The sequence below is a fragment of the Misgurnus anguillicaudatus genome, chromosome 24, assembly GCF_027580225.2.
Source record: "Misgurnus anguillicaudatus chromosome 24, ASM2758022v2, whole genome shotgun sequence".
NCBI lineage: Eukaryota > Metazoa > Chordata > Actinopteri > Cypriniformes > Cobitidae > Misgurnus > Misgurnus anguillicaudatus.
Genome location: NC_073360.2, coordinates 35,873,741 through 35,945,829, shown reverse-complemented (window position 1 = coordinate 35,945,829; position 72,089 = coordinate 35,873,741). Strand labels below are relative to the sequence as shown.

Below are 72,089 nucleotides of genomic sequence, written 5' to 3'. Positions count from 1 at the left end.
CTCCGAGTGGAGTGCGCTCTCAAATTAAAGGGGCAAGGAATGCCCTGCAAATTGTACGCCAGGGCGATAGTATCAACTATCCAATGAGACATCCTCTGCTTAGTGACAGCTTTCCCTTTCTGCTGGCCACCATAACAAACAAAGAGCTGGTCTGAGGTCCAGAAGCTTTGCGTGCGGTCCACGTAGAATCGCAGTGCGCGTACGGGGCACAACAAAGCCTCGGTTGGGTTTGCCTGCTCCAAAGGCAATGCTTGCAAGCTCACCACTTGATCTCTAAAGGGAGTAGTGGGAACTTTGGGCACGTAGCCTGGTCTGGGTCTCAAGGTCACGCTCGAGACAGAAGGACCAAACTGAAGGCACGAATCGTCAACAGAGAATGCATGTAAATCCCCTATTCTCTTCACCGAGGCCAATGCTAGTAGGGTCAGAGTCTTCATGGATAGAAGCTTCAGACTCGCAGACTGCAAAAGCTCGAACGGAGGACTCTGTAGCGCTTTCAGCACCATGGACAGGTCCCAGGGAGGAATAGAAGGAGGGCGCGAGGGGTTTAGCCTGCGAGCGCCTCTCAGGAATCTAATAACCAAATCATGCTGGCCCACTGATCTGCCGTTAATAAGTGAGTGATGCGCAGATATAGCGGCGATATCAACTTTAATAGTGGACGGTGACAGCCTACCATCTAACCTTTGTTGAAGATATAAAAGCACAATGTTAATAGGGCATTCTCTGGGGTCCTCGCGTTGCGAAGAACACCAAGTGACGAAAAGATTCCATTTTAACGCGTAAGCCCGTCTCGTGGACGGAGCTCGTGCCGCGTCAATAGTGTTAGATACCGCCTGGGGCAAATCACTTAAACCTTGCGCGCGCTCAACGACCAAACGTGGAGATTCCACAGGTCGGGGCGCGGGTGCCATAATGTGCCCCCTCCCTGAGAAAGAAGGTCCTTCCTCAGGGGAATCCGCCAGGGAGGGGCTGTCGCGAGGAGCATTAGTTCCGGAAACCAATTCCTGGTCGTCCAATATGGGGCGATCATTAAAAGGCTCTCCTCGTCCTGCCTGACTTTGCACAGTATCTGTGCTATTAAACTCACTGGGGGGAACGCATATTTGCGCATGCCCCGCGGCCAGCTGTGTGCCAACGCATCCACGCCGAGGCTGCCCTCGGTTAGTGAATAAAACAGGCGACAATGGGTATTGTTCGGTGACGCAAATAGGTCTATCTGCGCTCGACCGAATTTCCTCCAAATCAGCTGGACCGTCTGGGGGTGGAGTCGCCATTCGCCGGGGCGCGCCGCTCGGGAAAGCGCGTCTGCCGCTGTATTGAGCGAGCCCGGTATGTAAATGGCACGAAGGGACCTCAGATGCTTCTGACTCCAAAGGAGGAGACGACGAGCGAGATGCGACAGGTGACGAGAGCGCAAACCGCCTTGACGGTTGATATACGCTACGGTCGCAGTGTTGTCTGAGCGCACTAGTACATCCTTCCCTCGCAGCTCCTGAGCGAAGCGTACGAGTCCCAGATGTACTGCCCATAACTCGCGGCAATTGATATGCCAATGCAACTGGGGTGCTGTCCACACCCCCGAAGCCGTGAGCTCGTCGTACGTGGCTCTGTGTGCACAACAGCATGCCGGGAGACCTGTCTCATGGACACGCCGGCCCTGAGAAACGCAGGGTCTGACCACGGGGGGAATGTTAGGCGACACGCAGGTGTAATGGTTACACGATGAATGCCAGCGCGCCACGCTCTCCTCGGGACTCGATCGTGAAGCCAACGCTGAAGCGGTCTCATATGGAGCAGCCCGAGCGGTGTCACGGCCGCTGCTGCTGCCATACGCCCCAGGAGTCTCTGAAATTGTTTCAGAGGGACCGCATTCTTCCCTCGGAATGAACCGAGGCAAGTCAGAATTGATTGGACGCGCTCTTCTGTTAAACGCGCCGATAAATCGATCGAGTCCAGTTCCATACCGAGAAAAGAGATCCTCTGCGTGGGGCAGAGTTTGCTCTTTTCCCAGTTGACCCGAAGACCCAAACGGGCGAGATGTTGAAGTGTTAGATCTCTGTGTTCGCACAGCGTCCGCCGAGAATGCGCTATTATAAGCCAATCGTCGAGGTAAGCCAGAATGCGAACACCGCTCTCTCTGAGGGGCTTTAACGCCGCCTCTACCACTTTCGTGAACACACGGGGAGAGAGAGACAGCCCGAACGGTAGTACTTTGTATTGGTATGCCCGCCCCTCGAACGCAAACCGGAGAAACGGTCGGTGACGAGGGAGAATGGACACATGAAAGTACGCGTCTTTCAGGTCTATCGCTGCAAACCAATCTTGGGGGCGTATTGCACTGAAAATTTGTTTCGGTGTAATCATCCTGAAAGACCTCTTCTGAAGAGATTTGTTCAGGACACGCAAATCCAAAATCGGTCGTAACCCGCCGCCTTTCTTGGGTACTATGAAATACGGGCTGTAGAAACCCGATCTCATCTCGGTAAGAGGGATCGGCTCGATCGCGTCCTTCGCCAGCAGGACTTTGACCTCTGCACGCAGTACATGTGCAACGGACGCTTTCACCGTGGTGAAACGTATGCCCGCAAATTTGGGAGTGTGCCGATTGAATTGAATTTCGTAACCGAGGCGGATCGTGCGTAAAACCCAACGAGACGGACTGGGAAGCTGAAGCCAAGCCCCCAGGGACCGTACGAGAGGAATTAACGGCACTACCGGTGTACCCGCGGCGGGGCAGCGAGGCGGGACAGGCGGGACTGCCGGTGCGTCTGCCGTGACAGCATAAGCATCTACAGTATGTGTGTGTGTGACACTGACCTGAGCCCGCTGAGGTAAATGGTCGTCCGGTCTCCTCAGCTGAGGACGCAGACTCCGAAGGGGTTGCTGGTGGTCCGGTCTCCGAAGGGGAGAGCTCGAACTCCTCAGAACACCCACTGGCGACAGAGGAGAGGGAGGAAGAGCATCTGACTGCCCGCTCACATCTCTCTCGATCCTCTGGAGACCTGGAGAAGGAATAGGAATGCACTCTTTTTGTGGTTTTGTGGGTGCCGGCTGAGAAGCCGGCGGAACAGAAACAAAACGAAACAAAAGATTTTCCACCCGGCCCTCTACCGGTGGAAGGAGCGGTGCCGTCACCGTCTCCCGTAGAGTGATCCCATCCAACTCCAGGTCGCCCGTCTCAGGGCCGCTTCGATTTCCGTTTGCCACGGGAAGCGGGTGGTGCGGGCGGGGCGGGCTGCCGACGGCTGTTCCCTCTCCGTGGTCTAGAAGACGTTCTAGCGGGGGGGGGCGGAGGCGAGGAGCAGACGGGGCCGCCGGCGCTGGGGGGCGAGATGCAGGTCGCTTGCGCCGGGGCATGATCTGAGCGATCGCTTCCGTCTGCTTCTGGGCGGCGGAGAACTGCTGGGCAAACGACTCCACCGACTCGCCGAACAGGCCTGCCTGGGATACGGGCGCATCCAAGAACTTGTTCTTTTCTGCATCCGTCATGTCAGCCAGACAGAGCCACAGATGGCGTTCCTGGACCACCATCGTGGACATCGCACGACCGATCGCCTGTGCCGTGACCTTCGTAGCACGGAGGGCCAGATCCGTAGCGGCCCGGAGCTCCGAAAGCACAGGCGAGTCGTGTCCTCCCTTGTGCAGATCTCTCAAGGCCTTGGCCTGGTGGACCTGCAGCAATGCCATAGCGTGCAGGGCTGAAGCCGCCTCTCCACATGCATGATAGGCAGCCCCCGTTAAACCGGAAGACTGTCTGCAAGCACGGGAGGGGAGGGCTGGGCGATCCTTCCAGGTGGAAGCGGTGGCCGGACACAATTGCATCACAACCGCACGCTTCCCGTATAGCCCTTAGCGGCTCCGTCGGTGAGGGAGGTGAGGGGGGAGGGCTGAAACGGCCGTAAACGGGTAGAATACGGCGACCTCCAGGTCCTGGTCAGCTCCTCGTGCACCTCGGGGAAGAAAGGTACCGGCGGAGAGGGTTGTGAAACCCGGGCAGCTCCAAAGAACCAATCATCCAGGCGGGACGGCTCGGGCTGTGGGGGGTGAACCCACTCCAACCCGACGGTCTCCGCCGCTCGAGAGAGCACGGCCACCATCTCTGGATCGAAATCCGGCGTCACGACCCGTCCGGAAGGGGGGAGGACATCCAGATCCTCAGAGGTAGAGGGCCCACCCTCGGATGCTGCGGTCTCCGTGGACCCGGAGGGAGGCACGACAGATCCAACAGACATCGTAGAACACGACTCTGAAGTTTCCATCGGCGCATCAACCGGCTGTGGATGAGGAGGCTGAGAGGCAGAGGACGAATCCCCTGCCCGGTTCAGCACAGTGATGCGGAGATCATCCTTCGAGAGCTTCACAGCCGCACCGTGGCGGCGATCAGAGCTCGTCGGACGTGGGTTGCGTTTTTCCCGGAGGAAAGACAACCGTCTCCGCAAATCCACAAGGGACATGTTCTCGCAGTGAGAACACTTACCCCCAGCGAACGCTGCCTCAGCGTGCTCGATGCCCAAGCACGAAAGACAACGCTCGTGACCGTCCTTCGGACCCATATACTTCCCGCATCCAAGATCGCACGGACGAAAAGCCATCCTGAAAAGGACGCTAATCTCCGGATATACGAGAGAGTGGCTGCCTTTAACAAGGCACAAAGCTCTCTCGTATCACTCTTTTAGGGAAATTCACTCAGATGCTCAGTTGATGATGCGCACAGGGAAGGCAACGCACACACTAAACTCAAAACAAAAAAGATGCAGAGCCTGTGGAATACTGCGAAGCGTCCGCTGTGGTACTGCCAGTCCAACCAACTTCCGCAATCGATCCCAACAGAGTGAAGTAGCTTCTCAGTAGCAGATACTGCCGGCTTTCGAAGCGATAAAAAGCTGATTTCCCTATTTGCACGTGCGCCTTATATACGCACCTGGCGGGGCGGCGCCAGCATTATGCAAATATCTCAATGCCAAGTTCATTGGCGTTTTAGTAGTATTCGAAGCAGATTGGTCTCTCTAAGCGAGCTCCCAATTCGTCGGTCACGACGTGACGTCGTAGTGACCGACTGAAAGGGAACACACCATTTTGTAAATTTTTATTGTACCCCTAAAATTTTTGTGTCCTTGGGAAAAAGTAAGTGTCAAGCCTTGCCTTTATTATATGCATCATTTATAAATCTTGACGGGCCCATGCTGATGAATTATAAATGCCAAACATTTAACATTTTTACCATTGTAGTCCACAAATGTAATAAATGTTACAAATATGTATTCACAATATGTTTATATTTCACAAGCAAGTCTTTGATATCTTTGTGGTTATAATCCAATAAATTATTGCCTTAAAAATAATTTATTTTGTATGTGATTATTCGTGATTAATCTTTGCCAAGCACTAAAAAAAACATAGACACAAATATCACTAAAAGCTTGTAATCATAGAGAAACCATTTTTGGTGCTACATAGCACCTATATATCACCTATGAAGAACAATACAGGGTGATATAGCACCACTTTAGCCCCACGTATGGTTCTACAAAGCACAATATGGTTCTACACTAGGGTGACCAGATGAGATTGGCTGAAATTCGGGACGGGGGGGGGGGGTCATCCAATAATAGTTTTATTTATGAATTTTATTTAATAATAAAAGATAATGAATTTCAAACGGAATCAATCATATTAATATAAGTACATATGTATATAAATAAATTTATATAATACGTATAGTATTTTATACTTTATACAATAATAGTTCATACAATAATAGTTTTCTTTATTTTATAATAAAAATAAGGAATTTCAAACTGAAGTTACTGAACTAATCATATTTTTATTAATATAAGTACATATGCGTATAAATTTATATAATACGTATAGAAGTATTTTTTTAACAAAGTGCCTTGCCTGCCCTCGACCAATCTGACTCATTCACGCGACTGACTGTCACTGCCTGCACCTTCAACTGTCCTAGCGGTTGCTGCAACTTTCGCTCTCTTAATCAACTCTATAAAACAAAAAGGTCCTATTGTCTTTGTGCATATAGATGAATAAGATACATTAATAGAAACAATACAACGTCAGCATATTTCGCGGAGGTTTTAACTGCTGCCAGCACAATGAGAGCCTACAGTATAAAAACAAGATGCTGCGGCCAATGAGCAGCCGGCGGCGGCTGGCTGCAGCCAATGAGCAGCCGGCGGGGGCTGGCTGCAGGATGACTTAACCTCCTCGCTCATGTTTTATCAGACAACTACTACTCAAGATTTTGCTTTAGTATAATTTTCGGGGAAATTAAAGCAGGATTCGGGATTAAGATTTAGCTTCAGTATGATTGTCGGGACAATTAGAGCAGGATTCGGGACGGCAGCTTAGATTTCGGGACTGTCCCGAATTTTTCGGGACGTCTGGTCACCCTATTCTACACAGATGTTATATTGGTGCTATATGGCCCTATATTAGCCAGTGAACCACTTTAAGTGCTATTTTTAGTGTTTTTTTGAGTGTACGTTGAAAGTTTGTAAACATTTTCAAAAAAAAGTTTTATAGAAATCAATAGAAACATGCTTAACAGATTATGACAAAATGTTCAACCATTATGCATTTGATAACTCATGCAATTAAATAGTTCCTAGATGTTTTGAGGTGATTCATAGTAAACAATTGATTACTGTATGTCTTAAACGAATAAACATTTTGCATTCGGTCTTATAATAAGCCAAACCTCGTGAAGTCTGATATCAAAGTTAATTAAATATCAGAAGAAAAGAAAATCACTCACTGCTCCTGACTAACTTCTGTAACTTCGTAATAAGGATAAATCCATATTTATGTTGGGCTCTGCTAGTTTATATAGTTATATGCTTATGGTTAATAATTTTGCACAGTAATATAGCAATAAATGTGGCACACCCGTCTCTTTTCTTGCTACGCTACTGATGGGTTAAATTATGTTTACGCTTCATTTCCTGACAGTTTCATTTGTTATGTAAGGATAATAATGACTGACAAGACAACGCTGAATATAATTACCTACTGACGTCAGGCTAGTTATTTTACGAGCCCTGCTCAAAAATGTGCAGCATTTTTGCCAAATCAACACATATTTTTATGTTACTTTAACTTAAAAAATTAAGTTAAACAATTTCAACTTATAAATTAATTTATAAGTGATGTCAACTTTTTTAAGCCAAAACTCATAACAGTAAGTTAAATTGACTTGCAAAACCATCACTGTTATAGACTAAAGTGAAAAATATGCAAATTACAACAGATATCTGCCTTTGCACCCCACCTTAAAAAGAACCGCATGGAATGTCTTCTCCAGTAATGAAACCCTTCAGGCATTAGAGAAAAACAAGATTCACCCATTGTGCATTTAACTAGAAGTTTTGAGGTGTAAGACTGTTCAACCAAAACTGTATCATGTATTTTATTATGAAATCCAGGAAGACCGGCATAATTTGTGCAGTTAGGGGTTGCCATTGCCATAATAGCTGGTAAACATGCAGTAAATCTCAATGTGATCCCATGAGAATGTGTGTTTATTTTTACGTTTCAGTGTGGTTGTATCACATTTACTTACGTTTAAAACACATTGAAACGTATAATATTGACGTTCTGACAGGACTAATATGTAATTATTTACATATTTACAGCTTTACAAATGTACAAATTTGTACATAAGTTATTCCTATTCATAAATATTAAAATCGTGGGTATTGGCGTTTCTTATATTAATGACATGTTTTCAGTCATATTTTCTGACTTATTTAAGATAGTTTACCCATTTATCTAATGAAATGATTATGATATTATGAGTGAAGTAAGAGTGAAGAAAGATTTTATAACCGACTGGTGCCCGAAGGCAGGCCAGACAGGTTTTTGTTAATTTACTTTTATGTATATATCAAAAGAATTCTATTGTTTTGGCACAACATTAAATGTCATAGCTGGAAATCATTTTAAAGCTCAATGGGTTTAGTTGGTTTGATTGAAGAAATAATTGCTCCAGATTAATCTGCGTGACGCTTTTCAATATGTACATTCATAAATGCACTTGGTTCTACAAAGCACAATATGGTTCTACACAGGTGTTATATAGGTGCTAAATGGCCCTATACTGTATGATTAGCCAGTGAATCACTTTAAGTGCTATTTTTGTGTTTTTTGAGTGTACGTCGAAAGTTTGTAAAAATTTTCAAAAAAAAAAGTTTTATAGAAATCAATAGAAACATGCTTAACAGATTATGACAAAATGTTCAACCATTATGCATTTGATAACTTATGCAATTAAATAGTTCATAGATGTTTTGAGGTGATTCATAGTAAACAATTGGTTACTGTGTGTCGAATAAACATTTTATTGCATTCAGTCTTATAGACAGTTTCAGCAGTAACAACATAAACAAGCGGCTGTCACGGTCCGCACGTAACTTCCGGTAAAGAATAAATAACAACAAAGTACTTTAAACGTAGTTTATGTATATAAAAAGCAAAAAACAACACATAGATTACCTAGGAAACCAAAACATTTGTTATTTTTGACGAGGCATTTGTTCAAGAGATCAGTTTAGCAACTAGTCAGACTATTAAAAAAACTAAACCGAAAGTAAAGTTCGGATCCAGACGTATGAAACCGTCTAATAAGCCCAACCTCGTGAAGTCCGATATCAATGTTATAAATATCAGAAGAAAAGAAAATCACTCACTGCTCCTGACTAACTTCTGACTAACTTCATAATAAGGATGAATCCATATTTATGTTGAGCTCTGCTAGTTTATATAGTTATATGCTTATGGTTAATAATTTTGCATAGTAATATGACAATAAATGTGGGACACTCACATTCTTTTCAGTCTCTTTTCTGGCTACGCTACTGATGGGTTTAATTATGTTTACACTTCATTTCCTGACAGTTTCATTTGTTACGAAATGACTGACAAGACAACGTTGAATATAATTTCCTAAGGCAGTGGTTCCCAACTCCAGACCTCAGGGCCCCCCTCCCAGAACATTTTAGATGTCTCCATATATAAAACACCTGATTCAGTTCATCAGCTTGTTAGTGTGTTAATTAAGGAACCATTTCAAACATTCTGGAAGGATCCTGATAAGTGGAATCAGGTGTTTTATATAAGGAGACATCTAAAAGATTCTGGCAGGGGGGCCCTGAGGACTGGAGTTGGGAACCACTGACCTAAGGAAATCTGAGAGAATGCAAAAACATTAAAATATTTTTCCTCCCACATAGCCCGACGGGCAGGGTGGAGATACATTTTGGTAGCCCGACAGGAATTCGCAATAGCCTTTGGACGTCTGGCTAGTTATTGCTCGTAAACATATTTTTATGTTACTTTAACTTAAAAAATTAAGTTAAACAATTTCAACTTGAATTTGTCGACTTTTTTAAGCCAAAACTTATAGCAGGTTAAATTGACTTGCAAAACCATCACTGTTATAGACTAAAGTGAATTATACGTACACAGTGGAATTGCCGAACAAAATATGAAATTTATTGATGAAATTAATCAAATCACAACATGATTTTTCCAAAGGAAAAAAAAACTTGCAGAACAGGTCCTCGATGCACTATGTTTCCATCAACCCGGTCTTGTGGATTTGGCCACATTTTCTTCTCCACATTACATTGGAGGTTTTTATTAGCTTAACATCTTGGAAAGAATCTTCTGGTGAATCCAGGTTAAAACCAGCCTTTTACAAAAATATGAATTTGAATAGTTTGCTTTAGCATTTACCTTCATCACCCTCTAAAAGACATTTAGGAAAACAATTACTGATTACAATAACGTAAAATTGCAATCATTTTTAACAGGCATCTGGGAATTAACAGCCTGATCTCACGAGAATTGTACATATTTTACGAGGCAAATCGTACCAAAACTTACGAATGTGGTCATACAAATTAGCCAACTCGTAAAATATGTACTAATTCCCGTGAGTAGCGTTGGAATTGATCACCTGAACATACTCAACCCTCAATTGCTTCCTTTTTTTCAAAAGGCACTAGGGATGTTAACAATTAATAGATCTTCGATTAGTTGTCGATAGGAATTAAATCGATAAAACTTAACGATTGTCGAAAAAGCAAGCACGTGTGTGCGGCGCCTGCGCAAAGCACATACACAGCGTGTGAAAAAAATAAAACAAGCGTGCAGAAGTTAAACTAGCCATGATCACAAACGATGCTCGATGACAAACACACACCTGGGCTTTTTAACCTCATTCAAGACGAGGCTGGCTGCTAACGCAACGAAATGGCATCCGCAGTGGATCTTAGAGGGCCCGATGCCGAAAATGCAAATACGGTTAGGATACTGAAAGCAAAGACCCTCTTCAGGGAATCCTGCAAGATTAGCATAGCAACGCTGCTTTACACAGGGAAAGGGACCAGAAGTCGTTTTTAATAAACAGATTAAAATGTAAAACTTAAAGTCTGGCAAGAAACTGTTAAATGTAAACTGTAACTGACTGTCGTTACACTCTGAACACCCGCAACATATATCATTGATCATCATTATTGACTGGCTGAGACACTACACGCTAAACACTGTTGAGGGTTGAAATCTTCATAATATAAGCATCTTTGGTGAAAGTACGCCACAGCTGAGGTGACAACGGGAAAAGTGCCCTTCGTGTGCTTCTTGGATATAACTGCAACAAGCAGCCTACTCTTATTGGTTAAAATGCTGCTTATGCCTCCCCTATTTGACCTAGTCTCTTTTCTGCAGGGAAGAAGTCAAAGTAAGATTAAATTTACAGTAAATCACATCACATTGTCATGCTGTATACACTCATTTAAAAATTGCAAGTACTGTAGCTTAAAGTTTAGTTCAATTTGAAGATTTACCATTTCTCATTTTGGAAATTTCGGATGTTTGACGCCGCAGTTGATCTTCGGAGATTTTTTGTATCGACGTAGCTGCTTCACTCATTCTTACCTCATGATTTATGACAGTCTTTAAGTATAAATATGAACATTTTTACAAACTTTCGACGTACTCAAAATACACTAAAAATAGCACTTAAAGTGGTTTACTGACTAATCATGTAGATGGGCTGCACATTGACGTCATTAACTGGTTGCACGCGCAACCGAGAGGCAGAAAGAAGAGAGGTGCATTGTGTTGTAGGCTAGTAGCGGTGTCTGTTAGTCAAAATGCCAAGGAGTTTTTGCGTGGAAAATAGTACCAACAGAGTCAGTGCTGGGTGCCTGATGTTAACATACCAGTAGATGCGACTATTACGTTACTAGCCTAACATTATAATTCATACATGTATCACAGTAACACTGCAAAAATAAAGACAGAAAAACAGTTCCAACTAAAATATGTTTTGTTTATATACAAAAATAAAGAACGCTTCAATAATTAAGGTTGTTGGAGTAGCGGATCAGCTCACCAAGGGGGCTTTCTGCCTCCTGGATGCGCACACCCTGTAATGTTTGTAAACCAGCAACCCGTCTATAGGGCCCCATAGCACCTATATAACACCTGTGTAGAACCATATTGTGCTCTGTAGAACCAAGTGCATTATGAATGTACATATTGACAAGCGTCAAACAGATTAATCTGGAGCAATTATTTCTTGAATCAAACCAACTAAACCCATTGAGCTTTAAAATGATTTACAGCTATGACATTTAATGTTGTGCCAAAAAATTAAGTTAAACAATTTCAACTTGAATTTATAAATGATGTCAACTTTATTAAGCCAAAACTTATAATAGTAGGTTAAATTGACTTGCAATACCATCATTGATATAGATACTGTTATAAATCTGAAATTTATTGTTGAAATTAATCAAATCACAACATGGTTTTTCCAAAGGAAAAAAACTTGCAGAACAGGTCCTCAATGCATAACTCGTTCTGGAAATTTCGGATGCTTGAGGCCACACTTGATCTTCTGATCTTCTTATATCGACGTAGCTGCTTCACTCATTCTTACACCATGATTTATGACATTCTATAAGAATAGCTAAACATTTTTAGAATAGCAAGCAACAATTTGTGCTCAATGCGCAGTGCTAAATAAGGAACTACATGGCAGATTTGTTTTACAAAACCTGATGTTCCAGTCTGTCAGGCTAAATTTTATATGCACATCACAACGGATACACTCCACCTTAAAAAGAACAGCATGGAATGTCTTCTCCAGTAATCAAACCCTTCAGGCATTAGAGAAAAACAAGATTCACTTAAGAGCAATAGAAACATCACTTAATAGAAACATAATTAACAGAGTGACAAAAATTTCAACTATTTTGCATTTAATAACTCATGCAATGAAACAGTCCAGATGTTTTGAGGTGTGAGACTGTTCAACCAAACTGTTCAGCGCAATGAGCACCTAAAGCTCAGAAAGCACCACCCATGGCTCACACAGGATTCAAACCCATGACCTCAAAATCTCAATGCATGGGATTAACTTGATGCACCACCCAGTCGACATGGTTCAAACAGGCTGCAGCAACGAGCTTTAGAGCTTCAAGTATTGACATACGGTAATCACTGAAGGTACAGAAATGACACCACAGAGCAGAAATAACGAAAATTCAATGTATATGAGCATCAAAAAGCTCAAGTGAGAGTGAAGACAAAAAGAAAATTCTGTATAGTAATGATATACAATGTAATATACACTCACATTAATTTACTATGACAAATAAGACAACATCACAGGCACGATCAACTTTGGAGAGGTGTTTCTAAGAAAGAGAACAGAGTATCAAAAAACTGTTCAATCATTTCTGTGCAGATTTCTCCAAAGATTATAACAGCAGAACCTGGCTTAAAATAGACAAAATCTGTAAAAGGAGTAGCAAAAAAACTATTTTACATATGCTTTAAAGTAAGACATGAACAAAATGTTGGAAAATGACAAATGACATATTGTTGCAATCAGCATGAACCAGGGAATACAATTATAAAAAGAAAACTAATATCTGACAAAGTGTTCAGAAGTTGTAAGCGGTTCTGTTACAGTTTATATCCCCTAGGTGGCGCTGCTCTGTATTTTCCCAGGTACTTTCAGTACATCATGCTGATGCTTTCTACCAATTTTTGTGTCAATATGTGGCATAGTTCAAAAGATATCACACTTAATGACAAATTTCAAAATGGCGGACAGGTGGTTTGATCAGTCACGACATTATACACATAGACAGATTCGGAATGAGCCAAAGAATCCATAGACACCATGATCATGATAATTTTCTGACAAACATTTCAGTAGTTATGGGCAAAAATAGCCTTTTTCATATCTCATGACCCATAGGTGGCACTGTCACCAAATTTGATATGGACCCACAGTTCATGGTCGACATGAAGTGTACCAAACTTCATTTCGGCTGATCAAAGAATGACCGAAATAAAGCTTCAGAACCATTTTTGCGTCAACCTCGTTAAGTTCATGCATTTATTACTTTTGAAAAAAGATACATATCAAAATTCTGTTCAGTCATTTCTATGCAGCTCACTCCGAAGATCACCTGTGACAAATTTCATAACAATTGAACCAAATTTGAAGGAGTAGCGAAAAAACAAAAAAACTATACATTTCAAAATGGCCGCTACTGTAATGGGAGGAGTCTTCCTGTAAAGTATCAAATTCAATAAGCGGGATGAGAGCATTCACGTGTACTAAGTAGAAATTTCATAGATCAAATGGATCACCAGTTATAACCATTTGAACATTGAATTTTTGAGCTGATGGTGGCACTATAGAGTTACTGCGAGAGACCCCATTTTTGGTCACTTGACTATTTAGGACCACCACTACAACTGTGCCAAATGTCATCATTCTACTACTTACGGTTCATAGGGCTGCCATAGACTCCCATTGGACAAGAGTAAGAATAAGAATACTAACAATTGCAATAGGTGTCTCAGCACCTTCGGTGCTTGACCCCTAATAAAACAAAATCACTTCAATTTAAAACATATTTACTTAATTTTAAGTAAATAAAACAGCTACATTGCAAGAAACAATATTGAATTTCACAAAATTCACTGCAACAACACTGTTAGATCTAAAATTTCACCTCACAAATAAAACTGAAGTGTTTCTTTAAAAATTAAATGGTGTATATACGTCTAGTCAAGGGCATAAGTTTGATTTTGACATTGGTGGGGAAATAAATAAAATTGTCTTCAGAGCCGCATTGTCACAAAGGTTTATCGCTGTTTACTTGAACAATAGTTAAAATAGTATTTTTGTTATCATAATCTTAAGGTTATAGGCCAAAAACAACAAATATACAATAATTCTATTTTATTTATTATTTTTGGTTAATTTTAACTTTTTTTGTGATGCCAGTAAAAATTCTGGCATGGCAAGTTAAAAACTGAACCAAAATATTTCCTTCAGATCTGCTTTATTTGAAATAAAATAAGTAATACATCAAAAACAAACGGACATCAGTGATTATATGTACATATGGATTCATTGTTTGGTCAAAATTATTGCTAGGGACAATTCAGTATTCTCTGGATATTGGTGTCAAGAACAGTGGACAAATAAACCCAAAAGCAAGCGATGTCGCGGGGTAAACAGAAAACACTTTAATAATTAACTAAACAAAAACCCACAAGGGGGCAAACAACAATAAACAGGTGATATAAATACACTAGACAGATTTAACACAAAACTAGAATTGACACTAGACTTGAACACTAGACTTAAACAACAAATACAAAACGAACAAGCACAGGACAAGAAACACAAGGGCTTTAAATAAGGGAGTAAATCAAGAGGGGAACAAGTGATAGGGATCAAACAATCAAACCAATGAGAATGACAAGGGAGCGTGGTAAAAGAGACGAGACAAGGGAAACTCGTGGCCTGATATCAACACACCATGGCCACGTGTTCCCACACAGAACATGGTACTGTCAGAATCCTGTCAAATTGAACTAGACATTAAAACAAGACAAGATTCTGACAGAATCCTGACAGTACCCTTCCCCCAAGGGACGCCACCTGGCGTCCCTCAAGGGGACACACAAGACAGACACAACATGACAGATAACAACAAGACTCTAAACTAGACAAAAACAACAAATTAATGAGTCCAGGGGAACACAATATAATAAAGTCCATGGAGGAGCAGGACGTGGACACAGCTCCAACTGCGTGGGATTCGACTGGGTCAGCTGCTCGGGCTGCGCAGGCAGGGTCGACTGCGCGGGCTGCGCTGGCTGCGCGGGATAACTGCACGGGCCAGGTCGACTGCGCAGGCTCCAGCTGCGCCCCTGGTTCGGCCATCTCCATAACTGGAGCAAACGTGGCGGCGGTCAACCCGAGAACCAGGCCTAACACGGCGGCAGACATCCGGAGGGCCTGATCGGATTTGGCGAGGGCTCTCCAGAGCAAAGAAAAGACGGCCAACCGTTCTTGTTCGGTCATCTTAAAGGGGAAGAAGGGGGAAACTGCAGAGGCCTCCGACATTGTCGCTGGGTTCAACAGTGGCTTGTTCGTTCTGTCAGGAACAGGGGACAAATAAACCCAAAAGCAAGCGATGACGGGGGTAAACAGAAAACACTTTAATAATTAACAAAACAAAAACCCACGAGGGGCAAACAACAATAAACAGGTAATATAAATACACTGGACAGCCTTAACACACAACTAGACTTGACATTAGACTTCGACACTAGACTTGAACAGCAAATACAAAATGAACGAGCACAGGACAAGAAACACAAGGGCTTTAAATAAGGGAGTAAATCAAGAGGGGAACAAGTGATAGGGATCAAACAATCAAACCAATGAGAATGACAAGGGAGCGTGGTAAAAGAGACGAGACAAGGGAAACTCGTGGCCTGATATCAACACACCATGGCCATGTGTTCCCACACAGAACATGGTACTGTCAGAATCCTGTCAAATAGAACTAGACATTAAAACAAGACAAGATTCTGACAGAATCCTGACAATTGGTAGGGACATGTCCCTAGCATCCCTACCCAAATCAACGCCTTTGCATCCAGTGATCAAACACTGAGTGCTGCTCCATTTCGCATCTTCTCTAATGAAGCAGTAGGTAAATTTATTATGAAAAATTAAAAAAAAGATTTACAAAATTGTGAACATCATACTGCCATAGTGTGAATAATATGTAATCATGTAATCCATTAAAAAGTAACAGTATTACAAGCATTTTAAAATGTAGTTTAATCCAATTACAAGTACTTGATTTTTGGAATCTGATTACGTAATCCAAATTGCATGTAATCCGGTACTACCCAGCTCTGACCATACGTACATTTACGTAACGTTTAAAACACATGGAAACGTATAATATCGACGTTTTGACAGGACTAATACAGTACGTAAATTATTTACGTATTTACAGCTACAAATGTACAAATTTGTACGTAAGTTATTCCTATTCATAAAAATTAAAATTGCGGGTATTGCCGTTTCTTACTTATATTAATGACATGTTTTCAGTCATATTTTCTGACTCATTTATTTAAGACAGTTTACCCATTTACCTAATGAAATTATTATGATATTCAGAGAATTTTACAATATTGAACATTTTAAAACTTTACAATGAATACCATTTCTGTATTTATTTAATATTTATATTTAGTTTGTTTCCATGACACACAAAAACGCAGTTTCTCCTATGCTGTCTTCTATGCAATACATTATTATTACTACTAAGCAATAATTACACCAAAATACAACATAAATTCACAAAAGATGTAACTTTTATTCATTTGCTGTAGTCCACATCTTTAAAATTCATACAATTGCGAGGAACATATCCAAATTCAGCCTTTTATCAAGCGATCTTGATCCGAGATCTCATGAGCAACTGTAAAGTCAGATCGCGCGTTCGTTATATAAATTTGAATTCAAATATTGCGCCTCAAGAAGCTTTACCACACATGATATCAAAAGCACATTGGCTCTTTGCATGCCACGTGACATATTTGCGTAATTTCCGTTTTCCGTTGGTGTACGTTTGAAATTTAAAAAATGCCCGTGACAGAGGGAAGCCGGATTAATGTTCTCTTGGATTAAAGCAACACTAAAGACTTTTTGCTCTTTGCTCCCCCTACAGGTTAGAAGCGTAATTGTCCATTACCACTGTCGTAAATACTGCAGCATATCTGGCTCTGATTTGATCTACCTGACCTCACAAATTTCCGTGAAATAGTCACACATTATTTTGCTCAGTTTTGCGTGACATTGTCACGTATTTCCACCATATTATGTGCCCCTGACACGACTTTCTTTTCCGTGACAGTTTCGCGTATTGGTTATTCAACTGTTTTTTCTTATTTTTAAACAATTGTCGCTTCGGTTTGGGGTTAGATTTGTTGTTTGCGGTAGGATGTCACTAAATGTATTGGTTTATAAAAAAAATTGTATGCTTTTTAAACCATCGTGGCCTGACGTTAGGGTTAGAGTTGGGTTTGGGTAAGGATGTCATTTTATGTAACAGAAAGTTGTTCTAACCCCAAACCAAAGCGACAATTGTAAGAAAATAGGAAAAACAGTTGAACCAAATCCTAAAACTGTCACGGAAAAGAAAGTCGTGTCAGGGGCACGTAATATGGTGGAAATATGTGACAATGTCACGCAAAACTGAGCAAAATAATGCGTGACTATTTCATGTATTTTGTGAGATCAGGCTGGATTGGATTGTAGGTCTGTCTTAAAGCAAGTTTTTGTAGTTTTCACTCAAACTACAGGACCGTGACCCGACGGTTGGAAACTTCTTTAGTGCGGTTTTGGCCGCTAGAGGGCTACAAAGCGAATGTGAAAGTGCCGTTCACCCTGTTTTGAGTGGATGAATGACTGAAACCTTTTTGGAAACGTTATTTTAAGATAAAAAAAAACTCTTTAGTGTTGCTTTAATAACTTTAATACTTCTCTTTACTTCATATACTCCAGAGAGGACCTTGGCTACAGCACAGCGTCATTTTAACTACTTTTGGTACTGATTTTAAAGGTGCTCTAAGCGAATTCACACGTTTTAAACCATAAAACATTTTTTGTTACATACAGCAAACATCTCCTCACTATCTGCTTGCTGCCGGTCCGCTGATCAAACTGTAAAAAAACGTGATCTCTGTAGACAGCCCAGGCTCCACAAACTGCAGTCAAAACACAGTGGCCAAACCTACAAACAGAAACCATTATAAAGTGTTCCAGCCAATAGACGACAAGAAGGATTTGGGGGTGGGGTTTGGGCGCATTCATAAAAGCATGGAAGGGAGGGGGAGGAGTTAGCTACGCTCCGTTTGATTGAAAACAGATCAAACATCAACAAAAAGTGACGTCACACAGATTCGCTTAGAGCGCCTTTAAAATTCGCAATAAATAAGTTGTGATTACACTTGTCTGTCCGTTATGCTTTTTGTAACAGTAACGTTAAATGATTTTAATAAACTGTTTTGCGTAGGACTGTATTAGTGGCTTAAACTATCTTTTGAATGTTCCTAAACATATCTGTCCGTTACATTGCATAATATAAAAATAATACATTCCGTATTTAAACATTTTGTATAAAAAAGGTTTGGGTTTAGGTTTGGGGTAGGGTTAAGGTGGTAACATATCACTAAAATGGTTAAAGGGAAATTATACCCTTTTATATTATAATAACGCTACGTTTAAATGTTGTAAATATGTCTACATTCTACGTTTAAGCATCTATTTAAACGTACAAAAAATATGTTTTTTTTGTTTTTTAAAGTTATGTGTAAATACTACGTATTAACAGTGAGACCAAGCTGTAAATCTCCACAAAACATTTGTTTTTACCATAATCCACACACAAGAGCTAAATATGGATGTGGCACACGTGCACCCATCTGTATCTACATATCCATCCCGTAAAACTTTTCATATAAACTTCCAGTAAACTTTAAAAACAACTAATAATATGCTGATAAAATATGCTGATTTGCTGGTGCTAATATATATTACTACAAAAATGCAATTAAGGTACAAAATATATACGACATAAACTGCTTATTAGTTAATGTTTACAGGGCTCCAGACTAACTTTTTTCACTAGGAGCACAGTGGCCCCCCAACTGATTTTAGGGGCGCAACCAGAAAATTTAGGGGCACACACTGTAAATCAACATGCTAACCAAATATACAAATTTCTACTAATTTCCACTGTATTACTAATAAATACTTTAATGATATATGCAGAAAGTACAATGTGCTGTTTCAAATTCAGTGTCACATCACAAAAAAAGGTCAAATTTACTGGTCGCACATATGCGACTGGATGTAAAATTCAGTGGCACACTCTCAAATTTTGGTGGCAAAATGCCACCATTTGGTGGCAGTCTGGAGCCCTGGTTTATAATAGTTGTTAATGTGTTTGCGCATACTTTTGTTTCGTCTTAAATGAAAAAGCATATAATTTCCTAAGCTCATCCAAGGCTCGCAAAATTTCAAAATCCCTGGTAGCCCTTCGGGCAGGTACTACTTTTTGGTAGGCCGAATAAAAAAACATTATATTTAATGTAGAATACAATTTTTGGTTCCCAAAACGTTCCCCTAGTGTTAGTTTTTATGTTAGATTAAAGAAAATTTAAAATGATGTCATCATTTCCTCTTGTTGTTCTAAACCTGTATGATTTTTTTATTTATTTTGATGAACACAAAAGAAAATATTTTGATAAATGATGCACTCTAAAAACTCCTGGGTTATTTCTTCAACCCATATTCTGGGTTATTTGTGTTGGGTTAAAATTATGGGTTATTTTTTCAGAGAGTAATCATTTTCTGGGTTATCGGGCTAATATTTTGACCCAATTCCTGGGTTGTTTGGGTTTCTGGGTTATTTTTCAAAAATTAACCCATGTTCTGGGTTAATGCCCCGCCCCTCGCTGTTGTTCTGGAATTTTCTCACAACAGTCGTTTGAAATAACTGTCACTTCACGGAGTTCGCGCTCGATCCGTGTTGGCCTGGGCTTCTTCGGTGCAACTTCGCTGTGTATTCAAGGTAAGCAATTATTTTAAGTGTCAATGTAATGTACACTTTCTGTGTCCATGTCCCCGTTGCTTATCTAATTGTTATAATACCGGTAAAAATACGACAAGTACAGTGCAGCTAGTGATGACTTCGTACCGCGTTAAGGGGGTCGAACACCGGACGAGAAGCGTCTCGCTGTGCCGTGTATAGCATTATTCGAGGTATCCCGCGCACTTTTTCAGTTTATGGCCAGCAATATTGTTATGTTTAAGGACATTATGGAGTTAAGATATATCAGTACTGTGTTATGATTGTACTGTATAAGTTAATTAAATACTATCGTTGCTTTGTCTGCAGTCTGAACACTTTACCTCAGAGCGTCCGTAAAATGAATTAATTTGAATATCACCTGAAAATCCAATAACATCAGCAAATTTCAATTAAGTAGCTGATTTCTGTAAATGAATGTACTTTTCAGCACATGGTGAAGTCCGTATATACATTAACGACGATTTGAGACAAATAAGTGTAAATTTAAAACTATGTATATGGCGCTATACGCTGCAGACAGGCGCGAGATGGCACCGCCGGTACACACACATACCCTGTGTCTCCAAAGGTCGTGAATCAGTATATAGTGTACACAAGTTCGGGCACTGGGAAGGACTTTAGCTCACTTGACATTGGGACACTGTTCACTTTATCCTGTGATGTGGCTGCTTAAACGCGTTGTGATCACTCACAGCTGTAACGGCGCATTCACACGGGGCGTAAGCGTTAACGCTTAACGGAAGGCTTGTCTGAAGCGTGACCAACAGCCAATCACAGTGACCGCTACACATGCTCCGTTCTTCCATAAACGTAATTGGCTGGCTCTGTCTAGGTAATTTGCATATGGCGATCTGATTGGCTGACGTGCGCGTTGCCGCTTGAAAAGTTGAGATATGTTCAACTTCTGCCGCGAGCAACGGCACTGACGCGGCGCCGACGGATCCACAATTCATTTCGGCAACGCATGACGTCACCCATTAAAAGTGAATGGGAAGCGTTAACGCTGACGCCCCGTGTGAATGCGCCGTAACGCATTAACAACCGGCAAAACCAACAGCTCTCTGACTTAATTTTTAAACGATAACTGTGAAAAACGCTGTCATTATCCTCTTATATGTCCGTGCATAAAATTGGAGGAATATAATTACATATTAAAAAAAAATATATATATATTTAACGGTTTTTTATAAATATTATTATTTATATCATGCGATATTCGAAAAGGTCACGTGATTTGTGGTAAGGGAACATGGGGACCATCAATGCTCACTGGGTTTTGCGTTGCATTGAGTTAAGTTATGTTTACCAGCTGCGCCATGCTTATATTATACATTGTTCTACTGGCTGAAGTAGTGAGATTTAAACAAGCTGGTCAAGTCTTCAAATTGTTGCTAACCTCTATATTGCTATGTTTTCTCCAGGTCTTTTTAAATGGACAGCTTTGTTGCTGATAAGCTAACTGAGTGGTGGCTGTTTAAGCTGACAGAGACATTTTTGAGGTAAGCTTTTTACTCTTATTGCCCTCATATCATATCTCTATACCTAAACATTTTTCTTTAAAGGAAAACTACATTGTTTTTCAATATTTCACTATGTTCTTGCCTCAACTTGGACGAAATAATACACCCCTGTCTTTTTTCAATGTGTGCAGTACATCGTGTACAGAGTGTCGTGAATGTGTTAGCATTTAGTCTAGCCCTATTAATTCCTTAGGATCCAAACAGGGATGAATTTAGAAGCCACCAAACACTTCCATGTTTTCCCTATTTAAAGACTGTTAAATGAGTAGTTACACCAGTAAGTATGGTGGCACAAAATAAAACGTGACAATATTTTAAGCGGATTAAAAAATGAGAACTATATTGTATGGTGGAAGAGCACTTAGTTGGCAGAACTTTGACCTCTGGTGCAGTAACATAACTCCCCCATCTCTTTCAAAATCAGTGTTATGAGGATGTAAAAGACAGGGATGTATTATTTCGTCTAAGTTTAGGTAAGAACATAGTTAAATATTGAAAACCTTTTTCTTTAATAGGGCTTAAAGGGATAGTTCACCCAAAAATGAAAATTCTGTCATCATTTACAGGCCGTCTACAGTGTTGGGAAGAAGACAATCCGGCACTCCACTGAAGAGTCCTGGACAGCGTTCATACACCAAATGTCTGTAAGTACAATGGACCAGTTTCTCAGCACCACTCTGAGAGAGAATATTCTTAATTCTATAACTATACTGTACATGTGAAAGAAGGCAATCCATGGGACATGTTTCATGTGAAAGCAAAAGGGTGAATCCTGGTTTAAAAAAAAAACCTTCATGCTCCTTGCAGTTGTATTTCAGTTTTGGGCGATGCCATCTAAGGTAGCAATCTGACTAGAAAGTGAAGTTAAAGATGTTAAGTTTTATTACTCATTTTCTTGGTCACATTCATGACCCACTCAAAATAAACACAACATTTGGCTTCCTTGTACAGTTAGTGTCAGCATTATAACACAAACTGGTAGTCTATTATCTAGTCTAATTCACTTTCTACACACTATTCACTTTCTATCTCTCTGTCTCTGTCTGTTTTAGGTTGGAACAAATATGGTGGAATACAGTGGCGGCTCGTGACTGCTCATCCGAGGATGCGCTAATTCAAAATGAGTGTTCAGATTGTGACGTGTGTGGTTTCCTTTTCCAAAATATGTGTCCTGCGTGTCGAGAGATCAAAACTGTTTATGATAAAAGAGACACTCATGTTCACAAAATACACACTAGACACTTTCTTAACAGTAAACTCTGATTACGCATGAGATTATGCGAGTATCTGGCAAACGCAATCATCTCTTTTATCATAAACCCTTTAGACGCGTCTGCAGCAGGCACTTATTTTGGCATGACACGTGATGCACACAGGATCTCTCAAAGCGCAGAACACATATTTGGAAATAACGAACCACACACATGACGGGCTACATACATGTTGTGACGAACTTCGCATCGAGCGCCCTCGAAAAATAATTCACCGGCCCCCACTGGTGGAATACCTTCAGCAATCGATGCCATTCCCCTCTGGGAGATCTTAAGCTGCAGTAAAAGACACAACCAATGTTTGAAGACTTAAAGCCTCAAGTTCAATTTAGTTATTGAATGTTGTCAAATGTTTGAGAGAGAATGTTTGAGAGTTGTTTATTTTTCTATTTTTCCTTTCTAATGTTATTACAGTGTGACCTTAAATAAATAGGTCAAAGTGTGTGTTTTTATATAGAATTTAATTGAATGCAATAAAAATGTAAAACTGATTGAAATGTGTAAGTGCCTGGATTTTTCTTTTCTGAAATAAATAAGGCATAGTGGCATAGTTACACAATTTAGGTTTTCTATGACCTTTGGTTAAAAGGATCTACTAATTTCTGGGTTATTTCAACCCAGATATTGGGGTCTTTCTTTTGACCCAGAAGTTGGGTTATATTAACTACAATGTTGGGTTATTTTAACCCAGAAGTTGGGTCAGGTATTTAACCCAGAAGTTGGGTCAAAAAGAATAACCCATTTTTCTGGGTTGAAATAACCCAGAAATTAGTTGGTCCCTTTTTAACCCAGGAGTTGGGTCAAAAATAACCCATAATGGGTTGTTTTTGACCCAGGAGTTTTTAGTGTGTGGTAAGTAAGCACACAGGTGATTGTAACCATTGAATTCCATCATATTTTTTCCTACTATGGAAGTCAATGGTTACGATCAGCTGTGTGCTTACCATCATTTATCAAAATATCTTCTTTTGTGTTCATCGGAAAAAAAGAAATTCATACAGATTTCGAACAACATGAGTATGAGAAAATGATGACACAATTTTCATGTTTGCGTGAACTGTGAACTACCACTTTAACCCTGGAGAACCCACAGGGATGGGCAGTATTTCAAATACATGTATTTAAAATACGTATTTCAAATACAAAATAGTATTTTGTATTTTGTATTTTAAAGCCTTTGAAAAAAATGAAATGTAATTTGTATTTAAATACATTTAAGATGAGTATTTTTGTATTTTTAAAATACTCAAAATACTTTGAGCCAGTCAACCAGTAAGGGTGCTGTTTTCATGCATCAACTAGTTCAGACCAGAGACAACAGAGTTCAGGTAAGCAAATATATCTGTGCAGCTTTTAGTGGGCAATAATTGAAATGTTGGAGTGGGAAAAAAGCAATGGCGATGGAATTATTGGGTGTGATGTGATTTGTGTTATTATAACTGTCGCGAAAGGAAATTCAAATTCACACTTGCACGTTGGCAGGCAGTTGCACGCTACAGTTGCACTTGCACATTGCACGACTGAGACAGAGTGTGGAACGCTAACAAATAGGCCTACACTTTTGACTTAAAGGAAAACGACCATTTTTTATATTTTACTATGTTTTTACCTCAACTTAGACAAATTAATACATTACTATCTTTTTTCAGTGCATGGAGAAAGAGCACATAGTTTGCAGCATTTCGACCTCGGCACGCAGTAACATTTTCACAGGAGTCATGATGTTACGACGCCAGAGGTCAAAGTGCTGCAAACTAAGTGCTCTTCCGCCATACAATATATTTCTCATTTTTTATTCACTTAAAAATCACGTTTTATTTTGTGCCACCATACTTACTCGTGTAACTACTCATGTAAACAGTTTTTGAATGGGGAAAACATGGATGTGTTTGGTGGCTTCTAAATTCTTCTCTGTTTAGATCCTAAGGAATAAATGGGACTTGGCTAAATGCTAACACATTCATGACACACTGTGCAAAGATGAAGTGCACATATTGAAAAAAGATAGGCATGTATTCATTCATCTAAGTTGAGGTAAGAACATAGTAAAATATTGAAAAACTGTGGTGTTTTCCTTTAAAGGCCCTTTCACACGTGACGTGGCAAGTTGTGGAATCAGCACACAGTTGCTGATTTCTTTTTAGCTTTGTGCAGTTGAAGCCTTGTTTACACTTTTGAAATTCGCATGGCTCTACTCTACGGCGTGAACCTGCTGAACCTGCAGGCTCCTCAGTAAACCTACAAGACTTTTATGCTTGACGTGCTATCCGTTGCATAGTTCTGTAAATGACAGATGGCGACTCATGAGTAATTGTTCTCAAAACCATCAAAAAGCAGCGATGAGAGAAAGAAGTTTGCCGAATAATTTCAACACTTCAAACACTTGTCTCGTGATAAGTAAATATCTGGATTTCTTCACATATAAACTGTTTAGGTTGTTGGTCGACGACACATGAAAAAGTTTTTACGATGTTTTTATAAAACATCACTTTACTTGAATGGGTGTTCATAAGGCTGACATGACACGTGTCATGAATATGAAGGAGATTTTATGGACGTTTATGACAACTGCCATTAAGTGTCATTTGTTTAATTATGTCATTTTTATTGCAAATATGACATTGTTTGAAATGCCTTTGTAATGACAACTTGACATTAACAAATACATTATAACTGACCACTTTTTACCAGTGATACAAATTGAATTAGTCATTAAAATGTCATTTAGTGTTAATACTCTGTTAAATAGTTTTTATAACAGCATCATGAATATTCTTCAGTTCATAATGTTTATTTGACCGAGTATTAATAATATTTGATATAGTATTAACACTTAATGACATTTAAATCACAGTTTAATGTAATGTTAATCTACAATGCTAGGTAGTTTCTTAAGTTTGATAATGATTGTTTATGATTTATAACAAGTTGTGTTGTATTGGTTTATGTGTCAAGTTGTCAAAGATATCTCAAACAATGTCATCTTTGCATTAAAAATTACATAATTGAGTAAATGACACTTAATGGCAGTTGTCATAAATGTGCATAAAATCTTCTTCATGTTCATGACACATGTCATGTCATGATTATGAAGGTGTCATGTCAGTCTTATGCACACCCTTTCAAGTAAAGTGTTACCAAGTTTTTTGTAGTTTTTTATTTCCTACAGGGCAGGGGAAATCAAGAGGTACGTAAAATAAATTCAGGCATTCAGAAATAGACCCAGATAGATTTCAGCCTAATAGGGATACTTGCACTGAATCACCAATTTCACATGTATTTTGTGTATTTGTATTTAAATACATTTTTCCTCACAGTATTTTGTATTTGTATTTAAATACATTTTTCGACACAGTATTTTGTATTTGTATTTGAAATACATTTCCATGTATTTATACCCATCTCTGAGAACCCACAGGTCAAATTTTAGCAATGTTAATTGCTGCTAATTATAGGGTTCTTGGGTTCTCCAGGGTTAAGACGCCAAGCAAAAGTAAAGAAACCTTTTGGTGTCATTTGCCTGGTATGTGCACACACCTTATGACCAAAGACAATAGATAACAAGATCGAGCACTGCATCAGGGGACAATGCATTGCTCAATATGGTCGCTCTGCCCTGCTGAAAAAACAATAAAAACATTGAAGAAAATTCTAATGGTTTTATTTGTTTAATTGGGAATTTTATTGGTTCTAATGGAATATGGCCCAAAACACACTACAGTGTATTGGTTTTTGTTGGTCTAATGGTATGTATTGGTTCTAATGGTTCTATGTATTGGTTCTAATGGAACACACTACAGTGTAATGGTTTTAATGGTAAAAGCTAATGGTTCCTATTGGTATTTTAATGGAAACCATTAGAATTTTCTGTAATGGTGTTATTGTTTTTTTCAGCAGGGTGGTGACAGAAGTCTCTCCTTCCATCATTGAACGATAACCAAAACAACCTCAAAAAGTCTGTTTGCAATTTGAGCTTAAAAAATTAAAGCCATAGTTCAGTTAATGTCAGATTTAATTGTGGGATAGAAACATGTTGTTTAATTGTGATTTTAGCACATCCATTCAGAGCCATCTCTCTTTTCACATACAGGTCTTGCATTACTGCCTAAAGGCATTGCAAACATGTGGCCAAATATATACATAACAAAACAGGCTAGGTGTGTGTGATTAGGGTTTGCCCCAGGCATCAAAAACAACCTCTTCTGATCATTTGGATACAACGTGGGGATTTGGTGCCGCCCAGTGGCCATTTTTTGGAATTGTGCAATGATGTAGGAAAAGCTTACATGAGCCTTGTTTTTGATATTACACTCAACTAAAGGGGTAAAAACTTTGTTGGACTTAATGCTTTGAGATAATCGTTTTTCTGGGTTGCTCTAGGACATCTTCGGTTCATTTTTATTATAATAAAAAAAAGTTTTGATTACCAATATTTTTTTTTTTTTTTCTCCTATTTTTGACATGGACAATTAAGCCCCAAGTGTCTCCTTTCAGAAGAAACCACAACTGTGTCTGTATTTCAAATAGTTTAGGAAGGGTTGGTGTTGTAGATGAACAGGTTAACTGACCCAGCAGCCTACTTTGGGTTGAGCAGATGGCTCCACTGCGCCATCTGCTGTTTTTTTATTAAAACACCAACTCTCTCATTTATGGCTACTGAAAGGTAGTGATGAGAGAAACGAAGCTTTTCGAAGCTTCAAATCAATTGAACCAATTGCTTCGAACATTGATTCAGTTTTTCGAAGCGTTCGAAACACCACACACGCTGGTGACACCTGCTGGTCAAAATAGTGTCAAAGCAGTTCTGTCCAAACATTTTACACTTTTTAACAACTCCCCCTAGTGGTGAATCGTCGGATTTTCGAAACGTTTTATATTTAACAAAACAACACATTACAGCAGTAATGATAGAGTTATTAAACAACAGAAAGAGAATAAATAAATAAATACATGCCAGGAATACATGGAGGACAATAATGAAAGTATACAAATTAAAAGGACATAAAGAATAGAGAGATATAGTTTTATATGATATAGTTTTCATTGCTTTAGGATTAATAGACTCCTTGCAGGTCCTGTAAGATTTTTGGTTACCTTATATGCACTGCACGTTTGAGTTCTCCTCACAGCGGCTCAATATGGTTGAGGCCCAGCTTTGCCTTGGGACAATTGAGGGACTCATGCGCATCTATCACAAAAGACTGCAAGCAGTCATTGAAGCTCGATGAGGCAGCACACAAGATTCAGAAGCAAAGGTAAGAAAACATTCAACTTATTAAATCTTTAATTAACAGTTTTTCTCGGTTCATTTGATACTTGAATCATTTGGATCTATGATAAAATGCAGCATGAACTTGGTTTTGCAAGTAAATTCAACCTACTATTTTAAGTTTAGGCCTGTGATAAGTTGACATAACAGTTGAAATTGTTTAACTTGAGTTAAAGTGATATAAAAATATATGTTGATTTGACAAAAATGCTGCATTTTTACAGTGCTAACAACGGCCTTATACACTCTCAGAAATAAAGGTACAAAAATGTGTCACTGGGTGGATACTCGGTACTCTGTAAAAAGGTTGAAAATGTAACATTTTTGTACAGAATTGTATCTTTAAGGTACCAGTATGTACCTTAAGAACTAAAGTGTACTATTTGAAAAGGTACCGCCTCAGTGACAACTTTTGTACCTTTTTTTCTGAGAGTTTGCAATTCTAAGAAATATATAGAAATGATGCTTGACAGATTGTGACAACTAGTTCAACCACTTTGCATTGAATGACTGAGACACAGAGAGCTGTGCGGGGGGCCTTCTTTTAGGTCTAATATTTTTTTAACAAAAGGTTACCATGTTTTACTACAGTAACCATGTTTTTTATTTAACTGTAGTAAAACCATGATTCATTTTTGTTAGGGTTGGGTTGAGCAGATGGCTCCACTGCGCCATCTGCTGTTATTTTTTATTAAAACTTAAAATTTCTCATTTATGGCTACTGAAAGGTAGTGATGGGAGAAATGAAGCTTTTTAAAGCTTCAAATCAATTGAACCAATTGCTTCGAAAAATTGCTTCAGTTTTTCGAAGCGTTCGAAACACCACACGCGCTGGCGACACCTGCTGGTCAAAATAGTGTATAAGCAGTTTACACCAGTGACAACTTTTGTACCTTTATTTCTGAAAGTTTGCAATTCTAAGAAATGTATAGAACTGATGCTTGACAGATTGTGACAGCTAGTTCAACCACTTTGCATTGAATGACTGAGACACAGAGACCTGCACAGGGGGCCTTCTGTTAGGTCTAATATTTTTTTAACAAAAGGTTAAATATATTGACATCTTCCTGCCAACGATGTGCATGTTTCTGTGACACTTGCTTCAAAAATATTTAGAATAAACACCTGCGCCAAGGATAAGGAGAGGGTGAACAGTTTTACTAATAATGTGATTGTTTATTTTGCACATGGTAGTAAATCTTTTTAATCCTTTTAGTGTTAAAAAAAACACATCTTAACACTAAACTAAAAAAAGGAGTGTTTGCTGCTATTTTGTTAATTGTTAATTTCACAGGAAAAACGCTGCAAAAATAGTGAAAAAAAAACGACATAATGTTTAACAAAAATACAGCAACTGAAATTGTAAAAAAAGTCTTACATTTTAAACTAAAATCTGCTCCTTTTGCCTTATCTAAACTTACATTATATGAGTTATGTTAGCAAGACACAAGTTAACTAATCGTCTTTTCTCGCGCATGCGTATCCGTGCAGCTTCCAAAGCATACTCAAACACGGATCTGCACGGATGGCTGCGTTCAACACACAGTATAAATGATTTCTTAAACAAATGATTACTCTTTTCTCACTCATTCTGAACTATGACGACTACTGCCACCTACAGTCCGCTCGATTCAGCGCTGGGTTAATTGCGCTTGAACAATTATATCATTATTTAGATTTTTTCCTGTCACTATAGGGCCCCTCAAGTGCTGTGGGCCCCTGGGCCTGTGCCATAATGCCCAATGGATAATCCGGCCCTGGCTGCATGTAGTCGAAAACACCTCTGCAGAGCGAGCGGTGTTCAACATCAGCAAATTACTAAAACCTACTGACAAAATCGAACAATATCTCTGAACGTTTTAACGAAAACACACTCTGGGCAAAGAACTCCAAATGTTTGAAAATTAATTAATTATAACTTAATAACTTTGACCGCTGGCAAATACTAGTTTCAAGTAATGTGCTCTTGTACTAAAAAATAAAAAAGTGCTGCTGCTTTACAGTATATTTATAGTGTGTTGACGTTTAAAATTTCATGCAAAGAAAGCTGTGAAAATTCGCTTTATAAGGGCTTAATAAATCTCACTTGTTCTTTATTCAGTGGTCAGGGGCGTCATGCACCAATTATTTATAAGGAGGCACGTTGTGCACAGCTCACAGAAATGTGTACATAAACAGACATCAAAAGAAATATTATAGAGCGTTCACACTATCTTGGCACTTTCAATTACATTTCTAAAAATCTTCTGAGCCTTCACATAAAAAAACAAAATAACACTGATGATCAACTTTTATGCCAAATACGTATATCAATAACATGCGGAAGTTACATCTAAAATGGCATTTATGTTTATTTACGTTCTGTTAATTGGCTTGTTTAATGCTGCTCAATTGTGCCATTAATGCATTTGCACAGCAACTGCGTTATGTTATAAAATGAATGTAATTTTAAATGCATAAATTAAACAATGAAAATGACATAAACAACAATCACGTGATTTGATATAATGTTTAACGCTGCAAAGGCAATAGTGCTGTAATCTACACTTTTCGTTTATTTTCAACTTTCAATTATTTCAAACTTGTAGTGGACCAGGTCTGTTTATAGTCCAGGGCTGATTTTTTTTGTCCCAGTCCAGCCAAGAGACACAATATACGGCAGTCCAGCTATTAATAAACACTTCTATCCAAAATAAACTTGTATTTGGTTACATAATGTAAAATAACAAAATATTGTGATATTCCATCATTTAAGCAAAGTTAACAGTGACTACATAGTGTTTGGTTTCATTTATTTATTTAGTTTATTTTGGGCTATGATTAAATGTCTATTAAATATTTAAAATTTAAATGCCCAAATTTTGCCTTAGATGTGTGGGCTGTGTTCGGTTTGTGTTTTTTAAATGCAAAATTGCTTGCTATGAGTTAACAGTATTTTATCGCTATCATCTGCATGTTTTGGTTTTATTTAAAGATGCAATTTGTATTATCTCTGCCGCTAGATGGCGCCAGATAAAATCAATAACAATGACGTTGTTTAATGAAGCTCTGAAGCAGCGTGCAATTATGGGATTTGTAGTCTTTAACTCAACCGCTGATGGCCATCAATCAGACGCGAACGAGAAATCACGTTGATGGATAAGGTAATCAAGTCTTCTAAATGTTGCGTTTGATGATATCGTTTATTTCATTATGTAAGTTTATATGTGATGTTCAAAACGAAATTGTTACTCATAGATGTTATAGTATTAGTCCAAATTCGATGACAGCACAGAATTAAGTTTTCAACTTACAATCTACAATGACCATTTGTATTGCTGTACAATACCTTTTGATGTGCATATCGTCCGCGGGAAGACGTGCTGATTACAATCTACACACTAATGTTGTGATCAATATAATAGCATACGTTTTTTGAAGGGTTACGAATCAAAACAACTCACCCATCGCGTAAAACACAAGCAGGATCAGAATCTCGGTCTAGTTAAATGTTTTCGTGAAGCTCTCTCCATCCAGATAATGCAACAACAAATTGATCCTCCCTCGTTTTGTTCCAAACTCCTCTTGGGTCGTTTGGTTGGCCCGTACGCTTACAGGAGCTGACACAACAAGCGGCAGACGGTAAAGAGTTATCCATAAGTTCATAAGCAAGCGCGTAGCCCGACAGGCGCTAACGCATAGTTCCGCATCTGTCCACGACACTGGCTGCGTCCGAAAACTCAAGGCAGTGACTTGTTGCCTCGCTGCCTCATGAGGATATGACTTCGGACTCGGAGGCATGAAGGCAGCTCAGAGAAAGGCTTTCGGAGGCACTTCAAAGGCAACATGTTTGAAATCTAAACAGAGAGCGCCTTTGTGATAACTAATCACATATCTGAAAACTACAATACTAATTTCTCGCTAGAAATGAAATTAAAATGTGTAAAAAGTGAAAATATACGTTTATTTACACTAAATTTGTGCTCCAGCATCTTTCTTGGCCGGCATTTTATTTTTTCGAACTCGACCAGTGTTGTCATGTGGTTTTTACGTCAGTAAAGGCGGTGACAAAGGGTCACATGGATATTAACGTCATTGACAGGAGACTGCACTGCCCCGTGTCAATGTTTTGAATGGAAATTTTCTCACGATTTACAAGTAGTCGAAAACATTACAGATATTGATTGTAATCAGCTGGACAAAATATATAACACTGGCCTAGTGGTTTTTGAACATTTTACTGCAAATATCTTACAAACTGCACCTTTAACATCACAGAATGCAGATTTTTGGTTGTGTCAAGCTTAAAGGGGCAATAAGTAGGATTTACCCCATCTAGTGGTGAAATTGTATTTTGCATTCAAACGAATGCACCTCGCTTTTCCAAACACGTGTTGCAACTACGGTAGCCGTTATGTACTCACTGATCTCCTTGTCCGTTTCAGCTGGTTCATGTGTTCTGAATGAAAACGCATTGTGGAAACGCGTTGGTAGGCTAGTGCTTTTTGTCCCTCTCTACTATTATAGTATATCAATACGACATGGAAGACTCCTTGGACTTACCCGTTCAATGTAAGTAAAGAGGAGAAATTCTAAGCTTACAACGAAAAGTCAGATTATTGGCAGAGGTCATTTGACACCAACAAGGACATATTTATGAATAAAGACATTGATTATGATTAATAAAACACTTAAAACCCTACTTACTGTTCCTTTAAGATTTTTGTCAGATTTAAACTGTTTATGATAAAGTTTGTCATGTGGTTTGGCAAAATCTCTGCTTTACTAATGGCTTAACATTTTCTGAAAGTGTTTCTGGGTTTTGTTTGTTTTTTTCCTTTTTTTAAATGAGCAGGATACTGCTAAATTATCATTTTTTTTTTACAAATTTCTTATTAAGTATAAATAATATTATTCATAATAATGTTCACATAGCTCTTAAGACCAGGTCATTGACAGATTACACTGTTAAATTCTGAATACATGTTGGAGGAGAATAGAAAATGACAACAAATATTATATCAACACATATCCACAAGTCATTATAAAAATTGTATTTGTTTGCTTGCCTGTAAAATGGTTGTAAATGAATAACCATGTTTGCTATCTAGACAGCTACATCAAATCTCACTTGTTGTCAACTGTTATCTATATTCCACTTTACAGTAAACACTTGTATAATCCTTATCACTGCAATGAACTGAGGTTGTGTGATGCAACCGCGCTGCATTCAAATGACATGTCTTCGATGATGATGTTTGGCCATAAAAAATACTATCACTGCCCAGATTTGGAATGTGAGGCACTTTTATTTGTTGACATTTTTAATTTATTAGTTTGTTTTACGACATTGGCTCTTCTTTGTTACTTAGCAGGATTGTTGCAGTGCATTCCCACAAATATTTTTTTTTCTCCTTTGGTTCTGTCATCACAGCAATCTTAAAGGAAACATTTCACAAGACTTTTTTAAGATGACAAATACATCTTTGGTGTTCCCAGAGTACATAAGTGAAGTTCTAGCTTAAAAAAAAAAACATATAGATAATTTATTAAAACATTTAAAAATTGACACTTTGTAGGTGTAAAAGTTTTTGGATATGTCCTTTAAATGCAGTGCAGTGCAGATTAAGGGGTGGTATTATCCCCTTCTGACATCACAAGGGGAGCCAATTTTCAACAAGCTATTTTTTCACATGCTTACAGAGAATGTTTTACCAAAACTAAGTTACTGGGTTGTTGTTTTTTTACATGTTTTCTAGGTTGATAGAAGCACGGGGGTCCCAGTTATAGCACTTAAAGAGGACATATCATACAAATCTGACTTTTTTCATGTTTAAGTGCTATAAAAACACGTTTTTGCTCACACCTAACATTTAAAAAAAAAAAATTAAGCTAGAATTTCACATACATACTCTGGGAACACCAAAGATTTATTTGACATATTAAAAAAGTCTTGTGAAATGTCCCCTTTAAACATGGAGAAAGTCCAATTTTCATGATATGCCCCTTTAATTTATTCAATTTGGTAGTTAAAGGTGGGGTGCATGATCTTTGAAAGCCAATGTTGACATTTGAAATGCCTAAACAAACACGCCCCTACCCCAATAGAATCTGGACCTTCTTTTGATAGACCCGCCCCACACATACGCAACGATGTCAGTTAGTAGACACACCTTAGTGTTGATTGGCTACAAGTGTGTTTTGGTAGTCGTCCCGTCTCCTTTTTCAAAAACATTTCTCAAAAATCATGCACCCAAAAGTCATTATGATGTGAATTCATATAAATACACTTCAAAATTTGGGGTTATTTGGGTCAAAAAGTTTTAAAATGGGAAAATTAACCCCCAAAATGTTTATTTGACCCAACAATGGCTAAAGACAACCCAGCTTAGCTTGGCCTTCAGGACGTCCTTATTCACGTGCAGGTTAACAGCTAGCTTAAAGGGACAGTACACCCTTTAAATTTCAACACATTTCCCAACACGTTTGGTTCATCCCTTTTTGACTCAATGCTGGGTTGATATTTGTGCATGTTTGTTTATTTATTTATTTGGACAGGAATGACATCAAGTTTGTTAACTATTTCTAGTGTGAAAAGCATGTGGCGACTTGCCCCAAAGTCATTGCGACAACTTGCCTCAAACTGACATGTGTGTGTTAATTTTGGCAACATCTTGGAGCTCAACAGCTAAAGTATCAAAAGACATGTTATTATCTCTTCTATTTTGTGCAAAATAATTAGTTTTAACATTCATACCTAACAAAGTTGTATTGCATAAGTTTGCTAACGTCAGATTAAAGCGATCTTGACCAGATATGAACACGAAGTTGACTATAGAAGTCATCGTCACACAAAGTGTTGGAGTAGTTATGAATAGTGTGACAACATACTCCGTAGGGTGGTCCTTATAATGGGTAATTTTTTAACTCTCACCCCTTAAATGTGTTAGGATATCAATAAAAACACTGTGCAAAATTTTGTATTGTTCCTAATATCTAGAGGTTGCTCAAAGCCTTTGAATATTTCCGAAATCACATATTTTTGCAAAAACTGTACCACAACACACATAAAACTTGCTTTTTGGAGGGTAACTTTGTCTCTTTTGATCCAAGAAACCATATAGCGGACTTGCTTCATGTTGCTTCAGCCATTGTCTCAGTGTATATTGTCTATTGTGCTTCATTTACATTGAAGCTTTCTTGATTTGAAAGACATATTACAACTAAAACAGGAATTTTAATTGCATGGAGCATGATCAAATAAGTCCATTGCTGCCATTATAGTACATATTATTAAACAATTATACATGCTAGCACAAAAAAGTATCACATAATATGCAAATGTGTTCAATTTCAAAGGTCTTGAGCAACCTCTAAATATTAATTAAGAGTTTTAATAAAGAGTTTTAAAAAATTGCCCAATTTTTTATTTATTATTCAAATATATTGGTGGGGTGAGAGCATGAAAGTTGAAAAATAAGGACCACCCTATTACCCCGCTCTCCCCTACTCTATAAGAAGAGATCTCACTAATATCACTTTTTAGACTTGCCAAAATGCCATAGTTTGCAGTTAAGGTTAGTATGAATGTAAACATTTCTTATCACATTGTTTCCATCTATATTAATTTTATAGGCCATATTGCAATGAACTTATTTGTTTCTGTTTATATTGCTCCAAAAGAATTTTAAGACAAATTACTTTCATGTCACAACACGGGATCAAGTTGCGGCTGAAAGGATGATCCATTCCTAGAAATTTGGGATATTACATAAGAATTAACAGAAGTATACGCAGAAACGCAAAACCGATACTTAAAACATCTCTTTTTTTCTCCTTAACTGAGAGAAAACGATTTGTTCAGACTAGTTAAGTAGTCAAACCTGCTTTGAGAAGATGGGTCAGATAGACGAAATTTCCTTTCATAACACACACATGCTCTCTCTCTCTCTCTCTCTCTCTCTCTCTCTCTCTCTCTCTCTCTCTCTCTCTCTCTCTCTCTCTCTCTCTCTCTCTCTCTCAAGCACTCCTAATTGGCCACATGCTGAGTAATGTGACCAATGGGCTGCAAGGCTGCCTTTCTTCACTGTTTGTATTACAGCTTTTGTGGGTTCCTCTGTGCATCTAAACTCTTTGGCTGGTACAGAAAGATTTGGACTGGTTTTACCCGCTGTCTGAGGATCTACAGTTCCTATCCCACCTGAACATTTCAGAAGGCTTCACACCGCTTTTGAAAATTGAGCAATTCACAATAAGTTAGGTAAGTCAAACTGTATGTCTGAATCTGGGTGAGTTTTTATGAGTATTGGAGGGATATGAATAAGATATTTGCTGCAAAAAAGCATTAAACAAGAAATGTTTTGTTTTGTTTTTACTGGCTGGCTTACCAAAAAAGCTTACTTAAAAACAACTCATGATCTATTTATTGAAAACAATTATTTATTTAAATTGCATAATGCACAATATGTCAGTGTATGCATCTGAGTATTTCTATTTTAACCATTGTTTATTGAAAGTATGCATATATTGAATTCTCTTAAACAGTTTATTCAATGCTTGTCTATCAGTAACACACACACACTCACTAATATAATCATTTACCCATCACCAGATTCATTTGCACTCTGACACATTGAACTATGCGCACTGGAGGGTCATCTCTGGTTAAACTCATAACTGATCAAACCAAAACATCACACGTTTTTCCATTCGTATTCACCCCAACGTTCAGATGAGTCAATCATGCACTACATGTGTTACACTTTAGCAAATACACTGCTTACAGTTAGTGACAGCAAAGCCACTTACTTTTGCACACACACACACACAAAGCATACAAAGGTCCAAGTTAATCTTACATCCTGGAATCAGCTGGTCATTGTTTTGCTATTGTTTCTCATGTGTCACATTAAGCATTCACAAGGTAAAGTGTTTAAGAGGTAGCTTAATAATTGCTGAGACTGGCTGGGTGTCAATCAAAGATATACCTGATCAAAGAAAATGATTATCAAAGAAAATCAGGAATTCATACAAAGGCAAACTGTAAGTGACAATGAGATGATGTCCTTATAGCTTGAACAATTAATCAGTTTTATTTGTTTAACCTAGACCTCGCAGCTAATGGATTTATCAAGTGAGAAGGCTTTATGCTCCATGAGTAATTTACTTAAATAGCATGATGTTGTGTAAAATCACACACTGTTGCCTTACATCTGCTAGAATTACAAAGTCTTATTTAATATTAAAGTCTACTTAATAATACTATGAATATGCTCCCATATATTAGCGGTAAAGCATTGCAGTGCAAAAGGTGTGGGTTCGTTCCCAGGAAACATACATACTGATAAAATGTATAGCTTATATCCCTCTACTGTATCCTTCCAATATACCCGATTTGATCTTACATTTCAATCTGACCAATTAACTGAAAGTAATTGCAAACCACAACTTTTGACCTCTCTGTTTAACCCGAAGTGTCAAATCATAAGACGATTCAACACAAAACCAAATAAAAAATAAAGTGCAATATTTTTTATTTACTATACAGTATGCCACTGAATGAAACATATAACATGATAAGATTACATAATAGAGCAATCTTTCTCACAGTATCCTATGTATCATTTTATACTGCAAAAAATGCTGTAATTATGCAGCTGGTTGCCAGTAACTTACTGTAGAAGATAAAGACTGAAAATGTTTCATGTTGAGTTAACTTTGAACAAACTGTTGCCAGTAAATAACATAAATGTAAAATATACATTAAGTTATTGACAGCTAGTGCAGTACACTGCAAAAAAATGATTTTCAAGAAAAAAATAGAATTTTTTTCTTGACTTTAGTAAAAATATCAAAAAATTCTATAATTAAGATGCTTTATGTTGATGAGCAAAACGAGCCAAGAAAATAAGTCTAGTTTTAGACTAAAAAAAAATCAGCCAATGGGGTAAGCAAAAAATCTTGAACATTTTTCTTGAACACTAAATTCATGAAAAAATCAAGAAAAATTTGCTTACCCCATTGGCAGATTTTTTGCTTGTTTTATGCACAAAATCACTTAAATTTGATATGTTTGGTCTAAAAACTAAACTTATTTTCTTGGGCTGTTTTGCTTATCAAGAAAAAGCATCTTAATTTAATAATTTTTAGATATTTTACTGAAAACAAGACAAAAATACAAAAAAAAATTCTTGAAAATATTTTTTTTCAGTGTAATACCCAGTACTGTAATTTTATACAGAAATGTTTGTCTTGTTTTTAGTAAAAATATAAAAAAAAATCTTAAATAAAGATGTAGCCATACTTTCTTGATGAGCAAAATGACCTAGGAAAATAAGACTAGTTTTTAGACAAAATTTTTTTTTATTTAAGTAAATTAGTGCTTAAAACAAGCAAATAAAGATAGATATCTGCCAATGGAATAAGAATTTTTTTCTTGAATTAAGTGTTTACAAAAAAAACATATTTCAAGAAAAATTTTCTGATTCCATTGGCAGATTGTTTTTTTTTGTTTGTTTGTTTTAAGCACTAATTTTAAAGTTTATATTTTTTGTCTAAAAACTAGACTTATTTATTTTGCTCATCAAGAAAATACATCTTAATTTAAGAAACTTTAGATATTTTACTGAAAACAAGACCAAAATAGTAAGAAAGTCATTTTTTGCAGTGTACTATTTTTAAAGTATAATTAATCCAATTAAAGTGCGTACTGTGCAGTGTTTGGTAAATTGTAAACTAGTATTACATTCTAAACAAAAACCCAGCGACCAGTCCATCACTGCAGAATGAAATCTATTTTGTATATAAATTGATTTTCTGTATTTACAGTGTCGTTGCTAATAGTGGACTGTCAATGAGTGCAGTAAATCATGTTTCATCTATAATGGGTTTGTATGAATGAAGAACATATATATTATTTTATCTGGAAGTGCATGCAGTCTTATTTTTCTACATCTAACAGTTTTAGCTAAAGGTTTATTTGTGGCAGAGACCACATAAAGAGAGATGTGTTTTTGACACCCCGGGGGTTGGACCAGGTCACATGAAGAACATGCACTGTGATGTACAAGATTCTGTTTAACCCTATCTATCTTGCATCATTAGTCATGTGATAGATTCTCCTAGGAAACTTTACATGTGGCAAACAATGTTTACACACAGTATATGTTAACAATATGTGACCAATATGTCATAAGTTGCGTGGCTATATTTGTAGCAATAGCCAACAATACATTGTATGAGTCAAAATTGATGGTTTTATGACAAAAATCATTGGGATATTATATAAAGATCTTGTTACATTAAGATGTTTAGAAAATTCCCTAACATAAATATATCAAAATGTATTTATCATTAGTAATGTGTGTTGCTAAGTACTTCATTTAGACACCTTTAAAGGCAATTTTCTCAAAATTTTTGCATCCTCAGCTTCCAGATTTTTAAATAGTTGTATCGCTGCTAAATATTGTCCTGCTCCTAACAAACGATACATAAATGGAAAGCTTTCAGATGATGTATAAATGATGATAAAAAGCATATTGTATAATGGCTAAAATTAATGTCCGGGGGCGAAGGGAGTTGTTTGCTTTTAATTGCCCTTAGATTAAACCATCAAAATATGAGGTGTATGGTACAAAATTGACAAATAATGACATTTTTGAGGTATTTATTGGACAATAAAAAGAATTGGCAAAAAGGCAAATCACAGAGAATCTGTACCAACATGGTCTCACGGAAAGTCATCTTATAGTCACGAAAAATTGTATTAATGTGTCCAATTCAGCTTTTTTCGTGCCTTGAGCACGAATGTCTTTTTCGTGTCACTCTCACAAATTTCTATAAATTATTTTCATGTCAGTAGCACAACTTTCTTTTTCGTGTCATTTTATGTATTGTTTTTTATTATTTTTTTTAATCATTTTCGCTTGGGGATGGGGTTATAATTGGGGTTTGGGTTAGGATGTACTTTTATGTATTGGTTTCAACATGTTTTCTTCCGATTTTAAAACTATTCTCGCCTGGAGTTGGGGTTAGATTTGGGGTTTGGGTTAGGATGTCTAAAAATGTAACAGAAAGTGATCCTAATCCCAACCCTAAGCGACAATGGTAATAAAATTGGAAAAAAATGGAAAAGCAATACATACAGGGTTCCCAGGGGTCCTTGGAATTCTTGAAAATATACATATATAGTTTTAAGCACTTTCAATGACCTGTTTCCATAAGAAGGGAATGAGACCCCTCACTCTAAAAAATTAATCCGTAAAAAAACGGATAATGTCCTGGCAGAAAATTACCGGTACTTTCTCCGTTATGTTAACAGACATTTCCGTGTATTAAAAAAATGAAAATTCTGTAGATTTACACAACATTATCCGTAGCCTTTAGGGACACTTCAATCTGCCTATGAAACGCAACAATGGTGACAATCAACAACAAAGCTTCATGCCGCAATGCATGCTGGGTAACAGGATTGTGCCTCTCTGAAGCAAAAAACACAACTGACACATTTGCAGGAATCTTATTCAATACAGTGTTTTTAGATCAGCATAGAGTGTCACTTTTTTACAATTCAGTTCTTTATTCTTATTTTATCATTTCATATTTAAATGTTAGGCAGCATAAAATAAAAATAACCAAGCATAGATGACATGATAGACGTCTCTCCTTTCTCAAACAACAAACAAGTTGCAATTGCTAAAAGAGCAGAGTCAGTTCTGTGAAAGTCAAGGGACAAAAGCCTAACTAAAGGGAACACTAACCACCATAGTGGTGACTTCAAATTAAACTAAAACAAACACAAACTGTAGATTTAATGTGATACATTTTGTGGTAAATATCCATTTGACTTTACACGTCATGTCAAAAAGAAGATTTGTCTACTAAATCACATGTGTGGATGCTGGAATAGTTGAACACTTGTATCTTGTTCTGACTGTTCTGCCTGTAAAACGTAAATACGGAAAATTCCTTTATATTTACACAGTACTTTGTACGTTTTTTAACGGACATTTTTTACAGTGTGCGTCACCCTTGCCATACTTCCTGCGTCCCTATATTCAGACGCACTTTCCCCTGGGGGCATCCCCAAAGTGTCACCACAGTGACGCAGCGCGAGTTCCCTCGAAAAGTGTAACAATGTATCTTAAAAAGTAACACGATGTAACCTCGAAAGTCCTTGAAAAGTCCTTGAATTTGAAGTTAACTAAGGTGTGGGAACCCTGTACATAAAAGAAAATGAAAAAAGAAAGTTGTGCAACGACACAAAAAACAATTCCTAGAAATTTGTGCGAGTGACACGAAAAAGACATTTGTGCTCAGGGCACGAGAAAAAGCAGAATTTCGTGCCACGAACATGAATAAATTAATCAAATTTTGCGTGACCATAACACAACTTTTCGTGAGATCTGTACTGTAAAAAATGCAGCATGAAGTTTAAACAACTTGGTTTTGCAAGTCAATTCAACGTACTATTATAAGTTTTAACTTGTGAAGAGTTGGCATAACTTATAAAAACATGCTGAAATTGTTTAACTTAGTTTGTTAAGTTTAAGTTACAAAAATATATGTTTATTTAATATACTTTTTACACTCTAGGTTTTATTTGAATATACAACAAAATGCTAAAAAAGCTCACAGACATTTTTTTTCGAAGCTGAGTTACTCCAAACAAACCAATGCCACATGCATAATGCATTTTTAATAAAATATTTGAATAAAGAACAACAATGTTGATTGTTGAAAGCTGAACACATCACTTCTGGCAACTACTGTAAATATTTAATGAAAACCAATCGCTTTTTGGACATTTCATCTTAAACATCAAAAAGGCATAGTTTATATTTTACCTGTATGCTTACACTGTAAAAGTTGAATCAACTTAAAAAATACTTATTAATTCTTTTTTTCTTTTTTTGCTGAAAATGTTATATTTTAGCTTACTCATTGAAGTAATTTTTCACCTTAAATTTTCACTTAAAGTGAGAGGTGTTACCAATTGAAGTACCGATAAGCTTTTTAAGTAGTGCAGCTTTCTTTTCTTACAGTGTATATATACAAATATCAAGACAGCATGAAGTAAAGTAGCATGTTGTACTCAAAAGTGTACTTTATGAGCAGGGGTTAAGATCAGGTCAGGTCTGTACTAACTTGTTACTTCACCGCCTTTTGCTTCCCTCAAAAAAGATATGAGCCAAATGTCACCCATCTGTTAGAAAACATCCTGAAATATTCTCATCTTAACTCAGAGTATAGCTGCAGGGCAAGTTAACATTTATCTATGTAAAGAAAAATGTTGAGAAACTCCTTACATAATTACAGTTTAACTTCGAATTGTCATTCAGACACCTTTATGCTTAAACTTGTTCATTTACTTTCACAGCCTGACACAATTTTTTTTTACATGTTTTCCAGCCTCCAATAATATCATGACACATTTAAAATACATTTAAATGTTGTTGCTTTGCTTTATAGCGGCGGACAAACTACATGCTGTAGTCTGGCAAATTTTGTTGAAACGGATTACAATTTTTTTTAAGGATTAGTCAATTTTCTTAAAAAAAATCCAGATAATTTTCTCACCACCATGTCATCCAAAATGTTGATGTCTTTCTTTTTTAGTTGAGGATTTTTCTCATTTTAATGGACTTTAATGGACCCCAACACAACAGTTTTAATGCAGTTAAAAATTGCAGTTTCAAAGGACTCTAAACAATCTCAAACGAGGCATAAGGGTCTTATCTAGCTAAACGATTGTCATTTTTGACAAGAAAAATTAAAATATGCACTTTTAAACCACAACTTCTCTTCTTCCTCCGGCTGTGTGAGGCGCCAGCGCGACCTCACGTAATTCCATAATGACGTCAAAAGGTCCGTGTAACATATATGAAAGGCACATTTGCGAACCATTTTAAACAATAAAGTGACACAAAGACATTAAATAGTATCATTCGACATACAACATCGAAACGGTCCTCTTTCTCCACACTTGTAAACACTGGGGCGCAGTTTCGATACGTCATCCATGACCTCTTGACATGATGACGTATTGCGCAAGGTCGCGCTGGCGTGTCACACGGCTGGAAGAAGACAAGAAGTTGTGGTTTAAAAGTGTATATTTTTTATTTTTCTTGCCAAAAATGACAATCTTTTCGCTAGATAAGACTCTTATGCCTCGTTTGAGATCGTTTAGAGTCCTTTGAAACTACAATTTTAAACTGCATTAAACTGTTAAGTGTTGGAGGTCATTAATGTCCATTAAAATGAGAAACATCCTGGAATGTTTTCTTCAAAAAACATAATTTCTTCTCGACTGAACAAAGAAAGACATCAACATTTTGGATGACATGGTGGCGAGTAAATTTTCTGGATTTTTTTTTTAAGAAAATGGACTAATCCTTTTATTAAACCTTTTATTAAAGTAAAAAATTTTTTTAATTCAGTTAACCCAAACTTAAAGTTTACGTTTCACTTTATTTAATATTTAAGTACACTATAATACTATATGTTTATAACACTATATGTTTATCATAAGACTGTAAATTTGCAGTGCCCAACTTTTTTTTTAGCTTACCTGGCAAATTAAACTCATCACAACCACCAAAAGTTTGTAATTATTTGCAGGCTGGGTTATTGAAATTACTCGTTTGGAAGTAATAAATACAAATGTTGGGTTCGCAAAGTTCTTTGACTTGTTTTATTTGAGTTTGTGGAACTTAAAATGGTGAACTTCTTGAAAACACATAAAACGTTGAAGTTTATTAAACTTTTTCACGGGATTGCGTTCAGTTAACTCATTTTAAATGAGTACATTGTACTGTTCGGGTTTACAGAGGGAAACAGACGGGGAAATATTCAACGGATTAAGCTGACATTCCTGCTGTCCCTTCCACACAAACACCCCACTGAGAAACATCACCAATTAAATCACCTTGAAAGCACATGAGCACAGAGTTACACACACTACACAACAATTTCCTCTTTCTCACTTTCTAAAGAACAGTACAGGTGACTAACATCTTTAATACCCCATGCTTGTAATGTTTTTACATTTACTTATTTTGCCATCGGAAACATCTTTCGAGGTATGCTTTTCTTTATCAATATGTGTTTTTCTTGGGTTCAAACTGGTGACCTTATTGCAATGCACTACCACTAAGCTATATCACTCGACAGTCATGTTTGCAATGCCTCTGGGCAGTTATTTAAGTCATGCAAGACTACTTGAATGAATGGAGAAAGTCCATATGTCTTCCCCCCAACTTATTATTTATTCATTCAGAAAAAAACTGTTCTTGCGAACCCTTTCATGAAACTCTTATGTGATTGCTTATCCTTTCAGATGCCAAGTGCCTCTCAGTTCACCATGACAAACACCACCAGAGAACAAAAAACTGCTTCATGTCCCCTGGTGACCAAACTTCCCTACCAGCGATTGGTCAGCAAGGATGGCCGGAGCTTGATGCGAGGCCAAGCCCAGGGGCACAGAGAGACGTGGATGCGCGCCCTGCGGGACATGTGGGGGACTTGGCTAGGGCTGCGATGGAGATGGGTGGTGCTGGCGTTTTGCAGCTCCTTCCTGCTTCACTGGTTGGTGTTCGCAGTGCTGTGGTACCTGCTCGCCCTTGTCAACGGAGACCTGGACGTGCTCGACCATGACAACCCACCGCCCGGCCACGTGCTGTGCGTCAAACACGTGAACGGGTTCACAGCAGCCTTTTCTTTCGCCCTGGAAACGCAGTTGACCATCGGATATGGCACCATGTACCCCAACGCTGACTGCCCGGTCGGCATTGCATTACTCGCTCTGCAGATGCTGCTGGGTCTCATGTTGGAAACCTTCATCACTGGTATACAGTTTTCTGTATTTTTTTACAAGATGATATGCATGAGATCTAAATTAGAGAGAATTAGTACATAAGTTAAAGTGTGCATTTGCAATCTGAGGTGCTGCACCCAAACACATTGCATTACCACCTTGGTGTGCATTATTTTCTTATAATTCAATGGCCTGTCGTCAATTATTCCTTACTTAAAACACTGTCCTGTAGATTTTAATATTCCACCACGACCTCTAATCTCCAAGTTTGAGCCAATCGGGGTTTGCATAAAGATCTATAAAATGACGCGAAAAACACGTTGTTAGTATCAAGTCACATTAATATGCTAAAGACATAAATACACATGAGATGCCGCTATACATCCAATCAGATAAACTAGTCTATTTTAATTTTTTTTTTTTTTTAAACTATATTTTCCTCATTTTATAACATTAAAAGTCATGAAACATTCAATGTTTAATTTATTTTAATTATTCTTGATATATATTAAATTAATAAAAACTGTGTAGGGGGGCACAACAACCTGTTTGGGGGGGCACAGCCCGCGAATGCCCCCCTTGACGCCGGCCCTGTACTCATCATGGTACACTCTTAAAAATACCAGTTTATTTTAAACCCAGCAGCGGGTCAAAAAGAAACAAACTTATTCGTTGGGTTAAATTAAGAGAGAAAATATGATGTAACAACCCAACATTGGGCCAAAAAAGGACAAATCCAACCCGTTGGATTGAGGTTTAGGCTATGCTGGAAAATACCCCAGCATTTTTTTTAAAAGTGCACATATCTGTACCTTAATTGTGGACCTTTTTAAGGGGTAACGCCTCAGTGATAGCTTTTGTACCTTCCTGAGGAAAAGTTAGGGTTTCGGTAGGTTAATAGCCAAACGCATTTTGGGGTTTCCATTTGAGATACTTGTGATAGATAAATGCTAATAGACGAACATGCACATTTATTGCATGCATTCAGCAGTTTTCAGCAACAAAATGTCAACATATGTCTTGCATGTAGCTGTAAATGTATGCATATTCAGTCAAACTGTACCTGTAAGACAACATGCGTCTAAAAGAAATTTAAATGTGAAAGATTGTTAATTAGACAACTAATCTCAAAGTGATTTAGCTAATATAAGTCATAGGTTTATAGGTCACCTACTAGTCATGGGTCTTCAGTTCACGTGTTTAAAGCATAGGGCTAAAAAACCAAGCTTTAGAACAAAAAACTCTTGTACACATATAATCTATGCATTTATTATATGATTTATTATACAGGGTTAGATATGAACATGACCCGAGTCGCACCAAGAGCACAACAGTTTTTTTTTACATAGTAAGCGATTCACCAACCTTTGCACCTCTGTTTTTAAACAGACGCACATATTTAAACGACAAATCATCACGAGTACTGTGTCTCAGAATCATGAGCTAATAAATGGGGAGTCTTTACAATTACAGCTTTGTAGTTCGCATATCTTTGGTCCTGGGCTATTTACCGAATATTTAAATACATCTGAGCTCAGTCTTTTTAGCTCAAGGTCTTTCATAGATTTACTGGAGAAAAATTCCTGTATTAACATTTGTTATTTATATTGTACATACTGGAAAGATTTAAATTGGCACATCCTGCAACAAGTAAAATGTCTCTTTAAAATCGAAAAATAGAAGCCAAAAGCAAAGACGGGCTGCCGGATAGCTTTTTTAAGTCCATTACAGACATTTTTGAAACCTTGAACTTCCTATATAACGGCAAGTCGTGTTATAGTCACAAAATATTTGATTTTTTGGGTTATTGACACAATTTTCCGCAGTTCTTCGCGGCACTATAGCACGAATGTCTTTTTCGTGTCACTCAGAAGGAATTTCTATAAATAGTTTTTCGTGTTTGTGGCACGACTTTCTTTAGCGTGTCATTTTATATTTTTTATCATTGTTTTTCCTATTTTTAAATCTTAATCACTTAAGATTATGGTTAGATTCAGGGTTTGGGTTAGGATGTACTTTTATGTATTGGTTTCTGCATGTTTTTCTTCCGCTTTTAAAACTATTCTCGCCTGGAGTTGGATTTTAGGTTAGGATGTCACAGAAAGTGATTCCAAACCCAAACAACAATGGTAAAAAAAAAATAGGAGGGAAAACAATGAGAACCCAAAATATAAAATGTCACTACAAAAAAAGCCGTGCCACAGACATGAAAAACTATTTATAGTGATACGAAAAAGACATTCGTGCTCCAGTGCCATGAAAAACAGCAGAAAATTGTGTCAATAACACAAATACATTAATCAAATATTTTGTGACTATAACACAAATTTCCATGAGATTGGGTTGGAAAAAAATAAGTTCTAGTTATTGTGCTTTATTCTCTAGTATGAATACCTAAAAATTCTCAAGATATAGTTACTTGAGAAGCAAAATGACCTGAGACCAATGACCAAGACTTAGGCCCAATCCCATTTCTCTGTCTTACCCCTACCCCTTAGTTATGCACATTCACGTAAGGGGAAGGGGTAAGACAGAGAAATGGAATTGGGTCCAAGTTTTGGTGTCTGAAAAACGATTGATTGAATTCAAATGAAAAAAAACTTAAAGGAATAGTCTACTCATTTTCAATATTAAACTATGTTATTACCTTAACTAAGAATTGTTGATACATCCCTCTATCATCTGTGTGCACGCACGCAAGCGCCGGAGCGCGCTGCGACGCCCCGACAGCACCCAGCCTAGCCCCATTCATTCAATGGCACCACCCAGAGAGAAAGCCAGAAGTGACCAAACACATCATCGTTTTTAATATTTAAGACGAGTAGTTATACGAGCAAGTTTGGTGGTACAAAACAAAACGTAGCGCTTCTCCAAGCGGATCCAAAAGAGGAACTACATTTTATGGCGCAACAGCACCCCTGGGAGTACTTCGACTCGCCTGAAAAGTTCGCTCCCCTTCTCACTCTCATAATGGGAGAGGGAGGGTGTTACTGCGCCGAGTCGAAGTACTCCCAAAAGTGCTATCACGCCATACAATATAGTTCCTCTTTTAAATCCGCTTAGAAAAGCGCTACGTTTTATTTTGTACCACCAAACTTGCTCGTATAACTACTCGTCTTAAATAGGAAAAACGTTGATGTGTTTGGTCACTTCTAACTTTATCTCTAAATGGTAGCATTGAATGAATGGGGCTAAGCTAAATGCTATCGAAGCGTCGCAGCACGCTCCAGCGCTTACGTGCACGCACACAGATGATAGAGGGATGTATCAACAATTCTTAGTTAAGGTAATAACATATTTTAATATTGAAAATGAGTAGACTATTCCTTTAATAAACGTGAAATAAACTTACGTTTCACTTAATAAATATGTGAAACTTAATTTAATTTGAGGCTAATTTTGTTTTTTAAGGATACAAGACCAAATATCATAAGTATATACCTTTTTTTTTTAATAAATGTAACTTGATTTGAAAGTGCATTGTGTAAATTTTAGAAGGATCTCTTGACAGAATGCAATATAATCTACATAACTATATTATCAGTGGTACATAATGAACTGTACTGTTTGTATTACCTTAGCATAAGATGTTTTTATCTACATACCCCTTACATGAAAGTTGCCGTCATGTTTCTACAGTAGCCCTAAACCGAACAACTGTTCTACAAAGCGCGCTTCGTCCCTACGTTGTCTCAAACAACGGTGTGTTTGTCCTTTGGCAGCTACCATATGCGTTTTAAAATTAAGGGGTGAGCTGTTGGTTGCGATTTGCAATCTCACCACTAGATGCTGCTAAAATTTACACACACCACCTTTAAAGTCGACAAAATTTCATCTATAAAATTATCTTTCTAATTTTTTTTCCTCAGAATTTTTTTTGTGTGTGTCTTTAAAGGACAAGTTCGGTATTTTACACTTAAAGCCCTGTTTTCAGATTGTTTATGATGAAATGGAACGGTTTTGACTGAAATTTGGATATATGATGCTGGCCCAAGAATTTTCGGGTGTTTGTGTTTCACCTCCCACCTCTACAATAGGTGTATAGGGGCACAGGAACAATTCTTCCTGAAATGCATTAAACTTTCGTTTACAAAGACGTGAAACTCACCGAGTGGTCAGGGATGTTTACTGATATGCTCAAACAAAAATCGCTGCAAAATATGTATTCCAACAGCTGGTTTATCGTAGTTTTTGTCCAACTCCTTTGACTTGTATTAGATGTGCTGTGAGGTACGGTATTACACCGCGCCGGGAACAGTTTTTGTATTCTTGCAATTGGCAATGGCGGATTATCGCCACCAACTGGGCTGGAGTGTCTATTATTCAATCTCTCAGTGGAAGAATATTCGGTTGTGAGGCGTTTGGAAAAATAGGTCCACAAGTTAACAACGAATGCTAAAACACCTGTTGGAAAGCATCTTTTGCAGCGATTTTTGTGTGAGCATATCAGTGAACACCCCTGACCACTCGATAAGTTTCACATCTTTGTAAACGAAAGTTTAATGCATTTTAGGAAGAATTGTTCCTGTGCACCTATACAGCCATTGTAGAAGTGGGAGGTGAAACAACAAACACCCGAAAATTCTCGGGGCAGCCGCATATGTCGAAATTTCAGTCAAACCGTTCTATTTCATCATAAACAATCTGAAAACAGGGCTTTAAGTGTAAAATACCGAACTTGTCCTTTAAGTAGATTAAATATAACTACAGCAGGGCTAGTCAACTGGCGGCCCGCGGGCCAAGTGCGGCCCTACAATTATCTTTTTCCGGCACAGTGGTCATCTTTGGCTGTTTCTCAAACGGAAGGCTGCAGCCTCCAGAGGTCGCATATGCAGACTGCATATACGTCATCAAGTTTAAGTTAACTGAGCATTACATTCACAAATCATAAGCATATTACAACAATTTACGATTAACTAAGAATAATAGTCAACTTTATTATTGTTAAAATTCTGAAAAAAGACTTAATGATGTTTGCACCCCGGAAATGCGATCTCCGGAGGCTGCAGCCTTCCGATTGAGAAACGGCCATAACCTGTCCACTGTACATGACAAATCACGGCCGAAAACACAGAAAGGGAGTCAGAAAAGGGCTGCTTGGGGTGCCAACCATCTGCACACACACACACACACACACAGACGCACACACACACACACAGACACACCCAATGCCAGCTAGTCATTCACTCTTTCTTTCTCTCTCTCTCTCTCTTTCTTTCAATCAGGTGCATTTGTGGCAAAATTTTCTCGGCCTCAAAAGCGCTGCGTCGGGATCCTGTTCAGTCCGCAGGCTGTAGTGTGTGAGGTCAAAGGTCAGCGTTGCTTGATGTTTCGTGTGTGCAACCAGCTGCCAATGCCACTGGTGGACGTAAGCGTGAGCGCCATCCTGTACGAAGAACGCGACGATTGCACGCTCCACCAAACCGCCTTGGAGTTCACCACGGATAACCTGGGGTCACGTCCTTGCCCCCTTTTCCTATCACCTCTGACCTATTTTCACCCCCTGACACCGTCCAGTCCCCTAAACGACATCATTCCATCAGACAGCCAATCGCGTTTCGAATTAGTGGTGTTCCTTTCCGCCTCTCAGGAAAGCACAGGCTCCGGATACCATAAGAGGACATCATACCTACCAGAGGAGATCCAGTACGGCCGTTGCTTTGTCAAGGCGACACCCATGCACGGAAAAGGCCGGAGCAAGAAGGAAAAACTGGATTATTTCGAGACCCAGCCGGAGCTGGAGAAAGAATACATAGCGGTGCAGATTAACGGAGAAGGCAACGAGCAACGTGTTGAATAGGAATGTTTGTTTGTGTACGCGTGTATAGTTTTGTGAGTTTGTATGAATGGGTGTGCCATGACTACAGATCTTGTCCGTTCATAATAAGGGCATTTCATTTCACATCAACAACCTCTGATTTCTGACTATTTGTCAAAAAATGCAACTTTAGTTAGGTATAGTCTGTTATGTTGCTTTAGTCTTATAGGAGACCAGACCAACGACTTTGCTGCTATGGACACTAGGATTCACAATGGCGACTTCTACCGAAATGGAGACACACAGTGACATTGTCGAGATGTTTTGCCAGTACTGATGGGAACAGATATTTGATTTGCACGAGAACCTCAGACTTCACTTTAAAAGTGACACCACAATGCCTGAGACAAACCATCCTGTTTGAACCTTGTATTGTATTTATGTGTTCACTACAGGGCTCCAGATACATTTCACTCCACCTTGTCAAGTTGATCATCTGGGTCCATTTTTGGCCCAATATATGCTAACATTATCCGTAATGTAGGCTATCTCTTATAGATAAAATCCCTTGAAAATTTAAATGAAATTTAAATTTTGTGAATACAAAGAGATATTTAGCATAACGTTTTCTATACAATAGAAGTGAAACGTCACTTATTATTTTTCCTACTAGTTGTTATTCACTGCAAAGTTCAATTTTGGATAAACAGTGCCTTTAAAAACACTCCTAACAAGTGCCTGAGGACAAAACTATTTTTAACAATTTAGACTTTTTGTTTGAGCGGTCACGTACTGAACAGGGACAACGATTGTGTAACTATTATGTAAATATATTTAGGTTATGTACCGAGGAAGAAATCTTAATATTATCAGTGCAATATGCAATCTATGCAAGAACAAATAAAATGTAGAGAATCAGCACAATTTTATGGGTAGCACAACACTGTATGATCTTTTGATGATTATGTAGCACATGTACTGTCAATCAGAAATAAAACCTGATTGCTTTCACTTTATAATATTATGTGTAAACATTAATGATTGAAACTTTTGAAGACTGAAAGTGAACTGTGTGGAAAGTTTTCTGCATATAAGCTACTAATCATTTCATCACATTGGATTGAAAAGAAATGCCTTTATTTTGGTATGTGAAGCACGAAAACTATTAAAATTAACGAAAATTTGTGTGCTGTGGTGTTTATTTATCCTACTGTAGATGTTTATACGTGTATCGATTGTGTTTAAGCCGAAAATTAAGTGTATGTACAGTTGTAATGGAGAAAACGTTGCAGTGCTGCCACCTATTGGCAAACGGGTGACACTACAGACAGAAACACCTGTACGTAAAAAATAATAAAAATAAAATAAAATGATAATTTAAAATAAATAAAAAAATAATAAAAATAAAATAAAATAATAAAAATTTAAAATAATAATAACAATAATAATAAAAAATAACATAAAATAATAAAAAACACCTGTAAGGTAATTATGGGCGATTTCAGAGCACAGCTTCATGATGCCCCGAACAAAATTAGGAAACTTTTGTTTCAAATCAGTGTTTCAAACTGGCCAAGTCACGTGATTATAGCAAACGAGGCTTTATTACGGTCGTTTCTCATTCGGATGGATACAGCATCCAGAGGTCGCATATGTAGGCTGCATACTGTACGTCAACAAGCCTAGTTTATTTACGTTAACTGAGTATTGCATTCGCAAGTCATAAGCATATTACAAACAATTTACGATTAACTAAGAATAATGTTCAACTTTATAATTATCTTGATGATGACATATGTAGCCTACAAATGCGACCTCCGGAGGTTGCGAGAAACGGCCTACGTTTGAAAATGTGTACTTTAGTTAATATTTTATTGTAAATCTCCCCTAACATATTTTGTATTTGTATTGTTGCTGTCAAGTTTTGTAATTGTTGTATGTTGATAATTCAATTTAATAAAAAAACATAAATAAATAAACAAAAAAAGAAACAGCCTACGTCACAACCGTTTTGAAAATCCGATGGTTCACCACTAGGGGGAGTTGATAAAAATGTGAACCAGTGTCTGCGGATAGCATAGGTGGACTTATTATGCAAGTTCCTAAAACATTCATCCTTCTGACTGATAATAACGCTTCCATTTTGCCTACTTTTTGTTTATATATATTTAATGACAGACATTTGCATAATTAAAAGAGGAGCTAGAGTGTTAATGATCTGTTAGTCCTAAATCGAATAAAAAACACAGAATACACTTTTACTTAATGGCTAGTTAAGTTAAATTATTTATTTTTCTTAAAAACATATTTTAAAAAAAACCTTTGCAATTATTTTGTAAAAAGTGTTAAATGTTGTGACTGAGATGTTGTTGCTTTACAACGTTTTCACCAGGAGATGGCGCCATATTTACGTGTTTCGAGCGCTTTGGTGAATCTTTTTTTTAAGCAATTGGTTCAATTGATTTGAAACTTCGAAAAGCTTCGTTCTCACATCACTACCTGTAAGTGCTTTAGACATTTCAGAAAGAAAAAATACAACAAATGTAAGTGTTTTCTGATAAATACTGTGATTTAATGGAATATTTGATTTAATTAGCAAACAAATAGTCACATGAATATAAAATACATTTAACAAAAATGAACTCTTAACAGAAAAAGTTTAATTAGGCGTTCAACAAAAACATTATTAAAATCTATAAAAAATAAAAACAGAAACAGTTTTTATCTTATTCAATGTTGGTCAAAATTAATATTTGCTCCACATACCAATGTCACATGTGTGTAAAATTATGATTAACACTATGGGGCAGTTTTTCCGGACAGGGTTTCGAAAAATCCAGACTATGCCTTAGATATATTAGGACATTTAAGAAATTTTACAAACACACTTTACAAAAAACAATACTGGTATGCATCTTGGGAGGAAAACAATGGCACTGATGTATGTTAACATATCATGCATTTAAGTCTGGGACTAGAATAAGCCCTGTCCGGGAAACGGCCCCTATATAACTTTAAAATAAACTTTTTGGTTTCTAAAAATATAGTTACTTTAATGAATGAGTAAAATAGAAGCACAATTAAAAGTCTATCTTTAGATTCACTTGCATTATAAGCCTTATTGAAACCTGCTTCAGACTTTTCCCCAGCCCTGAATACTATGACATACACATCTAATGCACACTTCAGTATAATTGTGATTAAATAAAGCTAATAATATGTGTTTGGTGTTCCCATGTGGCTTTTCTTACATACAGTATATGTATAAGGTACACCAGGCCATGTTTACACATGTGCATTTGTGTGCTTGTGTCCATGTAAGATGTGCTCATGAATCAGTGTATATAGGTGTAGACATGCTAAAATAACTGGTCAGATCCTGTGTGTTTACGAGCAGAATGTCGACTGCAGTTCTTTAAATGCGGCTCGTCGTTGTTTCCTTTCGAGTTCAATCCTTTTCCTCTCCTCCTGCTCCTCTCGTATCTCTGCCTCGAACTTACTGCGTACAGACAGGGCCTGAACCTGCAACACAGGTTCCTCATTAGTCATTTTAATAAATGAAAAAATACACAAACATATACTGACTTACACTATTGCTTAAATACTTCTGCAATGAAGTATGTGAAATGCCAATTATTTAGTCTAGTGTTCCTGAAACTCTTTATTTGTGTATGGATGGTCTTTCCACACATTTATTTTAAATTAATTTAGCTCAATTCTACCAAATAAGATGAAAATGCACTAACATTCATAAAGATGAGATATATTACACACAGCCTTTAATGTTTTGTGTGCCTACAAACTGTATACATTTCTTTATTTTGAAATTTTTTTACAATGATACGGTAAGCTAAATTGTATTGTTTTCATATAGCATTGTTTACCTCCACCTGCCATACAATTTTGAATTGGACACTTTACTTTTAGAGATGTTAGTCTTTCGTATATTTACAGAAAATGACCACAAGGGGGCACAAATGAGGCCAAAATAATTTCAGCTGCACTGAATTTACCACGTAAACAAAGAAATGTGAGGCTGTTTATATAAATTAAATCTCTCATTAAAGATATATGGAAATACACACAAACCTTCCTGCCATACAATTTTGAGTTTGACACTATTTTTATAGACGTTAGTCTTCGTTCAGTTACAGAATTTGACCACAAGGTGGCGCACACGAGGCCAAAGTAATTTCAGCTGCACTAAATTTACCACACAGCAAAATTACGGTGTTAATGGAAATATAAAGAGTTCAGAGTTAATTTAACACTGGATTGAGTTAAAACTATTTTATTTAACTCTATAAAAATTAAGAGTTGGTGTCAAAACAGAGTGTTACCACTTTTTAAAATAATCAACTCCTACAGTGTTTTGTTAGTGGAGTTTGTTAACTCCTAGGGTGTTAAATAGAGAACACCTCCCACTTTTTACAGCACACACTAAACCGTGTTTTTGGATGATGCAGTTCAAGCAGAAGCTCATCTCTTTCACTGTGAATGGTAAGTAAATGTTCAATAAATACAATTTTGATCAATAAAATTTGAGAGTTGTGAGGTGTTATGTTTTATATTGCTGTTAGTATCAAGTTTAACATTAAGGGTCATGTGTTATTGTCATTATATGAATGCTGCAGTTGATTTTAGGTCTTAGTCTCAGATGGAGCAAGTCATACTCATAATGTTTTGGGGAGTTTTTTGTTGTTTTTTGCTTTATATGCTGTTTTAGTTTTTAAAAAAATGTTTTAATCCATTCATGTGTGCAGGAGATTTGCTTTGGGGACTTTGGAGGAGCACAGAAATTGGCCTACATGACAATTTCTTAAGATGAAGAGCAATTTTATAACAAAGTGAGTATTTTGTGCCAAACATAAATGTATAACTATTTTCAAAGTATTTTGTAATGTGTTCTGTATGTAAATTCTGTAATGCATTCTGTAAATATTAGTTTCTGCGATGTTATACTTAAATATTGTTTTTTAATAATACATTTTCCCCTTTAAATTTTGTTTTATTAACAGTAACGTTCAATATCCAGTCTGAAGGTCTGACCGAGGATCACATCACCTCCTTACAGCTGCTGGTTCATCATATTCTGCTGTTAATATGTGAAGACCAACATGGATTTTGGATTAAAATGAAGTCAAACTTGTTTGTATGAACTGAAGTATCCCATAAACTGTATTTATAAATATCTGTACTGTTGTTATACATTGGGAATGTGCTTTTTAGTTGTCTCGGATATTAATATGTTAATTTAATGAACACTTAAATGCATGATACATTGAGGACAATTTTTCTGTCATAAATAAATGTTGATCAGATGACATTTAAAAAAAATCATTAACAGTTTTATAATGATAATGATCGATTATACTGCTGTATTGTTACATTAAAAAAAACTGTTTAAAAATAAAGTTTTTTTGTCCCAAAAGTACCGTAATATGTTTCTGTCTTTACATTTACCATATTAACACCATAGTATAAAAAATAACACTACATTGGAGTTAACAAATTACACAGAGGGAGTTCATTTTTAACAAATAAAAATATTTAACACTGATTAGTGTCAATTTATACTTAGATTTTTAACTCTGTATAGTGTCAATTGCTAACACTTTAAAAGAGTCAATGTGCCAACACTTTCAAAAGTGTTAAAATAACTCTATTGGGAGTGGACCCCATGAGACACTTTTAAAGTGTTGAAATTAACTCTTATAGAGTTATTCTGAGATTCCAGATTTTGCTGTGCACTTAAAGAAATGTAAGTAGTGCTGCCTCACGATTAGTCGCGACTAATCGTTTGCAGAATAAAAGTTTTTGTTTACATAGTATGTGTGTGTGTACTGTGTATAATAGTTATGTATATATAAATACACACACATACATGTAGAATTTTAAGAAAAAAATATATTAATATAAAAAATATTTATATTTATATATAATATAAATTATATATAAATATAAAGATGTATATACAAATGCCAATATTTCTTAATTAAATACATGCGTGTCTGTGTGTGTATTTATGCATGGTTGTTGTACACAGTACACGCACATATATTGTGTATACGGGGACTTTTGTTCTGCAAACGATTGGTCGCGACTAGTCGTGAGGCAGCACTAAATGTAAGGCAGTTTAAATACATTAAATCTCTCATTAAAGATATATGGAAATACACACAAACCTTCCTGCCATACAATTTTGAGTTTGACACTATTTTTATAGATGTTAGTCTTCGTGCAGTTACAGAAAATAACCACAAGAGGGCGCAAATAAGGCCAAAATATTTTCAGCTGCACTACATTTACCACTTAAAGAAATTTGAGGCAGTTTAAATACATTAAATCTCTTATTAAATACATATGGAAATACACACAGACCTTCCTGGCATACAATTTTGAGTTTTACACTATTTTTATAGACGTTAGTCTTCCTGCAGTTACAAAAAATGACCACAAGAGGGCGCAAATAAGGGCAAAATTATTTCAGCTGCACTAAATTTACCACTTTAAAAGATGTGAGGCAGTTTAAATACATTAAATCTCTTATTAAATAGATATAGAAACACACAGAAACATTCTTGTCATACAATTTTGAGTTTGACACTATTTTTACACTATTTTTACAGACGTAAGTCTTCATGCAGTTGCAAAATTTGACCACAAGGGGGCGCAAATGAGGCCAACATAAATTCAGTTGCACTAAATTTACCACTTAAAGAGATGTGAGGCAGTTTAAATACATCGAATCTCTTATTAAAGAGATATGCAAATATACACAAACCTTCCTGCCATACAATTTTGAGTTTGACACTATTTTTACACTATTTTATAGACGTTAATTTTCGTGCAGTTCCAAAAAACGACCACAAGATGGCGCAAATAAGGCCGAAATAATTTCAGCGGCACTAAATTTACCACTTAAAGAAATGTGAAGCAGTTTAAATACATTGAATCTCTTATTAAAGAGATATGCAAATATACACAAACCTTCCTGCCATACAATTTTGAGTCTGACACTATTTTTACACTATTTTTATAGACGTTAGTTTTCGTGCAGTTACAAAATTTGACCACAAGAGGGCGCAAATAAGGCCAAAATTATTGCAGCTGCACTACATTTACCACTGAAAGAAATTTGAGGCAGTTTAAATACATTAAATCTCTTATTAAATAGATATGGAAATACACACAGACCTTCCTGGCATACAATTTTGAGTTTTACACTATTTTTATAGACGTTAGTCTTCCTGCAGTTACAAAAAATGACCACAAGAGGGCGCAAATAAGGCCAAAATTATTTCAGCTGCACTAAATTGACCACTTTAAGAGATGTGAGTCAGTTTAAATACCTTAAATGTCTTATTAAATAGATATAGAAACACACACAAACCTTCCTGTCATACAATTTTGAGTTTGACACTATTTTGACACTATTTTTATAGACGTTAGTTTTCGTGCAGTTACAAAAAATGACCAAAAGAGGGCGCAAATAAAGGCAAAATTATTTCAGCGGCACTAAATTTTCCACTTAAAGAAATGTGAGGCAGTTTAAATACATAAAATCTTTTATTAAATAGATATAGAAACACACACAAACCTTCTTGCCATACAATTTTGAGTTTGACACTATTTTTACATTATTTTTAAAGACGTTAGTCTTCGTGCAGTTACAAAAATTACCACAAGAGGGCGCAAATAAGGCCAGAATAATTTCACTGGCCCTAAATTTTCCACTTTAAGAGATGTGAGGCAGTTTAAATACATTAAATCTCTTATTAAATAGATATAGAAACACACACAAACCTTCTTGTCATACAATTTTGAGTTTGACACTATTTTTACATTATTTTTAAAGACGTTAGTCTTCGTGCAGTTCCAAAAAACGACCACAAGATGGCGCAAATAAGGCCAGAATAATTTCACTGGCCCTAAATTTTCCACTTAAAGAAATCTGAGGCAGTTTAAATGCATTAAATATTTTATTAAATAGATATAGAAACACACACAAACCTTCCTGCATACAATTTTGAGTTTGACACTATATTGACACTATTTTATAGACGTTAGTCTATAATGAGGCCAAAATAATTTCAGCTGCACAAGTGGCATTTACCACTAAAATGGGACATTTCACAAGACTTTTTTAAGAGGTCAAATAAATCTTTGGTGTCCCCAGAGTACATAAGTTTTAGCTCAAAATACCATATAGATAATTTATTATAGCATGTTAAAATTGCCACTTTGTAGGTGTGAGCAAAATTGTGCCGTTTTTGGGTGTGTTCTTTAAAATGCAAATGAGTTGATCTCTGCACTAAATGGCAGTGCCGTGGTTGGATAGTGCAGATTAAGGGGTGGTATTATCCCCTTCTGACATCACAGGGGGAGACAATTTTCAATTTTGAATGGTTTACCAAAACTAAGTTACTGAGTTGATCTTTTTGAAATTTTCTAGGTTGATAGAAGCACTGGGGACCCAATTACATCACTTAAACATGGAAACAGTCAGATTTTCATGATATGTCCCCTTTAAACTAAGAAATGGGAGGCAGTATAAAAAAAGTAAATGTCTCATGAAAGAGGAATGGAAATACACACAAACCTTAGCCTCAAAGAAGTCTCTCGCTCCAAGGACGCCTTCAGTGGAGACGTCAATCTCTGAAAGCCGAGCAAGAGCCATGAGGCCGCTCTCCTCCTGTAACTCACCCGCTGCTGCCTTTCTAAAGATCAGCAGGAACTGAGAGAGAGAGAGAGAGAGAGAGAGAGAGAGAGAGAGAGAGAGAGAGAGAGAGAGAGAGAGATGGTAAATGCTCTCATATTTGCTAAATGAATAAAAACAAAAAGTGAGGAAGGAAAAGAGAGATTTGGACTATTGTGTAAATTCAATAGCTTGAAAGGTTATCAGTAGCTGAAGTGACGTTACACAAGCAATTTTAAAAATAAAGACAAAAAAATATACACATACTTAAAAGAAAAAGACAGCTAACCTTTCACTCTATTAAATACATTCAGCTTGTAGATTATAAAATATCTACACAAATTAACGTGTGTTTAATGTTTTCTTTTACTACACTATTTATGAATATCACCCCACCAATATGTTTGAATAATAATTATTTTTTTCAATATTAGAGGTTGATCATATTTAGAGGTTCCTCAAGACCATTGAAGTTTAACACATTCGTGTATTATGTGATACTTTGCTAGCATGTATAATTGTTTAATAATATATACTTATGGCAGCAATGGACTTATTTGACCATTCTCCATGCAATTAAAATCCTGTTTTAGTTGTGATATATCTTTCAAAGCAAGAAAGCTTCAATGTGAATGAAGCACAATAGACAATATACACTGACAATGTCTGAAGCAACATGAAGGAAGTCCGCTATATGGTTACTCGGATCAGAAGAGACTGTAATAACTATGTGTGTTGTGTGTTTTTAAATGGTACAGTTTTTAAAAAAATATGTGATTTTGTGATATATATATATATTTGACCATTATAAAGACAACCCTACAGTGTACCCTATAAATATAGAACGACTGAATTAGATCATGATCGTGTTCAAGCTGATTTCATTGATATGGGTCAAAATAATGATTTTATATTAGGTTACTCTTTCACTGTGTGAGCGCGCGCGTGCGTGCGTGCGTGCGTGCGTGTGTGTGTGTGTGTGTAATCTTATCCATGTGGAATGCTTCTTCAATCACTATAGAGTAACATCTGACACACAACAGACCAACTGTACTTAACACAGCTGCACTTATCACCTGTTTGAAATTCTGTGTGATATGGGGGGAGGTGGAGTGAAATGAGGTTCACTACCTTTGTGAGAACGGCCTGACAATTTCGGATTGCAAATACCTATAAAAATATGTTTTTAAATGTACAGTCCATTTATAAATGCAACTCATGACAATTTATACATATTTTATGAGGTGGCTAGTTTGTATTTATTCGTACGGCCACATTTTAAGGTTTTAGTATGATTTTCTTTCGTCACTGTGACATTGGGTATTGTTTTTTTTTTTAATAATTTTAAGATTTTTTTTGTTAAACAAATAAGCCAACTTGTAAAATAACCACAAAATCCTGTAAGATTGGGCTTGTATTTTAGGGCTACTGAAAAGTTAATATATCATAAGTATATTTAATAGTTGATAGAACTTTGGGAACTGATGTGGATTTGTATTTGTATGCTTGACATTTACTTACCCCATAATCATTAACTATATAAACCGTATATGTGACCCAGTCTGTGAAAACACAGTTAAAGTTACATTTTGTGGTTTCCACCATAGACTGTAAAAAAATATGGACGTAGTATCCGTGACGTCACCCATTGGTTTGTGGAGAACGTTTTTGAAGCTTAAAGTAGGCATTGCCTGCTGTCAACATTTATGGCCGCGCTTCACTTCGAATCACTCGCAGATAACTGTAAATGGGTAAAGAGGCGAGACATGGGTGAAGCTGATGTGGCTGGCACGCCCGCCTAGCTCGACTTTAGTGACAGCAGTGGCAGTTCACCTGTCACTCAAGTGGCCACGCCCTTAACTATGCAGAACATTAAGGCTTAATCAGGGTTCCGAAACTTTATTTAACTTCAAATTCAAGGACCTTTCAAAGACTTTCCAGGTCCAATATCCTCAAATTAAAGGGCTAAATGTGGGGACACAATTTAAGTGAGATCAAGGTTACATTGTGTTACCTTTAAAGATACATTGTTACAGTTCCCTTTTGAGGGAACTCGCGCTGCGTCACTGTAGTGACACTTTGGGGACGCCTCCAGGGGTAAGTGCGTCTGAATGTGTATATCAAATTCAACCAAAGGTGAGTCTTACCGACAAAGACAGGGTGACGCGGGAGCCAGGAAGTATATCGCTATGTGAAATATTGCCAAAAACGGCGTTACAGGGACGCAGGAAGTATGGCAAGGGCGATGCAGTGTCTTGTTCCCTTCACAGGGAACAACAGTTACATACGTAACCTGAGACATTTTCATGTGTCAACCACAACTATGCAAAAAAGCATTTTTGTATGAATCAACATTCACATACATGAGATATAAGCATTTAAAGCGAACAGTTTAGCATGTGTGCTTAAAAAGTCTAGAATTTGTATGATATATTATCCTACACTACACAGCGAATAAGATGGATTTTTTTCCCAGAAAACTTCTTGCATAAAATAGATTCAAGCACTTTCAATTTTCAAAGGGTAAAATTAGCTATATAGACCAAAAACAGTTTTTGTACCAGGCTGTATTTTCTATTTTCTACTAAGTTGGGCATTTTAACATGGAGGTCTATGGGAATTGACTCTCTTTTGGAGCCTGCCTCTAGTAGCCAGTCAATGAATTGCAGTTTAAATCACTTCTGTATTGGCTTCATCAGAGAGATCGAAAGGTGCCCCTCGATTTCCACATAAAATCCTTGTAATGAACATTCAGTGAAAATATAACCTTGGTATCTTTAATATTGACTGAGTAAAGTCATGTCAAACATTGAACTCAATGCAAAATCAATGAGTGAAACAAGCTTGCTCATCAATAGATTATAAGACTTTAGCCTGGATTTTACAAAGAGGTTCACATATAAGATCTATAAAACTTAAAAATTGGTTAGGGGTTTGTTCAGATGCATAACAAGGTATGAGCAATTGTAATATCATGCTTGAAATGCTGAAATCCTCCAAATCAGTACACTCAAAATCTGATTGGCTTTTAGTTGCAAAAGCCACATTGTTGAGATAAGACTAATGTGATATAAATGTCCCATGATAGGATTGAGTAGGTGATGATTGTCTTCCACTTAAGGATAATCTAAAAAGATTGAATTAGCCGATATCAAAAGACGACACACACATATACACATACTTCTCTGTAGCTCAGTTTGCCGTCAAAATCTTCATCCACTTCCTTGATCATAGTCTTCAGTCCCAGATGAGTCTGTGGAGCTCCTAGTTTCTCCATCATTAGCTTGAGCTCCATTAGATCAATAAAGCCATCTTTACCCGAGTCAAATCTACAAGACAAACGTACACTTATTCCACAGAAACATTTATGAACGATTTCTTTTTTTATTGCACGATACAATCTGTAAAACAGCAGGAAATAAGTGATTCAAACAGAGATTATTTATAGAGTCTCACCCAGCTGTTACCACACCAACCAGCAGAATTGTGTGTGTATGTGTGAAAGTGAAATGTGTTTGTCTTGAACACTGTGTGAAAGTACAGAGGCTGAGATTGAAGGAGTGGGCACACATTACTATTTTGGTTTAAGTGATGCTTTTAGTAACACATGGGTGAACGTCAATGTCCAGCTCCTTTCATCTTTGCATGAAATGTCCAAAAATAGATCTTTTGAATTTTGCATGTGTTCTCATAGACAGCAAGATGATTAAATGAAAAGCAGATTTTGTCTTAGGTTTCTTTCTTTTTAGATTTTCCTAAGAACGAAAAATCTGACATGCACCTGAAGATCTGAACAATCCCTGCATCCAAAATTGGATACTGTATCAGTAAGTACTGAATTAGATGAATCACCTCGACCGTTAAGTACAGTACTGTAGTATAAATATGGGTAGTATGAATGAAATTCGGACGTACATCCGCCATGTGGATACATCGCGTGACATACAGTACGTTGTCAAAACAACAAATAAGCGGTTAACTAATTTATCAACAAGGAACAACTGTTTTCTTTTTGTATTTATATAGAGCTGCATCACCACTTTACGACATTCTTTAATATGATGACGCCTCTCCTTCTTCCTTGGGTGATATATGTACATATATGTACCTATGAGGAACCAGTATACACCTCTAAGGTACTAATGTATGCACCTTTTAGGTACAGAAGTAAACTTTGTGAAAATGTGCCGCCCCAGTGACACCACTTTTTTTTAGCTTTTTGTACCTTTTGAGGGAGAATAGTGAATTATCCATTGAAGGCACACTTCAAGAACTTGCCATGAAGTAGTAGGTCATTTGGGTATACTTTTCACTTATTGTTTTTTTAATACTATAAACTCTATGGAAGTAGGCGATTTCAGACGCAGTGAATGTCTCAACTGTGCTCAGATTTGCTAATACATAATAAAATATAAAATATTTCAATATGAAATTAAACATTTGTGATGCAGAGCTGCACGTGAAACCCCAGCTGAAGTAATTTTTTCTGCATAAAGTCATCCTACATAATGTAAAAACCATTTTTTTGAAACATAACCTTGTTATTATTATCATAGCCTAAATAATGTCATGTCATAGATTGAAATTAATGTGAAAAATCAATGAGTGAATCAAACTTTGATGCTCCAAATCTCATTATTAGATTATAAGACGTTAGTCTGGATTTCACAGACAGTCACATTTCTCATAATATTTTCCTGTGACTAAATCAGAGGTGTTCAAACTAGGGCCTGTGGGCCAAAATTAGCCTGAAATGACCTTTAATTTGGCCCGTCATGCCATGTGAGATAAGGCAAAAGAATAAACCTAATTGACGCAAATGTTCATATTTGAAGAGTTTCGTTGCAAAACGAGATAAATCCATTTTTTTACATTTTTGTCAAAACATGTTTAATATTATGTTATCGTGTTATTATTTTGTTTTATGGTGCTACTTAGCTGTATTTGTTAAGTTATGAAGGTTTAAATCAAAACAAACCAACTGCATTTGAATTGAAATTAATTGGAATGCACAACCAAAAAACGAGATTTCTAAACAATTAAAAAAACAGTGGTTATCTCGTTTTGCAACGAAACTCTTCATTTCTAATTAAACATTTTCTAACAAGTAACATTTTATTTGTACATTACAAAAATGTTAATTGAAATTTATTGCAAGGAGTTAAAGTAAATGTTTTTTTTTATGTACATGCATACTTGAAAGTGTATAGCATGCATCACGAAACTAAATGAACTCGGGTACTATAGGGCTAATAATGGAGAGGCCGAGGCAGTGGCACACAGACAAAAGAAAATTTAAAAATGATTGGCAAAATGATTTCTCTTTTTTTACAACAGTTATACATTTGAAAATAAAACGGCTTAGTTATGCATAAACAGAGTAATGTTTGCTTATTTATTTTTTTAAATATTAAAAAATTATAAATGAAGAGAATCAGGGCAACTTTAATTTTAATTTAACAAAGCAATATCTACTTTCGGCCTTCAGTCAGGTTTGTTTTTTGGCCCTTGGTAGGAAAAGGTTTGGTCACACCTTGACTAAATGATCTGAACTATCTTAGCACATTAATTTTATAGCTTCATACTTTTTGTATCCCAACAACTATCTTATTTGTTTCTAGGCATGGGCCGTTTACCGGTTTCAAGGTATACCGAGTTTTTAAACAGTCAAGGTTTCAAATCCACTAAAATGTTCTGTGATACCGTCTCAAAGGCATGAGCTGTGTCATTCATTTCATCAATTCATTAAATCATTAAGTCATGTGATTGATTTGATGTTTACATTTAATATATATTACAAAAATATTATTTTGAAAGCATATTATAATTTAAATTTGAAAGGCTTTATTTTTAGATGGCATTTAAAAATAACACATTTTAGTGTTGCAATGGCAATACTGCAACACAGTGAAATCGTGGTATTTTTGCTAAAGGTTATCATACCGCCAGAATCTTATACCGCCCCATGCCTATTTGTTTCAACTAATATTTCTTCTGTAATAATGGCAAACGTCTAAAACAAACCTAAAAAACATAACTGAGAACTCCATTAAGTCTCCCACACCATAAAGGAGCGACCTCTGAGCAATAAAATGATCTTGTGGGTCTTTCTCTCTTTCAAACACATCTCTTGTAGCTTATATGAGGGTGTATATGTTTGCTCAGAATGACCTTTCAATCTCATCTCCCCAGTGCCTCCATATTGTTTTTGAAAGGTCATTAAAACGCCTGCTGATGGAACAGCTCGGTCATTCCTGCATCATTACCGAGCATCATTAACATCTGAAGAAAACATACTAATGTTAGGAGTTTTATAATAACACTATGTGCAATAGCAATAGTGATGCTTTCCTTAGCAAGTTACACACCCATGGTTGGATAAAATATGGACAAACCCAACCATTAAGGTTTAAGTTAAGCTTTTGTTTCAAACACAAAATGCTGGGTTGTTCTGGGTTGTTGTGACATTTTCTAGATTAATTAAACCAATAATTTCTAAGTCTTCAGTCTTTGTTCAGTGTTGTTTTTAGGCGTGCTCACACTTGCCTGTCCCTAATGAAAAGACAACTGGGACTCTGCCGACCAACACAACAACTGCTTTAAGCAACTGACTCCACACATGTTAAACTGTGTGAATGCATGAGAAACAAACCGCCTCTTGACATAATTGTGGGTGCATAGCATGCATTTATGTGGACGTGTGTGTGTTTCTCTTTGTCCTCTCTGATTTCCTGCTGTGGTATTTATAGATGCCAATGCTTGGGGTAGGCATTCTGTTATAGAGCCTGGCATTCAATGCAGTGGAGTGTTGCTTTCACTGATCCTGGATCTGCAGTTAACCACAGATATGCTTAGAGGCACTACTAGAACTACTTAAAAGCTGACTTGAAAACAGCTAGGGAAGAGCATCAAGCAAGACAAAGACTCAATAACAAACAAAAAGAGGAGGATGAGGTTGGCATGTCGCTTCTCCTCAAACACATTCCAGGTCAGCATCCCTCCCTAAACTTCAAATTAGTGCTATAGAGGAATGGACATACAGTAGTATTGAAGAAGGAAAATAAATGCATATTATTACTGTATGTGACCCTGTCTGAGAAATTCAGTCCAGTCACACCCTGTCAAAAAGAGACCAATCAAAACTTCAAAACAAGTACAAGCCATTTAACCTTGCATGCCCACGATAACAAGAATCTATGATATATCGTGTTTGTCTGTCTGTCTAGTTGGTCGAAAAGATCATACTATACTAGCATAAACTTCATATACTGGTTAATAAAGGCTAGTACTGGTCTGACTGCACTAATCCATTAATCTATCATAGCATCACATGACAGTGTATATCAGGAAGTTGGTTTGTGTGAGTTTATGACTATATCTTGCTTTTGACCCATTTTTCTCTTATACATGTCATCTTTTTTCATATCTGGAGAAACTGGGTCGGACTGAGCTAAACTGGGCCAGATTTTTAGTACCAGTACCAGAGTTGCCCGCCAATGCAAATTCTATTAATAGCTTCAATTTTTATATTTGTTTATTACATATTTTTATTTTAGCTTAGCTTATTTTATGTATGTTAACATTTTAAACAAAGATAAATCAAATCAACAAGTAAAAGGAAAAAGTTTTGAGTAGACTCTATAAAAAAAGTAGCCATCCAGATTGTTTTATCCATAGCTCTTGCTCACAAAAAAGTTAGAAACCCCTGGTCTAGTCATATGGGACAGCCACATTAAAATGAATAAACCATGGTTTTACCTTGAACTGTACCGCTAACGCATCCTTACACTTTAATAATTTTGACAGAACCTCATCATTAACTTCTTTGGGCAAAATAACAGGTTAATACATATTTAAGATGGATTGTTCACTACTGTTGCTCACACAATGCTTGCATTAAAGACACAAGATAAAAGATATGTAGAATAAATGCTATAAACATGAAAATGAGATTTCAATTTTTTTAACTATTCCATTTCACAGCCCTGTATAAAAACCAAAGAGTTTCTCTTTCTCCTCATGCACGCCTCCATAAACACAGACATACACTCACAAAGATGGCATTGTTGCACATAAAGGGGGCTTCTCTGGGGACGTAGGGTTTGTGAGTAGACCCTTGTACTGAAATAATGAGAGGGAAATCAGGACAATGGCTGTTCAGAGAGATCACCCCAGAGTAAAACTTTATTTTGGCACTGTACAAGGATGCTGAGAGAGAGAAAGAGATGCTTTCAATTTTTAAGTTTAACCTGATTGGCTATGCAAGTCATTTCAACATCATCTTTTCATTTTCGACTAGTGATGAGTTGCACTGCTCTACAAAACAATGTATTGCTTCATTTGTTATGTTAATAAAAAACATGTTGATATGACTATTGATTACATCACAGTTAACAATGCATCTTTGTAATCTATTCATTGCTGTGCCATGTTTATTTAATTTGGATAAATTGTTATATTATACTCTCAGGCAAAGGGTACAAAAAGGAACAACGTTGGCACTGGAGGGTACCTTTTCAAAAAATGGCACACATTTACCTTAAATACAGGTAAAACATACTAGGACCTTTTTCCTGGTGACAACTTTTGTACCTTCTTTTTGAGAGTTTTATCTTATGATGGCTTATTTTTTCACTGCATTGGCCATACAATTTATATAGATCTTGTTATGCTAGAGAATACAATTTAGTGAAATAACTTAAGACAAATAGAAATAATTCAATAAAATTATGATCAATTTAGGGCTACTTGTAAATCATTTACAATTCACTTTGATCCAAGAACACAGTCTGCTTATTCTTCATGGCATTACGTTGTTTACCAATTTAAAGCCCTCACATGCATCTTATATAAACATATGTAAATAAATAGTTAAAATAAATAAACGAAGCATTGTCAAGACAAGATACTTCCTAAATTATAATAAACTAACCTAAAAACTCACCTCTTGAACATTGTCTCCATATCTTTGATCTGTTTACGAGAGAACTCTTTAAACTCCGTGTAAGGGTTAAACACCTTCATTTGCTCGGGTTTCGCAGTGCCCTCGTGAATGTCCAGCCTGCGGTTGAGTTTCTCCGTGAGTTCAGAGGTGGCGTCGTCGTTCATGGTGGCAGATTTTACCGGCGACTGTTCCTCGTCCGCTCGTGTGTGCACGAGACTCTCGGGTGATCCGGGTGTAGTGTCGATCAGTCTGCGCTGTAGTTTTCGTGCGATCTGCTCGGATGACATTGCGGACTGTGAATGTGTGATGCTCTCAGTTGTTTCTCAGTGATCCAGCCCGGAGTTCAGAGAGGGCGGGGCTGCAGCGCGAGTGAGTCCCTTTAAACGTGATGATGCCTGGATATATGCGTATATTTGTAGCTGTAGGTGGTTTGAAGATTAATAAGAGATTACTGCTATTTGCTGGGTTCTCTGTTAGAGAAATGTAAAAAATAATAATTATAATTGAGAAAACATTTCTGCGTTGGCCAGGAATCGAACCCTTCCCTTAACTTTTCTCATTCATTCACTTGTACGTAGCGCTCGAACACCTCATGATGGCGACACCTGCTGGTGAAAATAGTGTAACAGCAACAATATCTCACTCCTACTTTTAAAAATATTTTACCAAACATTAGCCATTTTCCCACACACAAAATATGATTTTTTTAATAAATTAGATATAAACATTTACTTTTTCTATTTCTGTTTCATTAAGCTAGTCAGATGCCATTAACTTGCACATATTTGTCATTAAAGCTGTTTATAAAGAAAGAGCAGGCAAAAGGGGTAGTATTATCAATCAGAAGAGAGTGTTAAATAAAAAAAAAGTCAAATCGAAATTGATTTTTTAAGCTGGTCTAAGTGGACTTAGCTGGTCAGGCTGGAAGACCAGCTGACTCACCAGCTTGACCAGCTTTGCCGGGCTGGGAGGACCAGCTTAAACCAGCCACTGCCACCCCAAACCAGCAAAAAACAGCCACCAGCTTATGGTGGTCTTAGCTGGATTTTTCAGTAGGAAAGGGAAGTTTGTCTGCCAAGAACTACACAAAAATAATGTAACAAGATTGTGAATGTAATAATGATTGTTTTATTTAATGATTTTTTTCTTTGAACAAAACTTATCCTTTAAATAAGAAAAAAGTGTTTACATGGCACACATGATGCTGATGATGTCGCTTTGCTGTGTGTTACAGAAAACTTCTTACTGTAACTCTCATCAGAACAGATAACTTAGATTTTATGGGCTTTAAATTACCTTTGTCTTTTAGATGCCAAAAAGATTTACTGTAAAACAAATCATACATAACTTCTCAATGTTGATCTCAAAGCTTTAAAAATTGCCTCTTTACAAAAGACCTTGGTCTTTTTCTCCACTCATCTTATATATTTATGTATGTCAAATGCCAAAGTGTCTTATTTTCCTTGTCAACTCAATATCCCATAGCATATGACATTGTCTTATTTGATTTTGTAGTAGGCTAAAATGAGGTAAAATTACATGTTAGGTAGGCCAACTAAATATCCTTAGATAAGCAATTACCATGGATCAATAAACACAATTGATTAAATTAAGTTTTATGAACTTGTGAAGTAAAACTGACACTAGACCCACAGCAGACACATGGGTTCACTTTGTGATCAACAGCAGTGAATCATCAGAGTTTGCAGCCATTTCGAAACAGTTATGACGTAACCAGGGCCGCCTTAACCTAATGTGAGGCCCCGGGGCTAAGAGGTTTTGTAGGCCCCCCTTCCCATCGATTTATAGTCTCTTTTTTTAAGTGTAATATCTAGGTAATCTACATCACAAAATGCATGAGTTTCTTTCGAGACATACAACAGTGAGTTTTCCCTCTTTGAGCCAGAAAACACCATAATATTGTTATTAACATATCACTGAGCCCACTTGAGCATAAACACAAGACACTTTATTTAACAACCACACACAGCAACTTGTGGTGATAATAAAACCAAAATGTGTGAAAGTTTATATGTTTATAAGCTTTATGTTTATACAGTTTTTGGAATATAATTTGCAGAAAATTGCCACACTGAAAAAAATGATTCATTGAATTTAATCAATTTTTTTAAGGTAAGTGGTTGCAATCAATTTATTTAAGCTACATTTAAACAAAAGAAGTTAGTAAAGTAAAATAAAATATAAAACTTTTGTTTAAATGTAGCTTAAATAAATTGATTGCAACCACTTACCTTAAAAAAATTTATTAAATTCAATGAATCATTTTTTCAGTGCACTCCCTAACTAAATGCTCACCACAGTTTTAAAAATATAATAAGTTAAAGTTAGTTTTAAAGTGAAAATGCATTAATGATAACAAAAGATAAATCTTTATAGACATAATCTTGTTAAATGCATTAATGATAACAAAAGCTAAGTCTTTATAGACAGAATCTTGTTTTTTAATCAGTTATTTATTTTGTAGGCTACTGAAGATATAGTATGCATTGTATTTATAAGCATGTAAACCGACCAAGTATGAATATGCACAAAACAGACAGGGAACATACCTGTATATAAGATCTTTAGATAATGAGATTATAATGGTGCTATCAGGGGATGATCATTTGAAATGGTTTTGTCGCTCTTTACTTTCTTAGACTTGCACATTTACCGTTGCGTCTCTTTCTCGTCTTTCTACCAACAGATGTGTGTACTGTGAGCTGACGTCGCGTCAAACTACATCGCTCCAGCTGCGCACGCGTCACTGATATAAACGCGAGTAAACTTAAACTTTATAACAACTAACAGCATTATGTGCGGGAACTCTCTTAATTTAACGGCACAGTTTCTTGTGCACGGGTCAGAGACTTCTGCATGCCAGAGACTCAGCTGAACGAGCACAGAGAGCGAACGAGCGAGCGCGCGCACGAAAGAGAGAGAGAGACCTGCACCTCACTAGTGCATTATGAAATTTCAGAAATTACTCTTTCATTTGTTGGTGGATTATTTCCCGTTTCTCTGTCACACTCAGTCTAACGTGCAGGAATGTCAAGTTGACAACGCGCACTTAATTACATTACGCAGAATAAAAAATATGTTACGTCTGACATTTTATTTCACGTTAAGTTACAACGGACCAATCAGCAGCCATGTAACGTGCAATTAGAGTGATTGACAGAAAACCCGACAAGTTACAAAACAATATGAGATTTTCAGCTCGTCATGAACGCAAACTTGGGAGGCCCTTGAACTTGGGAGGCCCCTGGGCTTCAGCCCAGGTAAGCCCGTGCATTAAGACGGCCTTGGACGTAACAAAGCCTTGTTTGGTTAGTTCATATATGACTTGACAACATGCACTCGGACTGATTCAAAGCAAAATAATCAAATGTTTCGAAATTTTATGAAGCAGTGTTTCCTCCACAATCAGTTCCAGAAGGAGTGTGCACCCAAACTAGTCTGTAGTATAAAAAATACAAATGGAAAATAAACTTATAAACAAAGCAAATTTGTGTCTGTCATTACTATAATATGAATATAATATGAAGTGATCTGTAACAAATATTACATTATTAAATACTAAAGATAAGCAAATTATGTGGACAGAAAGTGTAAATATGTATTGTGCTGTGCAGTTACCACTCTAAAGTGTGCGCATTATTGGCTTCTTTGTGGAATGAAGATCTGAAATAGATAAAGCTGCCTATCATATCACAATTAATTTCAACAATCAAATAGTTATGAATTTTCATTCCTTTCCAGTTACATTAAAGGAAAATAAATATTTGATTATAGCTATCCCAGCAGGATTAGTAA

At 37.0% G+C, this 72,089-nt stretch overlaps 2 protein-coding genes and 1 long non-coding RNA gene across 4 annotated transcripts; 2 read left to right on the top strand and 1 right to left on the bottom strand.

Annotated features, from left to right (window-relative positions):
- The first annotated feature begins 19,703 nt into the window (after nucleotides 1–19,703).
- On the top strand, nucleotides 19,704–22,755 carry LOC141361621 (uncharacterized). Its single transcript, XR_012367769.1, has 4 exons — nucleotides 19,704–20,000; nucleotides 21,443–21,520; nucleotides 22,108–22,185; nucleotides 22,594–22,755. It is a non-coding gene; the product is annotated as an uncharacterized lncRNA (long non-coding RNA).
- Nucleotides 22,756–27,953: 5,198 nt separating this feature from the next.
- Nucleotides 27,954–51,816, top strand: kcnj13 (potassium inwardly rectifying channel subfamily J member 13). Of its 2 annotated transcripts, none has more exons than XM_055197295.2 (4): nucleotides 27,954–28,067; nucleotides 36,207–36,320; nucleotides 44,397–44,904; nucleotides 50,099–51,816. In XM_055197295.2, the coding sequence occupies exons 3-4, from the start codon at nucleotides 44,397–44,399 to the stop codon at nucleotides 50,671–50,673; spliced, it is 1,083 nt and encodes a 360-aa protein (XP_055053270.2). In that variant the 5' UTR covers nucleotides 27,954–28,067; nucleotides 36,207–36,320; the 3' UTR covers nucleotides 50,674–51,816. The 2 variants fall into 2 exon arrangements, with proteins under 2 accessions (XP_055053270.2, XP_055053269.2); XM_055197294.2 differs by having other exon boundaries at nucleotides 27,990–28,067; nucleotides 36,162–36,320.
- Nucleotides 51,817–53,179: 1,363 nt separating this feature from the next.
- Nucleotides 53,180–68,632, bottom strand: efhd1 (EF-hand domain family, member D1). The gene is made up of 4 exons (XM_055197293.2): nucleotides 68,274–68,632; nucleotides 62,511–62,658; nucleotides 59,234–59,368; nucleotides 53,180–54,153 (listed from the first exon to the last, which is right to left on the bottom strand). Exons 1-4 carry the CDS (start codon nucleotides 68,558–68,560, stop codon nucleotides 54,019–54,021), a joined length of 705 nt encoding a protein of 234 aa, XP_055053268.2. The 5' UTR covers nucleotides 68,561–68,632; the 3' UTR covers nucleotides 53,180–54,018.
- Between the last annotated feature and the right edge of the window lie 3,457 nt (nucleotides 68,633–72,089).

What these genes read in the sequence shown, in the direction of transcription:
- kcnj13 (XM_055197295.2), top strand. Translation starts at nt 44,397, where the DNA reads ATGCCAAGTGCCTCTCAGTTCACCATGACAAACACCACCAGAGAACAA. An exon ending in GTTGGAAACCTTCATCACTG is followed by an intron (nt 44,905 to 50,098) that starts GTATACAGTTTT and finishes TCTTTCAATCAG; the next exon opens with GTGCATTTGTGGCAAAATTT.
- efhd1 (XM_055197293.2), bottom strand. Translation starts at nt 68,560, where the DNA reads ATGTCATCCGAGCAGATCGCACGAAAACTACAGCGCAGACTGATCGAC. An exon ending in ATGGAGACAATGTTCAAGAG is followed by an intron (nt 62,659 to 68,273) that starts GTGAGTTTTTAG and finishes TTTGTCTTGTAG; the next exon opens with ATTTGACTCGGGTAAAGATG. An exon ending in GAGACTTCTTTGAGGCTAAG is followed by an intron (nt 54,154 to 59,233) that starts GTTTGTGTGTAT and finishes CCTGTGTTGCAG; the next exon opens with GTTCAGGCCCTGTCTGTACG.